The 72,089-nt window shown below is 40.1% G+C and overlaps 1 protein-coding gene, 2 long non-coding RNA genes and 7 other non-coding genes across 10 annotated transcripts; 6 read left to right on the forward strand and 4 right to left on the reverse strand.

The window, feature by feature from the left end:
- Nucleotides 1-5,758: 5,758 nt before the first annotated feature.
- LOC131696844 (uncharacterized) lies at nucleotides 5,759-6,259 on the reverse strand. Its single transcript, XR_009309742.1, has 3 exons — nucleotides 6,169-6,259; nucleotides 5,970-6,074; nucleotides 5,759-5,877 (listed from the first exon to the last, which is right to left on the reverse strand). It is a non-coding gene; the product is annotated as an uncharacterized LOC131696844 (long non-coding RNA).
- A 961-nt stretch (nucleotides 6,260-7,220) lies between these two features.
- Nucleotides 7,221-8,352, reverse strand: LOC131703245 (uncharacterized). The gene is made up of 3 exons (XR_009309736.1): nucleotides 8,244-8,352; nucleotides 7,950-8,119; nucleotides 7,221-7,265 (listed from the first exon to the last, which is right to left on the reverse strand). It is a non-coding gene; the product is annotated as an uncharacterized LOC131703245 (long non-coding RNA).
- Nucleotides 8,353-18,157: 9,805 nt separating this feature from the next.
- LOC117965306 (small nucleolar RNA U3) lies at nucleotides 18,158-18,367 on the forward strand. The gene has a single exon (XR_004661429.2). It is a non-coding gene; the product is annotated as a small nucleolar RNA U3 (small nucleolar RNA).
- A 2,773-nt stretch (nucleotides 18,368-21,140) lies between these two features.
- Nucleotides 21,141-21,212, forward strand: trnaw-cca (transfer RNA tryptophan (anticodon CCA)). Its single transcript has one exon. It is a non-coding gene; the product is annotated as a tRNA-Trp (tRNA).
- Nucleotides 21,213-26,175: 4,963 nt separating this feature from the next.
- Nucleotides 26,176-26,248, forward strand: trnaf-gaa (transfer RNA phenylalanine (anticodon GAA)). The gene has a single exon. It is a non-coding gene; the product is annotated as a tRNA-Phe (tRNA).
- Nucleotides 26,249-26,383: 135 nt separating this feature from the next.
- On the reverse strand, nucleotides 26,384-26,457 carry trnan-guu (transfer RNA asparagine (anticodon GUU)). The gene has a single exon. It is a non-coding gene; the product is annotated as a tRNA-Asn (tRNA).
- Nucleotides 26,458-26,869: 412 nt separating this feature from the next.
- On the forward strand, nucleotides 26,870-26,942 carry trnak-cuu (transfer RNA lysine (anticodon CUU)). Its single transcript has one exon. It is a non-coding gene; the product is annotated as a tRNA-Lys (tRNA).
- Nucleotides 26,943-27,284: 342 nt separating this feature from the next.
- Nucleotides 27,285-27,393, forward strand: trnal-caa (transfer RNA leucine (anticodon CAA)). The gene is made up of 2 exons: nucleotides 27,285-27,322; nucleotides 27,348-27,393. It is a non-coding gene; the product is annotated as a tRNA-Leu (tRNA).
- Nucleotides 27,394-59,832: 32,439 nt separating this feature from the next.
- Nucleotides 59,833-62,600, reverse strand: LOC117965194 (uncharacterized). Its single transcript, XM_034910262.2, has 5 exons — nucleotides 62,512-62,600; nucleotides 61,635-61,958; nucleotides 61,057-61,362; nucleotides 60,370-60,475; nucleotides 59,833-60,064 (listed from the first exon to the last, which is right to left on the reverse strand). Exons 1-5 carry the CDS (start codon nucleotides 62,549-62,551, stop codon nucleotides 60,040-60,042), a joined length of 801 nt encoding a protein of 266 aa, XP_034766153.1. The 5' UTR covers nucleotides 62,552-62,600; the 3' UTR covers nucleotides 59,833-60,039.
- Nucleotides 62,601-71,579: 8,979 nt separating this feature from the next.
- trnaw-cca (transfer RNA tryptophan (anticodon CCA)) lies at nucleotides 71,580-71,651 on the forward strand. The gene has a single exon. It is a non-coding gene; the product is annotated as a tRNA-Trp (tRNA).
- Nucleotides 71,652-72,089: the final 438 nt, after the last annotated feature.

Consider the following 72,089-nt stretch of genomic DNA (forward strand, 5'->3'; position numbering starts at 1 on the left):
ACTGCAGTGAGACTGATTACTGCTGTCCGAGTGTGTCTCCTGCAATAAAATCACGTTTGAACGCTTGCTGTTTAAAAAAATCAAATAAGTGTGCTCTTTTATTAAAATCCCTGCACCCGTTCACGTTAAAAGAGCCTAAAATAATTTTCTCCATCCCAAAATAACAAACACATTAAAATAATTTTAAAAAATCTTATTAAATTAGCCATTAAAAATGTTTAGATGCGGCTTACGTTTTCCGAACTAAGCTTAAACACACCAGCAACCTTCTTTTGTAGAATGGCTGTAACCTTTCTGTTGTGGTCCCTCTCCCCACACACAGCTACAGCACCCATTCTTATTTCTATCAGGCCATTCCCAGTTTGTTTAAAACAGCTGCTCCCTGTTGTGCATTTGGTCAATCTCTTCAAGGATATATAATAGAGAAAACATTGTTTTTCTATTGGGTGATTCCCTACCTCTCATGAAGCAGGTCTTTACATTGTATGGAAAGGTGTCCTTATTTAACATGTCGTCTCAGATTCTCAGTGAGATCACATGCTCACACATGTTTGAATAGAAACACAGCTGCACATGGGCACATATACAAAGCGTTACTTGGAGAGCGTGCTTGATTGATTTGCCCCAGCTCATAATCACTGCACCGAGTCAGGTTTGACCAGTAGACTCCTTTCTTCTCCCAGCTCCTCACAGCCACCCTGTGATGTCACAAGTGTCCCGTGACAGGCCTTGTTCACAGACTGACAAAAACATTGTGTTTATATAGAGATTTTCTTCATCTCTCAATTATTTTAAAATCTCTTTATTTGCATTCATGACAACAAATGCTCAAACTGTTGACCAGTATAAATGCTGTCCTGCCAAAACAACACGATCTGCTGTTACATGAAACTGGGTAAAAGCCTGTCTCTTTCTGTAAAGCTTTTTCAGCAATAAAACTGTTAGCATCAATGTCTCGTTTTGGACTGGTTTATTTCACATGACATGTATTCTTGTCAAACTGCCACCACTGAAATCATTCAAAAAGCACTCTTTATTGACAACAAAGAACTCTTAACAGGCAAGGGAGGATTCATGTATTTCCTCTTTCTTCTGCATTGCATATTTAGTAAAGGAGAAAGTGCCTGATTGTTTCTATAATGTCATCGGTTTAGCCGTTCAAAAGCACGTTGCTCTTTCCCAGGTAATTGTTACTTGCATATTTTGGGTAAACCAAGAGGCATGATGGGATGCTGGAGGCGTTATGGCAAACCCTGCTTTTACTTTATTGTGTGCTCCCTACATTAAACTGGTTATTGAACCTGGACCATATCTCATCTTTCACTTCTACTAATGAATTACTCTCCAATTCTGGGAAAACAAAACACAAATGTGTGTATTGTATTATCATGATGTGCTAGAATTGACCTTGCTCTAAAGACGCACTGTACTGTCTGTATTAACTTGTATTATAACAAGGTCAAGTTTATCGATTAATGTCAGTGGGCATTTGGACAGCGTTTAAATACTGCCACTTCTATAACATAAGAATATAAGAAAGTTTACAAACGAGAGGAGGCCATTCAGCCCATCTTGCTCGTTTGGTTGTTAGTAGCTTATTGATCCCAGAATCTCAACAAGCAGCTTCTTGAAGGATCCCAGGGTGTCAGCTTCAACAACATTACTGGGGAGTTGGTTCCAGACCCTCGCAATTCTCTGTGTAAACTGCTGTCTAACTGTCTCCCAGGATACTGTTACCATATAGGTCATTTTCCATTTTGGATCTTATTATAGTTTCCATAAGTTTACATATAATAGAAGTCAGGCTTATCGGTCTGTAGTTACATGGTTCGGTTTTGCCTTCTTTTTTGTGGATCGGTATTACGTTTGCAATTCTCCAGTCTGTCGCTACAACCCCTGTGTCAAGAGACTGTTGCATGATCTTGGTTAGCGGTTTGTAAATAACTTGTTTCATGTCTTTGAGTACTATTGGGAGGATCTTATCCGACCCAGGGGATTTGTTTATTTTAAGAGATCCTAGTCCCTTTAACACTTCTGCCTCTGTTATGCTAAAGTTATTTAAAACTGGATAGGAACAGGTTGACATGTGGGGCATGTTGTCCATATCCTCCTTTGTAAAAACTTGTTAAAAGTAATCATTTAATATATTTGCTATTTGTTTTCTTCGTCTATGATTTTGCCATTTGTATCTCTTAGACATTTAACCTCCTCTTTGAATGTTCTCTTGCTGTTATAATATTGAAAAAAACATTTTGAAATTGGTTTTAGCCCCCTAAGCAATGTTCATTTGTATCTATGTCTCTTGGCCTTTCTAACTTCCTTTTTGACTTGTGTTTGCAGTTCCAAATAGGAGGAGTGGCAAACACTGTTGCAGCAGCAAAGGTCATTCAAAATGATCTAGACAGCATTCAGAACTGGACAGACACATGGCAAATGACATTTAATAGAGAAAAGTGTAAGGTACTGCACACAGGCAATACATTTCTCCCCCCTTCCTTTCTATATTGGTTAATTGTGGGCTCTAGTGTTTTTTTTTTAACATCACTGAGTCCCTTGTCCCTGTGCAACCACAATGTAGAAACATATAGAGAATGTATGGGAATGGTCAATAAACATCACTGCTGTTTCTCTTAAAGCGTGTTTATTTATTTCTAATACTGGACCCTGTCTTAATACTGTATTACATTCTGAATATGAATATAGCTGAATTATTAATTGTAGATAATACTTAGAATACCAGATACATATTTAGCATTAAAAAGTCGTGCATTATTTTGTGTATCAGCCGCCACACGAAGCTGAGCGCAGTGCGGTATACTGTAATGATGCTGCAGTCAGTCTGCCCGGACTGCACCTGAACCATCTTAAAAACACGAAGCCCCTAATAAGCTAATTTGTAAAAGTTAGTAAAGAATTGCGCTAATATAACGAAGCTAAATTTGAACTCATAGCTGGAGCAACGAGAGAGGGCGAGAGGGCGGGGCAGAGAAGGAGGGGGAGACGCTGCTAGGCAACCGGCTCGTGAACATTCCACTCAGCTGAGCAGAGACCGTTAGGATTTAAAAATGCGAACGTTCCGAGCGGCGTTAGGCGCTTCGTTAAATTAACACACCGTTGCTGGCATTTTAATTTTGAAGAAAACCATATTTTAAATACTCAAATAACACTGTATTAAAAAAATACTTTATTTCAGTTCCAGACCGTTTTCCAACAAATAAAAGGAAGTGTGTATTTATAATAAGTATATTTGTTATGATATTAAGACTAAACAAATGTGCTACAGTTTGGTGTATAATTTATTTATTTATTAAATGTTGTAGTATTTCTTTTTTTAATATTGTCTTGTTTTCACAAAATAACATCCATACATTATCAGTTCATCTGCTAGAGTAATCAAATCACAAATATTACTCTTCAGTAATTCATACATAGACACGCTGTGGTAACTTCAATAAGTTAAAATGTAAGGCTGGATTCAAGTTTAACCAAAGAAATAAGTAAATACATTAATAACGACATGAAACAAAAATACGTTTTGGTAGTTCATACGTAGGCCTATCTAAATTACAAAATGCGACCTGTTTTAGAAATTGATTTATATACTACCTGCCATTTAAATCTAAATTATATTTAAAACTGTTTGAGGGGCAGACTAGCATAGATGATTTCTAAAATCCATTAATATATTAAACTATACACCACATTAGCACTCCGAGAAATATAGAAATGGATCATTTGTAAAGAATTAGCTGTGAGATTTAGATAAATAATCAGAATTATGGATGCATGGATTTCTGATTAAAATACACCCACATGTATTCTTGTTTCATGTCGTAATTTATTTATTAATTTCATTTTAACCTCTTGCTGGTGGCACGGCTTGTCTCTGTATCAATTCACTGATATTTGAGGTTTTGTTTAGTACACACTAGCAGGTGATCTGATAATCTTATTGATGTTATTTTGTGAAAACAATAACACGTTAATACTGTGCTACAAAAAATGACTCGCCGTGTTGTAACTTGTGCGGGTGATGTCATGGGTTGTCATGGCAGCGCCGATCATCACGGGAGGGGTTATCAGTGGTTGTCAGAGAAACGCTGGAGTTCCGCTGGCTTCCGAGGTATCCAACCCGAATATCTAAATCAATACAGTGACAACAAAGGAATGTGACATATAAACCTAATGACTACATTAATGAAGCAGTAATACACGACAGGGTGTGTGTGTTATCATGAGGTAATATCACCACGCCTTGGGTGCGTTGGGAGGCACTAGACGAAGTGGAGTTCTTCAACCGCCCAGGAAGTGGTGATATATCTCATGATAACACACAGACCCTGGAGTGTATTATTGCTATTATTAAATGGGTCTGGGAGTGTGTTGTTGTTGGTAAATAAAGAAGACTTTAAACTTTATTTTAATAATTTTTATTTGTGTAACCTTCCACTGATAGAAGTAGTTCAACAGTAACTAAAAATGGTTAGATTAACAATTAAACATTTGATTTTAAACAGTTTTGTGTAATATTTTCTTTTTCGGTGCTTCGGCTAATAGTTTCTTGTTTAGTCTTTGTAGATATTGAACTGGATCATTGTTTTAACGTGCATGTCTGGGTTTTGTCCAGTAGATGGCGGTGCTGCTGTTGTGATGTATTGTTTAGCAGAATGCAGTTTACTTACCGTGTTGTAAACGGGACGGCGCTGCACAGAGTGGTACAAACTGTGCAATTAAAATCTCCAGTAGTACCACAGACGGGCCGCCCATAGTCATCTCTGATTAACCCAACATGAATATAAATACGAACTCAGTGTGTTTCAAAGAGCAGTCCGTTGCAAAGAGCACACAGAGTGACGGCGCCGGAGAGTTTGATAGCAGATTTAACATGAATGTGCCTGATCGAGTCTTGCATCAAAATCAGCGTCCTCTATATAATATAAACACATTACACAAGGGGTTGCCAGCGGGTGTAGTGAATTCAGTTCCAGTAATCGAGCACTCTCTCTCATATATATCCTCCTGTTTTACCAAACAGCTCAAAGAATGGAACTTCTGGTTCGGACTGGTGCGCGGATCTAAAGATTCCCCGCATCGGGTGTACCGGTTTGTTACGGAACGTGTTCCGTGAAAGGAGTTCATCCAGTAAAAGACTATATAAAACTAGTCAAAACAAACATGAAGAGAACAACATGTGGTTAAGTAACAGTTTGTTTAACCAATTCCTCATAAAATAAGACTCAGTTGTACACACCGTATTAAAAACTGAAAAGTTAAACTAATACCTTACTTGGAGCTCTCACCAGGGACCACTTCCAGTAAAAGACGTATAAACCGCAGTGAACAAAATGAAAACTTGCATTCATAACAGAAAAAAAAACTCTGATGCTAGAACATAATAAATTTTTTATATATAATTTATGTTGATAATGTAACCCTAAAACTTTGCATACTGAAAGTAGCATGTCAAAGCAAGAAGGAATATAAAAATAGGGTTACAGCTCCATGGAGGAGGAAAGTCTGCCCCCGGGTTCACAATGAATTAATGAAGGGTCCTTGAATAACACACCATCCTGAGAATGGCCTGATCAGGAAACAAGCAAAGCATTCAATGCAGTAAGAGGAGAGAATCCCATTAACATGGCCATTCTGACACACACCAATATATAAATCTGTGTAGAATTAGTCAAGCACCTACCCAAAAAAAAAAAAAAAAACACCCCCACACAGTCCAAACAGCCTTTACAAGCAAGATTTTTTTTTTTATTTATCAATACACACTTTTTGGCATTTTCCAAAAATATACAACTCCAGCTACAAAGACAACCACTGAACACACACCCATTGCAGCTCCCAGAAGGGACCACACATTGAATTGGCCTGCAAGAGAAGAAAGAAATAGTTAGAGGAATATAAAGAGATAGTTATATATTTTACTTGAACTGCAGTTGTGTTCTCATCATGCATATTACCGCTTCTAGGCATAAAGTGAAGGGATCCATCTCTCTTCAGCTCAATTGGGCCAGAAGACACAAATGTTTTTACTGCACCACCATCCATCCCTTCAGCACTGCGACCTACAGGAGGAATTAGGAGGAGTCCATCAAAACAAATGGACAAAAATGCATGCAAAATGTCCCCCCCCCTCCCGCCAACAGACAGAGCTCTTACCAAGCCTCTGTTTCCCTGGAATGCACCGTCTGCTACAGAGGCTGTCTGATGGCCGGTTTGAATCACATATCACAACACTGCAGTGGAAGTAAATCTGAAAGACAGCACACCTTGTCAAGAAAAACTAGCATCAATAGATCAGGCAGGACCATCATCCAATGAGGATTACTGAATTGAAAAACAAATATATTGCATCATAGTAAGTGTTTCTTGCAAAAGTACAGTTATATGTCTTCATTCCAACTCACTAAAGATTTGAGCACAGTAACCATTTGCTGCTTGCAAAGCAATCCATACCATGCATTGTGGTACAAGACCCCCATCCCAACACTCCACTTTACCTGTCCTTTCAGTGCATCCCGGCCGCTTGTGAAAGAAAACATTTTCACTTCAAACCTCTTCAGATGGGAAGGGAACAGCACTCTTGCATTGCTGGAGACTGGGTGAAAGATGGTCAAGTACTCATCTGCAGAGTTCTCACAGCTAGAAAGAGAAAGTAGGTAAGGAGCACATCAGCCACAACTCCAATTCCTAGGTTTTTGTAGCAGCAATATCATATTCCAGCATCTTACCTGTCCACAACAACATCCCACTTTGGAGAGCTATTCCTGTCAGCAGAATAGGTTGCCCAGCAGTTCTCCAAAAACAATTCAGCCTGTGGATCCCTGCTGTACAGGAGCTCTACCTCAAAATACAAGGGTCTTCGCAAGTACTTCACAACAGGGTAATCCTGAGCTCCATAGAAGTCGTTGTAGGTTGAATCTGCAAAGATGCAAGGGAGAATTTTATAGGTGGAAACACGCTATTAGAGCATCTATATTATTTCAATTGCCAAGTCCTACCCAATGCAAGCCGCATGATGACTGCAAGGTCCCCCAAGCCAGGCTGGACTACAGGTGCAGGATTATTCTGGTACAAGAACTGCACTACCTTGGTGTCATTGACCAGATAGTGACAGGCAACTCTCAACCTGGAAAGAGGAGATGGGGTTAGCAGAGTTTCAGCCTCAACCACAAGGATACTCAATTTGATTGCAATCCTTACCTGTAAGATGTGAACAGCACTTCATTCTCATAAGTCAGGAGGTTGTTGTCAAACTGGAAGAGAAATCAAAGACCCAGGTTGCAATGAACTTGTAGATTTAGTATGGAGCTGCATACCAAGTTGCAGACTAGCTAATATGGTACTCGGGATCATCCCCAGCTGTGTACTAACATAGTACAAATTTCACAATTTAAAAAAAAAATTGGTAATGAATACTGCAATTTCATAATTGAACACTTTTTTTGGGGACCTCATGATTGTTACAGTTAGTATGATACCACAAGTCTGTCTACAGAAACTGCTAGACTAATATGGTATTGTTTTAGTAACCTCTAGGAGGGCAACAGCAGTTATTTTGGATTTGTTGCAAATACACAGCTGGTGACTCGAGCTGCAATTGGTATTAACTCATGTATTAGTTTAGTCCCAGCCTCACCACGGGATTATCCCCAGTAAGTACGCTCCTTCCAGTTCACTGCAATTGACCCAAAAGGTCTATAGGCAGCACATGCAATGCCATAACCAATAGCCATGTCAAGTGTCAACACCTTTGTCAACTGGACAAGCAGTTCAATACAAAGGTGGCAGTCTTCAGATGTCCACAATTCATGTAACTAATTCAGCGGATAGAAACACAGGTCACCATGGCTCCACAGATTGATCCAGGGGTGTTGTGGCCACCTTGTCAATATGTTGAACCTCCTCAAAATATGGTTTTAAATGTGGTCAATACCAACCCTTCTAGTTGTGCCACAGGAGTTGACATTGAAGTAGAAAACAGCATTGATAGCATCAGACTGAAGAGGCCGGCAACTTGGATCCCTTAAAGTTAGTTGACTTGGAGACAAGCTGGGGACAGATTCCACTTTCACAGCAAGAGCTGCCATAGTTCCATTGGTGAAGCAATCTGAAACGCAGCATTTGGAGCCGGGTTAAGGAATCAGATTATAGCTCCAATATCACTTCATGCAGCCTTGTGCCAATCTCAAAAGCAGCTATTCTAAAGAATGCTTTGTTTGCAGGAGAGTTACCAATCATCTTTGTAGGGAAACTGCAGGACAGGGAGAAGTCAGCCACCACAACCATGGTCCCAATATCCTTCAAGGTCAAGTCAAGTCTGCTTCTGATGCCTGAAGAACTGATCACCTACAGAGACAATACATCAGGTCAGTAATTTGTAGAACCCAAGACAGCTAAACTCATTTTAAAGTTCCATCACTTACTTCATATGTGGCATCAACTGAATTGTATGGGACAGTCATCCAGAAATTGGTAGAGTTGGCATTATACTTGTACAGGGCAAGCAGATTTCCACCAAGTTCTCTTGAGCCCACAAAAGGAATCCAGTTGCGACCCATGTTACCATATGTTACCATGGTATAGAATGCAGCACCATCACAGTAGCCAGTTACTGTAGGTGGAACTGCAAGAGGAAGAGCAGTTGTCAGAGCAATGGACTGGATTGGTTAGAAAAAGGTAGTTGTAGAACAAATAGTCAGGCACTTACTGATGTCTTTGAGAATGGCTTCGACTACAGCAGGATGAGTAAAGGGTGTATTCTCTGGCACTATATTCAGCAAGTAGGTCAGGGGCAGAATGTAGGTTCTGGTGTCTGGAGGAGTTACCTGAAAGAGCAAGGGTTTGTAGGATTAAACCCAAAGTCAGACAGCAAGCAACACGTCCACAGGAAGCAAGTGTTTTCAAAGGGCAATTGGATGGTTGAACAGGTGGGATGTTACCTTTTGCTTCACATTGGGGTCCTCAAATGGCACCTGGAGGGTGTAGGTCTTGGATCCATTGGGAAAGACATGCTCCTGGACATTATAACCTTTTAGGTTGGCTTCTGGCACAGTTAACGTCTGAGGTCCAACTATAATTTTGACCAGCTCCACATCAGGCAGGAATGTCCCCAGGGTCACATTGAACACTCTGGCTTTAGGAACAGTGTCTGAAATTAAAGCATGCAGTTAAAATGAAGGCTATAAAGTGGAGCACTGCAACAAATCCCTTTGATTTACTGCATGTGGACAAGTTCTACATACTGTTTGTGACAACTGGTGGCCGAGGCATGAAAGGAGTGGTTATTGGATGAAGTACTGTGTACTTGGTCTTCTCAGGCCCATCTTGCCAGGTATGCTCCAGCATTGGTTCAATAGAGTAAGAGATCACATAGGTGTTGTCCAATACATGGCTCTGAAAGCACAGAAGCCTCTTAGGAAGCAAGCTTTAAAATGAGGATTTAGAAGATGTTGAACTTCTACATACCTTGTAATATCCACCAACAGCTCCCACAGGAATTCTTACAGTGATTAGCTGGGGACCGACATCCAGTTTATAATCTCTATTATGAATCGTTGCAGGGTCAAGCTTGCGGCCATCAACTCCCATTTGAACATCAAGGGTAGTAATTTGTGGTGTCGGAACAAGAGGAGGCAGAACACGGGGAACATTCCATGTAATCATCTGTTCTGTGAAGGCCGTTCCATCTGACAGAAAGGAACACCATAGACTTGGTATAGAAAATTCACACTTCAACCTAAAACCTAGAACAGTTCTTGAGCACTATAGCAGTCCATAAGCTTACTCACCAGTAGGACATGTAACTGCAGTGTCCACCATCATGACCATCCATCTTTGCTTATAAAAGGTGGTTGATCTTAGCACAGCCATTGGTACAGTTTGGATCTGTTGGCGAGGAGGGGACTTTTACTAAAACAAAAGCAAGACTGTAGTCTACTTTCATAGTCTGGATATACTCTACTAGAGAACAATGAAGCCTAGACTACTTACCACCTGAGGCTGGCTTTCTGTGGAGTTGTATGCAGCTCTAACCAGAATTCGAGTTGGTGTAGTGTTTATGCCATAGCCATTTGTCATGGCCTGAGCAACAGTCATGGTTGTCTTTCTATTTGCTGGGAGATGGAACACAATTTTCCAGATGCTGTTGTCAGCAGCAGTTGCCTAGCAGAAGAAAATCTCATTAGATTAGGGAGTTTGAACACAAAGCATCCCCAGTCTAAAGGATTTGTCATAACAGATGTCATGTTTACTAAACAGGAACTAAAACTGAAAGTTGAAAGTTTAATGACACATCACTGAAACTGTTCTAGGTTCAGGGGGCATCTAAGGGAAACAGAGAAAATCCTCAAATACAACTTTGTACGAAAGCCTATGTGAAAGCATGTTGTCTGGATCCGATACAGGCAGAGTTTACAGCCATTCATTTGTACTGGACCTTAATACATCAGTGTACCAAACTTTAGGACACCTAAATTGCTCCTATGCAGCAGTCCTCAAAAAAGTAAATCAGGACACATTTATCATGAAGGATTTATAGCTCTGCACATATGAAGCCACTACCTCAGTGGTTGAAATACAAGGCTTACACTGACAAGAAAGGGTTAATTTCTCCATAATCAATTTTTATCAAAGCAATCACAGAATACATGCATGCAAAGCAAATGCCTTAAATGTCACACAATTCGTATATGGCCACCCTCTTGGGAGACAGGTTAAAGTTAAGGGGCCGTTCGATTTTGCTTCCTCTAGACAAGACAGTAGAGTAGACCTCAATAGACAAGACCAAGGGGACATGAATGAAGCAAATGCAAAGTCACATGACTCTACCTCAGGGTATGCAAGGGACCAATCAGGATCATCTTGAACAAAGTTTGGCTCAATAAGTGGCACACCTTCTCACAGAAACCTAAAGAGAATTCACATTAGTCATGAGTGAAGCACTTCTGCAGTGACAATTAAATACCCACACAACCCAACAAGTTCTACTGAACAGCATTATCACATCCCGACAGCCCTTACCTCCATGTAGTTTCTTTCACACAGAATCTCCCTCTCTGCCCATGGAGAATAGCGGCATGTCATGCTCTGAACATAGGAGGAAGCTGAAGTCATAGCACTGTTTGAGAAGACACTGATTTGTACTGTCAGCTTGTAGGTCTCATCATTCTGGAAACAAAGGCTAAAGTTAGTCCCAGCATGTCACCATTAGAAACAAGTTCACAAGAAATAAAATGATGACTCACTGTGTTCTGAGCAAAGCAGCTCAGCACAGAAGCAAGGACCTTGGCATTTCCCAAGAAGTCAACGGTTAAGCTATATCCACACTGTGCGGCCAGTCTTGGAGAGAGGGACACAAGCGCCCCCTTATTGTCTATGGAAAGAAATTAAGTTGGCCTTTTAAGAAACTGTACACATGATCAAGCAAGGTAGAGATATAACAAAGTGAACACCCCCACCGCCCCATTCCATCTACTTATTGAAACTTTTAAAACTGTATTAGTAGAATTAGACGCCCATTCGGAAAAGTACGTTGAGAAAATTATTTCTATTTCTGCGCACTTGCAGTCAACAAATCTGACTAAGGTTGTAGCAGCATAGGTCTATTTAGTGTGATCAGCAACATGCTTTTAAAGCCAACGCAAGAGCTTTTCATACCCTGCATCTTACAAAAACAAAGCCTGGTTGCTGCCATACAGCGCGGGAGTGCTCTGTACTTAATTCAGGTTATTACATTACGAGTCAACAGGCTTTATACATCAAAAGCTTTCCATTCAAGAAAAATGATCACTCACCAATCACATTGATGCGAAAATACTTTCCAACAAAAGACTTCTCCAACATCATCATCATAACACTCCCTTGACATTCTGTCCTCACCGAGCCTGCAGAAGACAACGATACTTGAAAACACACAACCGGCAAATAAACAGGAAGCTGAAAGGACAGCTCTGCTGAAGCGACCGTTATCGTACCTAGAGGGGGGTTCTGCGTCCAAACTTCAGTGACTAACACTGCTAACAGCAATGTTATTCTGCATTGGAAAAAAAAAACACGCAAGTGAGAAACACAATAAAATGAACGTTTCTAAAGAAGAGAAAAGATCAACAATTACCCAAATCTAAGACAACACGGCATCATTAAATCCAAGGCAGCCCCGACCGTGAACTTCTTTCTCCGTTATAAAGAAACAATAATAAAAACAAAACCGTCAGTAGCTGAGTTTGGTGTTCCTTAGAGTGCAATGGGTTTATAAAGAGGTTCAGGTGCTAATGGGAGCTAATTAGCTGCAATTGATGCGCGCACCTCTTTCATATTAGTCCTCTGATTTTCAATCAGTAGGTTAATTTAAATAAATAAATAAATAAATAAATAAATAAAAAATACTTTTGAAATTATATTACAACCCATTTAGAAGATTGTACTTTGAATTTAAGTTTGGCAGAAGTACGTGCGGATCAAACTGGACTGTCACCTACAAGGACTGTCTGATTAAAGGCTCAGCTATGGAGGCATGTAGTAAACAAACCCCAATGAATAATAAAAAGCAGGCCGCGCAAATGAAGAAACACATTTATATCATGCAGGAATCCAGGCAGATGTGTTGCCTGCGCCAGTTTGAGGGGACGAGAATGACAGCTCGAGTTCTGATGTGAACATCCACAAGTCAATTACACATTTTTACAATTTCACCAGACTGACAGGTAGGCTAAGCAGACATTAATGTAGACAATTTATTTGAGGCCACTTGATTTAAGAAACAGTGCAAAGCATCTCTTTAGCATGTCAGATTTGCCATGACAGGGGCAGTCCCGGGGAATAGAATGACCAAGTGGCAAATGGAAAGCACAGCGCTTAACCTGAAATACAACGCGCAGTATTGATTTAGAACAGACTAAACACAAATCGGATGGCGTGCTGGAAATTTGAATTGTAATCAATTTATTTAAGATTGAGCTTAAGTGCATTCATTATTTTATGTATAATTAATTCAATTAGTGTGTTGAGCATTTTCAATTTGGCATATTATCTTCGAGTGTTGTGCTTTGTCTATTTGACAGCTGTTATTTCAATTCAAATGTTGAACTTTGTCGTTGATGTTTGACGCTCCGGCTTTTGCAGTTCACATTTTTGTTACATTCCACCTCTCATATGTTTGAACACAAACGGGTTTATTTGTGAAATTGTCAGATTGTTTCTTGTGTATCCAGCGCTCATCTGAACTAACTGGTTCAGTGGTGTGTTCCCGTGAATAGACAGCACATGTCTGAGGGGGGGTGTTCTGTTCAGCTGTGCATTTCTGTGCGCCCCCCAGCCCGGCCAGCTCTCCCTCCCACCCGATCTGCAATTTTGGGAATATCTTGGTAGCTTTGACCAATCATAGCCCGTGTCACTACCAAGAATTGACCAGGAGCGAGCCAATCAGATTTCGCAGAGCTACCAAGTGGCAGCAGTGTGGAGTAGTGGTTAGGGCTCTGGACTCTTGACCGGAGGGTCGTGGGTTCAATCCCCGGTGGGGACACTGCTGCTGTACCCTTGAGCAAGGTACTTTACCTAGATTGCTCCAGTAAAAACCCAACTGTATAAATGGGGAATTGTATGTAAAAATAATGTGATATCTTGTAAGTCGCCCTGGATAAGGGCGTCTGCTAAGAAATAAATAAATAAATTATATACCAAGAATGAAGTGACGGAATTATCCAATCAGATCTCGTAGAACTCCCAAGAATCCTGCGCGTTCTCAACGGCGGGAGATTATTGAATCGTGAAGACTTTTGGTTTATTTCGAAATACAATCATCTGAAGGGAAGAATTTTATTACACTATTATTTTAATTGTCACTAGTACTGTACGTATAGTAAGTAAAACATTTAAAAATGCCAATAATAATAATATATGTTCATATTACAAATGTCAGCTGTAGAAATGCGTGGATAGTAAACTCTATGTTTTGTAATATTATCAATAAAATACACGATTGACATTTTTACAATATTTGTCAGTTCTGAGTGTTAAAAAAATGTAATATTTACAACAGCTAGAAACTTGTTTGAGGGACTGTTTTATCCAAAGCGCAATTATATTTAATATATTTGTCCGTTATAATGGTGCTGTAATACTTGTATCCGGGACAACAGAAATCGTACCATGGTAAAATAAATAGTACCATATAGTACCGTGGTGTAGTGTTGCATTATACTGTAGATACCAGGATACTTCTTAGAAATAAAAAGTACAATCGTATTATCATGGTGGTACTGCATTATAGTACCAGAATAGTGCATTGTACATTGATAGTATCGGATACATTGTGTTTTTCTATCATTTACTTTTAATTATGTATCCATGAACGTTATAGTACTGTATTTAACTTTAGATTTTTAAGTTTAATTTAGTTTTCATTTAAAAATGATCTTGTTTTGAAAGCAATACTTAAAAAACGTGAACATGGGTACTCCATGCTTTTTTAAAAAAGATAATCTCTCTTTTTCAACAATCTCCCTTTTGTCATTGTATAGTAATGTTTATTTGTTTTCACCCAGTGAACCCCTTTTTGATTTCTTGTTGTTTTGTGTAGAAACCTTTTATTTGGCCATTGTGACTATTTTGTGTTTAGGCTATTTGTTTAATTGAAGTCTTTTGTTTAACTGCAACCTTGCTATTCTGTCACAAATGCTCTTTTTTCAGGTTCAGATGGAACCCTTGTTCAGAAGAAAGGCTGATGGCAGACTCAACCTGACTCATACAAAGTGATCCATAAGCTGGTATCGCCCCAGAAGGTTCAACCATGTAAGTTCGAATTTGAATCAATGCTTATAAAAATAATGATCTTCACATTATAACTACTTTATAGGTCTCCCTTTCAGTGCTAATTTCATTATCTATTACAATACATTTTTATAACTTATGCTGTGATTTGAACTTGGGTGCTATATAATGAATGTTCTAGTATACACATATCAAATACTGGCATTATTATATTTGAAGGAAAACAGTCAGTTGATATAAATGATATGTGGTCCAGTTACCATACCAGGTACCTATTGCTGTTGTTTTTCTGCCTTGATGACTGGTGCTGAACTGAGCGACCAAGAACTCCAGAAAAATCGTACATTCTTATACTGGACCATGCAAATACACAGGTACAGTGAACTTGATAAAGGATTGTCAGTATTACCATTAAAAATATAGGAATAAAGCTTCTAAATTATTAGCACAATTTTCTCTGAAATTCCACACAGGAGTTGGTAGCAGTGTTTGATTTTTATAATCTTTCATAAATAGTTATAACGTAGAGGGATATCTTAATTACAAATACACAATTTATTTTTTTTTGCAGGGGAACTATACACAATTAATTAATATTACATTTCGCAATCAATGGATGATATAATGCGCAAGGATACTTGTCTTTCATAAGAGTTGAAATAGATATATATTGGACAGCAGTGTGGAGTAGTGGTTAGGGCTCTGGACTCTTGACCGGAGGGTCGTGGGTTCAATCCCCAGTGGGGGACACTGCTGCTGTACCCTTGAGCAAGGTACTTTACCTAGATTGCTCCAGTAAAAACCCAACTGTAGAAATGGGTAGTTGTATGTAAAATAATGTGATATCTGTATAATGTGATATCTTGTAACAATTGTAAGTCCCCCTGGATAAGGGCGTCGCTAAGAAATAAATAATAAAAATAATAAATGATAGCGCTTTGAGATTATATATGTTACTAGCGGATTGTTTAGAAATGTACTTGATTATATTACAACTGTTCTAAAAAAGAATGTTATCTCGAGAAAGGAGGCTTGTCAAGCTGAAATAGCTCAGCTGGGAGAGCGTTAGACTGAAGATCTAAAGGTACCTGGTTTGATCCCGGGTTTCGGCAAACAGCAAGAATTTTTTTGTTTTATATTATTTTGAACTAAAAAACAGAACACATTTTCATCTTCAGTGTAATTGGAGGAAATAATAACATAGCAGAGTGCCATTTTCTAATGTGATTAAGAAATGCATAAAGCACCGTCCCTGGGTGAGCTTGAACCACCAACCTTTCAGTTAACAGCCGAACACGCTAACCGATTGCACCACAGAGACCAACCTGAGCAGCAGAAACTGAGACCACATCTAAGAAGAAAGCAACACTGGGCAGGAAAGTCTGTAATCACAATTACATGTATTCAAACCAATGCAAGCAAACCAAGCCATTTATATTTATTCCCAAATAAGACAAATTCTTTCATTGCTACAAAAAATATAAAAAATCTCTGCTTCTCGGAAGGCATACGATGGAGGGCGCACTGTAGTTTGTCAGCCTGGGGAATATTACAAATTAGGAGACTTTGCTTTAAAATACACATGTAGGGCGGGCGTCTCTGTTAAAAAGAATTGTCACACTTTGTATTTATCTCCATAATGCGTTGGGACTAAATACGCAGATACATTAAAACTATTTGGAGAATGCGGGCATCGATCCCGCTACTTCTCGTATGCTAAGCGAGCACTCTACCATTTGAGCTAATTCCCCTTGAATCATGCCTGTGATTCTCATAGGCTATATTGCAGCTTAATATGAGCAATTCAGATTGTCATTGGCAATGTAGTCTGCCATTTGCAAATTCAAAAAATAAATTAATTAACTAAATAGCAGATATTTCGACTACAGGTATGTTTTCAATTTCTTCAAAAAGTAGTCTTAGCTCATTGATTCAGTCGCTTTAAAATCCACCTCTGTCCCAATGCAGCAGCGCTGTTTGCTGTGGCTCGAGCTTGTTTGACGAGGCAGACAATGCAAAAATGCCAAAACTTGCTTTTGTATCACACGACAAACTTAAGGTATGCTATAACGACTTGGCTGTCTCAAGTTAGTTTGTATTGTTAATGGAACACCTCGTTGTTGCCCAGTCATTGTATCATATGAAGTAGAGCTTGCCAGTTGGGGCCGACGGTCTGCCAATAAAAGTTAAGTCTATATTTGAAAGGGTCATTTCTAGAGAACATAAGAACATTTTAAATAGGCCTTGACTAATATTTCACTGGTTGCCTACGAGGGCTTGAGAGGCGAAAATTGGGAGTGAGATATTAAGAATGATTTCTCCGGTTGCTTAGAAGGCTTGAGAGGGGCGAGACATTTGAGAGTTTAAGAGTGAGAGGAGTTTGAGAGGGATGGCGAGATTGAGGGCTGGAGTTTGGGAATGGTGCTTAGTAACATTGAGGTTAGATACTGATAGCAGGACAAGATAGAGGGACGAAGAGTTTTCCCTTCTCGTCGGGTCAGGCAGCATGCTCTGGCCGCTAGGTGATGTAGAGAGGGAGACACAAGATGAGCAAAGGATTAGATATAAACACTTTCTGATGGGTCAGGCAGCATCCTTCGACTGCTGGGTGGGGAACGGAGGAGGAACTGGTGCTGTATACCTGAGAGATAATTCCTGATGGAGGAAGGGGCCAGGTTAAGGGATAGCCTGAGGTCTGTCATAAAGGCAAGGAGGTGCTGAAGGTTATAGGAGGTGAGAGAGATACGAATCTGGGCACAGAATGTGGTGAAGAAAGACCAGGCAGTAGAATAAGAAGAGCAAGTGGAAGGGGCGAAGGCAATGCTCCCTGAAGCTGCAGGCCGACTCGGGGAGGCTAAAGAGTGTGGAGTTTAATGGAACACCAGCTGATTGAAAGGAGGAACTTGCCGCGGGTTGGGGTCTGCTTCTGGTACCGGGCTGTGAAACTTGTGGACCATCACACAACCTCCACCATGTTTAACACTGGGCATGGTTAACTTTTTTTTTTTTACTTCAAGGTGTAGTATTCTGTAGTAAAATTACTACAGCTGGCCAGTATCTGGGTGCACGGAATGGTTCACAAGACCTCATGGTTGAAATGGCTTAATGCTCCGAGTCTATTCATTGTATTTCCCTTGATGTCCTGGTAACTGTTGCCTTTTTAAAAAAAAAAAAAAAAATTGGTAAATCACTGATGCTGTCATGGTAAATTCACAGGGTGCACTCTGTTCCTTTAGGAGTCCTGCAGAGGAAGTGCTTCACAAGAGCAGTTAAACATAGTACTTCCATGGTCAGGTCATTGAATAGACAGAGCAGCCTTTTCTGAGGGTAGAGATTAAAGCGTGAAGGATGTCTATTGATATAGGGAGCCAGGAGGGAGCAGCAGGGATCAGGGATCATTTCTATAGTTTGTTTCTAGTGAAATGTGTTTCTAAAGTGTCTGGTCTCGCTAACCATGATGAGGAGTTACAGTGTTTTCTTCTGAGCGTGAAGCGGGTCTTGAATGTTGCTTCACTGTAGCTGTTCTTTATCAGTGATGACCGTTCTGCTGTCTTTTGAGGGTGGAGGAAGAAAACACAGTCTGAGTGGTTTGTGACATTTTATAAATGGTAAATAAAAAATAAAAAGGTTTTTAAATTTGTTAGCATCGTGGTATATGATATGTATTATAAAAGAAAGTTTCATAAAGATAGGATATATTATCTCGTTTAAGTGTGTAATGTTTGGAAAGCGGGTTATTAATATTAAATAACAGTGGATTCTTGTGTTTTAAGCGGCGCCTAGTGGAAGAGAAGTTCATTACATGCATTTGCAGTCCGAAACTGGAGCAGAATAATCTATGTTACACTCACATTTTGGTGCATGTGTCGGTTTAGCTGGAAACAGTATTTTCTCATTAGAAATGACTGTTAGTATATCAAGGAAACTGCAAGCAAGGACTAAAAACACCAGAATGAGTATGAGCTGGCTGAGGTTGAAGATGAAGGGCGTCCTTTGTTGAGGGTAAAGTGGATAAATGTCATTGTAGAATGTCATCTTTCAATGAGCTGAAAACAAACACGGAACAGTGCAAACAGTTATTCAGTACTTCTCGCTGACCAGAACACTAACGCTGTCTGCAAACGTTACTGTCTTTGTTAAAAATAAAGACAGGAAAATCAAATCATGGTTTTTAGCTGGTTGTTTTTTTTTTCACAAGAATGTTTTCATATAGACTAGTCATTAAAATGTGCGTCCTTGAACAGCTTCTAATGTGTTCAAACTGTATACTACTATATCTTTATAATATTTTTAAAAATATTATATTTAATATTATTCTTGGCAAAATATGATAAACCATCGCGTTGTGGAAATCCCGTGGATTACATTATATATATACAGCTCTGGAAAAAATGAAGAGACCACTGCAAAATTATCAGTTTCTCTGGTTTTACTATTTATAGGTATGTGTTTGGGTAAAATGAACATTTGTGTTTTATTCTATAAACTACTGACAACATTTCTCCTAAATTCCAAATAAAAATATTGTCATTTAGAGCATTTATTTGCAGAAAATGACAACTGGTCAAAATAACAAAAAAGATGCAGTGTGGTCAGACCTCGAATAATGCAAAGAAAATAAGTTCATATTCATTTTTAAACAACACAATACTAATGTTTTAACTTAGGAAGAGTTCAGAAATCAATATTTGGTGGAATAACCCTGATTTTCAAGCACAGCTTTCATGCGTCTTGGCATGCTCTCCACCAGTCTTTCACATTGATATTGTCAGAGCAGAAGGAAGCAAGTTTTCTTCCAGGACAACCTTGTACTTGGCTTGATTCATGAGTCCTTCACAAAGACAAATCTGCCCGATTCCAGCCTTGCTGAAGCACCCCCAGATGAGTCCAATTTTCAGCTTTGCCCAACACCTGGTTGTCTAATGGTTAGACGGAGACCTGGAGAGGCCTACAAGCCACAGTGTCTCGCACCCACTGTGAAATGTGGTGGAGGATTGGTGATGATCTTGGGGTGCTTCAGCAAGGCTGAAATCGGGCAGCTTTGGCATGAATCAAGCCAAGTACATTTTAATATTCCACATAACATATTACTTTGAAAAACATAATATGTTTTTTTTTTAATAAAGTCCTATTTGAGTATTTAAAATATGGTTATATTAAAATGCCAGCAACGGTGTGTTAATTTAACGAATCGTCTAACGCCGCTCGGAACGTTCGCATTTTTAAATCCTAACGGTCTCTGCTCAGCTGAGTGGAATGTTCACGAGCCGGTTGCCTAGCAGCGTCTCCCCCTCCTTCTCTGCCCCGCCCTCTCGCCCTCTCTCGTTGCTCCAGCTAGGAGTTCAAATTTAGCTTCGTTATATTAGCGCAATTCTTTACTAACTTTTACAAATTAGCTTATTAGAGGCTTTGTGTTTTTAAGCTGGTTCAGGTGCAGTCCGGGCAGACTGACTGGAGCATCATTACAGTATACCGCACTGCGCTCAGCTTTGTGTGGCGGCTGATACACAAAATAATGAACGACTGTTAAATAAATCACATGTATTGCTTTTTATTGCTAAATATGTACCTGGTATTCTAAGTATTATCTACAATTAATAATTCAGCTATATTCATATTCAGAATGTAATACAGTATTAAAACTATCAAACTGACTGGAAACATGGAACACATTAATAGCGATCGATTCGATACCAATAGGATTACATAAGAGCTGTTGTGTATAGACAATGTCATAAATGCCGAAATGAACACGGACGGTCTTTATTAAGGGCTGACTCGTTTAGATGTTCGAGAGATCTAGGTGTACTGGACAAATCTACTGGATTTTTTCCAAATCGTAAGTGTACCGCCTGTGATAATACATTTAAAACTAAGAAAATGCACAAGCCATACAACGAAAAAAAAGAGTACAGTATCTTACAAGTGATTGTGCTTCAACTCATGTCATTTATGTGAGTTCTTGTCCTAGCCATTTGCAATATGAAGAATCCGTCTTCTGTGTCACTCAGTACTGCCAGCTTTTCCCTATTGGTGATATATTGGTCAGCATAGCTGCTTTCCAAGTAACTGACCAGAGACGATTCCCAGCCAGTACAACTGTGTTTATGCCCACGTTTCAAATAATGAAATTTATAAAAGCAAATCGCATTGTTTTATGTTTTCTTTACTTTTAAAGCTGAGAATCAAACACACTTCCGACAACTTCATAGCCCTGCTGGCTACGAACACGTATTGAGTCGGCTGTTTCCCATGACCCTGGTGATACCGAGTGTTTTCCTAGTATCAGCGTCGGCATTACCATGTGTTTGGCATGCTTGCTGTACACTCTAGCATTGCATAATAAGCAGGCATTATTCCTGGACTTCGTGGCGCAACGGTAGCGCGTCTGACTCCAGATCAGAAGGTTGCGTGTTCAAATCACGTCGAGGTCAAAGCCGTGTTTCTTTTTATTCCGCACAATTTCATTTTTTAACGTGTTTGAATTTGACTGTTTCCGGACATTTATTTATACAATTTAGCCTACACAACATATTGATTGTATAGCGATCAAACAGAGATTTATTGTATTGCGATTTATTTTTATGTTTCATTTGATACAGCACAATAAACTAAAGTGAATCCGAAATTACTGTTGGCCAGTCTTCATTGACACAGTTGGGTAATAAAGTCATATTAACACTTCCTTGCATGAGATAGTGAAAATGTGCGTAACCTTTCAGTAAGTATTTTAAATTCATTTGGGAAGGTTTAAGATTGTGAAGAAGTTTAAATATGTTGCATATTTGCGCATTGGGAACTTTGCATAATGACGTTTTTATTAATGCCACTTTCTTACGGACAGTAGACAGGGTGATGATACAAGACCAGAGCCAATAAACCTGTTATTTGCTTGTCCTTTCACTACCATATTCTATTGTGCTTGTTCAGAATACGTGTGAATCCTGGAAACATCTTGTTAATATTTAAAAAAAGCCAGCAGTCACTTTATTGATCACCCTGTGGATTAACCGCTATTGGAATACAGATGATTGTGTTAAAGATGTTAATAGACTTTTTATGTACACGTTTTAGAGCTAAGCGTTTGTTGAGGCAGTTCAAGCGCTGCACTTTCAGGCAGCCAGTTCCAGTGTTTGCCTTTTGGACTTACTCTGGAAGGAATACAAAAAAAAAAAAAATAACATTTGTTGAGAACCGCATTTGGGGGATGTAACAGGGCGAGCAGCCCTGTACATTGTTTATTTATTTTTAGATCGGGGTCTCCCCCTCCGCCCCTGTGCAGAGTGTTTTGTATTATTTATTTAGTTTTATTGTATTATATTTATGACGGCGTAGCGCCGTGTTTTGTTTATTTTTAAAACATGTCCTGGCAGAGGCGAGATCGGTGCTCGTCCTCTGCCAGGTGTAATGAAAAAAACTCGTGCAGAAGGTGGCCATCTCCCGAATTAATTAAGTGATTAATTTTGTTGCTAATCAGGAGATGGTCACCTGAATATAAAAAGCCTGCAGCTCTCCAGTTCAGGGTGGGTGTTTTAGGTGGAGTGTTTAAGAGGATACGCGAGAGCGAGAGGAGATACATTTATTTAAAACGTACGGATCAGTGAAGGCAGTTGCTCAGCCTGACCGTATTTATTTTGTGTTCGAGATTTATTTTTGTTTACTTGTTTTATTTCTGCTCTGCGAGCAAGTGTTTATTTTTGTTTAAATATTTATTTATTTTTGTTTGCTTTGAATAAAACGGCGCCCGCGCCACTGCACAATACCTTTTTGTTTTTGTGGTCCCTTCTTCTGCCGTGACGTCAGACCAGTCAGCCATTCCTGCCACACGTGGTGTCCTGCGTGGGATCGCAGCGCCTCCAGGACGCAGGCAGAAGACGGTACTACATCTTTTTCATTTTTTTTTTCGTTTTTTGATTGTGTGGAGTGAAGAGGAGGAAGAAAGATGGGAGGAAAGAGGTTGGAGGAAGCTTTGTGGTGCCTGCACTTCACGGAGGTGAGGCACTATCAGAGGGAAAGTGCTCCACAGAGGCCACCTCTCCAGAGAAGGATGGAGAGGTATGAGAGCTGTCTGAGGGACCCCAGCGCCCCGCTGTGGTTAAAAACAGAGGGGAGACATCTGCTGGGGGACAGCAACCTGGATATCCTCTTGGACTTCGTTAGGCTGGAGCCAGAAGTTCAGGAAAAGGCCATCACCAGAGGATATCCAGGGCTCATAGAGGCCATGGAGAGGATGACCCAGATGGTCGACTGGGTCTACCAGGAGCGAGAGGGGAGAGAGCGGAAGGTGAGGAGAAGGAGGCAGAGAGGGAAGACTGACCCGGAGTGGGAGGAGCCCGAACGTCCTGCGCCTGAGTGGGAGGAGCCCGAACGTCCTGCGCCTGAGTGGGAGGAGCCCGAACGTCCTGCGCCTGAGTGGGAGGAGCCCGAACGTCCTGCGCCTGAGTGGGAGGAGCCCGAACGTCCTGCGCCTGAGTGGGAGGAGCCCGAACGTCCTGCGCCTGAGTGGGAGGAGCCCGAACGTCCTGCGCCTGAGTGGGAGGAGCCCGAACGTCCACAGCCCAAGAGGGGGGAGTCGGTGCGTCCACAGCCCAAGAGGGGGGAGTCGGTGCGTCCACAGCCCAAGAGGGGGGAGTCGGTGCGTCCACAGCCCAAGAGGGGGAAGTCGGTGCGTCCACGGCCCAAGAAGGGGAAGGCCGAAGGTCCACAGCCCAGGTACCTGCCAGCAGAGGGGGAATACCTGCTGGTGCCGCCTCCATCTCCATGGGAGGACTGTGAGTCGCTCCCACCTCCGCCAGCAGAGGGAGCATTCCTGCTGGTGCCACCTCCGTCTCCGTGGGAGGACTGTAAGTCGCTCCCACCACCACCAGCAGAGGGAGAATACCTGCTGGTGCCACCTCCGTCGCCGTGGGAGGACGACGTGTCGCTCCCACAACCACCAGCAGAGGGAGAATACCTGCTGGTGCCACCTCCGTCTCCGTGGGAGGACGACATGTCGCTCCCACCACCACCAGCAGAGGGAGAATACCTGCTGGTGCCACCTCCGTCTCCGTGGGAGGACTGTGAGTCGCTCCCACCTCCGCCAGCAGAGGGAGCATTCCTGCTGGTTCCACCACCCTGGGAGGACTGGGTGTCTCTCCCACCTCCGCCAGCAGAGGGAGAGTACCTGCTGGTGCCACCTCCGTCTCCATGGGAGGACTGTGTGTTGCTCCCACCACCACCAGCAGAGGGAGCATGCCTGCTGGTTTCCCTGTTGCAGCCAGAAGGGGAGGAGCCGCCTTCGCTGCCAGAAGGGGAGGAGCCGCCTTCGCTGCCAGAAGGGGAGGAGCCGCCTTCGCTGCCAGAAGGGGAGGAGCCGCCTTGGCAGCCTGATGGGGAGGAAGCCCTGCCGCCTTGGCAGCCTGAAGGGGAGGAAGCCCTGCCGCCTTGGCAGCCTGAAGGGGAGGAAGCCCTGCCGCCTTGGCAGCCTGAAGGGGAGGAAGCCCTGCCGCCTTGGCAGCCTGAAGGGGAGGAAGCCCTGCCGCCTGAAGGGGAGGAGCCCCTGTCGCCTTGGCCGCCTGAAGGGGAGGAGCCCCTGTCGCCTTGGACGCCAGAAGGGGAGGAGCCCCTGCCGCCTTGGCCGCCAGAAGGGGAGGAGCCCCTGCCGCCTTGGCCACCTGAAGGGGAGGAGCCCCTGCCGCCTTGGCAGCCTGAAGGGGAGGAGCCCCTGCCGCCTTGGCCGCCAGAAGGGGAGAAGCCCCTGCCGCCTTGGCCGCCAGAAGAGGAGGAGCCCCTGCCGCCTTTACCGTCAAGAGGAGAGGAGCAGGAGCTACCTCTACCTCCACCACCACCACCATTGGGAGAAGTGGAGCTCCTGCTGCCGCCTTCATGGCCAGGGGCTCCCCTCCCGCCGTCGGCATCGCCTGGGGTCGCCTGTGTCTCCCTTGCGTCTCCTAGGTTTGCTGCCGGTCCTGTGTCGCCTCCCGAGGGTCCACTGCCGTCGCCTCCCGAGGGTCCGCTGCCGTCGCCTCCCGAGGGTCCGCTGCCGTCGCCTCCCGAGGGTCCGCTGCCGTCGCCTCCCGAGGGTCCGCTGCCGTCGCCTCCCGAGGGTCCGCTGCCGTCGCCTGGGGTCGCCAGGGACCCGGCTTCGCCTGGGGTCGCCAGGGATCCGGTTTCGCCTGGGATCACTACGTTATGGCCGGAGCCCCACGGAGGGGAACTGCCGGCCATGAAGAGGAGGGGGAAGGTCAGGAGACCAGCTCCCCCAGCCGCACTTTCGCGGCAGGAGTTTGTGTGGTCGGAGCCCCACGGAGGGGAACTGCCGGCCATGAAGAGGAGGGGGAAGGTCAGGAGACCAGCTCCCCCAGCCGCACTTTCGCGGCAGGAGTTTGGGTGGTCAGAGCCCCACGGAGGGGAACTGCTGGCCATGAAGAGGAGGGGGAAGGTCAGGAGACCAGCTCCCCCAGCAGCAATTTCGCGGCAGGAGAGAGTGTGGAGGGAGCCCCAGAAGAGGGAGCTGCCGGCCACAAAGAATTGGGGGGTGCCGGAGATTCCACCATGGCCACCCACCAGAAGCAACTTTCTTCCCCCTCGTCCGGGACTTTGAGACTGAGGGGGGAGGTGGCCGTTGGGGCCATGTGTGCTTCGCACAAGGAGGGGGATATGTAACAGGGCGAGCAGCCCTGTACATTGTTTATTTATTTTTAGATCGGGGTCTCCCCCTCCGCCCCTGTGCAGAGTGTTTTGTATTATTTATTTAGTTTTATTGTATTATATTTATGACGGCGTAGCGCCGTGTTTTGTTTATTTTTAAAACATGTCCTGGCAGAGGCGAGATCGGTGCTCGTCCTCTGCCAGGTGTAATGAAAAAAACTCGTGCAGAAGGTGGCCATCTCCCGAATTAATTAAGTGATTAATTTTGTTGCTAATCGGGAGATGGTCACCTGAATATAAAAAGCCTGCAGCTCTCCAGTTCAGGGTGGGTGTTTTAGGTGGAGTGTTTAAGAGGATACGCGAGAGCGAGAGGAGATACATTTATTTAAAACGTACGGATCAGTGAAGGCAGTTGCTCAGCCTGACCGTATTTATTTTGTGTTCGAGATTTATTTTTGTTTACTTGTTTTATTTCTGCTCTGCGAGCAAGTGTTTATTTTTGTTTAAATATTTATTTATTTTTGTTTGCTTTGAATAAAACGGCGCCCGCGCCACTGCACAATACCTTTTTGTTTTTGTGGTCCCTTCTTCTGCCGTGACGTCAGACCAGTCAGCCATTCCTGCCACAGGGGAAAATTTAACAGTTTCGAAAAGCATTTGTAAAGGCATCGGATTCTATTATGGTGTTGCCGAGCTGTTGAACGTTTCTCATTACAGGTTTACTGGATTGCCAAAAAGAATGCTATCTCGAAACATCAGTCCTGTCAAGCCGAAATAGCTCAGTTGGGAGAGCGTTAGACTGAAGATCTAAAGGTCCCTGGTTCGATCCCGGGTTTCGGCAAACAACAAGCCGATATTTGTTTTGTATTATTTTGAACTAAAAATACAGAGCACATTTATTCTTCATCGTAATTGGATGAAATAACAGCGTATCAGAGTGCCATTTTCTAATGTGATTAAGAAATGCAAAAAACATCGCCCCTGGGTGGGCTTGAACCACCAACCTTTCGGTTAACAGCCGAACGCGCTAACCGATTGCGCCACAGAGACCAACCGGTTAAGCCGCCAAAGCATACGGGAGTGATGAGCAAGGCGAGATGCTGCAGAACGTGATCGAGGGAGCAGAACACAGCAGAACCTGAGATCACATCTAAGAAGAAAGCAACACGGGGCAGGAAAGTCTATGTAATCAATTATGGCAGCACAGCATATGTCGTTTTGTTAGATAACACCCTGGGAGACAACAGAGCAGTGTGTGTAAATAGCTACAATGGAAACCATACACTTACGACTTAATTTTGATAGAGAACTGTGGTCATGTGTAATCTGTTTTCATTATGATAATAAAGCTAGTTCAGTGGATTATATTTGGAATCTTTGGTTGTGTCATTCACTATTTTCTCAAATAAGATGACAAATGAATAGCTCAGTTGGTTACAGTGAAAGAAACGAGCACCAGTCAGCCCGGCTAGCTCAGTCGGTAGAGCATGAGACTCTTAATCTCAGGGTCGTGGGTTCGAGCCCCACGTTGGGCGTCCTTTTTAAATACAAATTGAAGATGTTTCTTCGAGACAACGGAGCAATGTCTGATTCTGTTCACATTGTATACAGTATTGCAACAAAATTACTTATTGATCATTGTCAAATAGCAATTGCTATTGTAAAAAGCATGCATCGTTTATAGCTATAACGATATTGAAATAAATAATCTTACTTTTTTGGGTTGACTTCAATCTGTTTCTTTTTTTACACTTGTCATAACATCATTCATGGAGCAAGTTGGTATGTGCGTAATAAACCCAATCGGGCCTTGATACGAGAACCCTAGTGTGTGCTGAAATAAATAATGCGGTTTTCTACAATAACAAATGGAGCTGGTCAGAATGGCCGAGTGTTCTAAGGCGCCAGACTCAAGGACTGTCTTTCCAATGAATTTTGTGTTCTGGTCTCTAAATGGAGGCGTGGGTTCAAATCCCACTTTTGACAGTTCAATTTTACGTATTTTTAAAAAGAATACATTTCTTTATTTTACTATAAAAAATTGTTTTAAGGAAATCAACAGCAGATACCAAACTGTTGTCAGCACTCAATAACATTTTAATTTCCATTTTAAATCCGACTAAAATAGTGTTCCTAACACAAATTGCATTTTTGTTGTAAACAGACTACTTGTTAACGTCACTGAAAAATATTTTGTCCAAACATGTTATTTAACTTGATTGTTTTAATATTCCAAATAACATATTACTTGAAAAACATCTCCGTCGACCACTGGATCGTGGTCTCAGGCTGGGGTGCGGACCATTGAGAACAGTATAAACGATCTATTACTAGACGCAGCTTACAGGAGAAATGCCCTCGTTTAACATGCTAGGATGATCGACTTCGGCATTCACCAACTGCTGTTTACATTTTCTAACACGTTATGAGGAAGAAAAATATTTTGGTGTCCAAACATGTGTTATTTAATTTGATTGTTTTAATATTCCACATAACATATTACTTTGAAAAACATAATATATTTTTTAATACAGTCCTATTTGAGTATTTAAAATATGGTTATATTCAAATGCCAGCAATGGTGTGTTAATTTAACGAAGCGCCTAACGCCGCTCGGAACGTTCGCATTTTTAAATCCTAACGGTCTCTGCTCAGCTGAGTGGAATGTTCACGAGCCGGTTGCCTAGCAGTGTCTCCCCCTCCTTCTCTGCCCCGCCCTCTCGCCCTCTCTCGTTGCTCCAGCTAGGAGTTCAAATTTAGCTTCGTTATATTAGCACTATTCTTTACTAACTTTTACAAATTAGCTTATTAGTTGCTCACAAACACTCAGTATGCGAGGACTTCATGGCGCAACAGTAGCGCGTTGAACTGCAGCTCAAAAGGCTACGTGTTCAAATCATGTCGAGGTCAAAGGCGCGCTCGTTTTTTAAATAAAAAAAAAATAAATTAATTAATTAATTTCCAAAATATCCTAACTCCCGAATTCCCGGATTTTATGTTTCCAACCCAGGGATTTCTGTATCAGAAAAAGATCCGGGAATCCGGGATTGGATTCCCTAATTATTATCCATAGATTTCCTTTGTTTACAGATGATGCAGCTGGCTGTTTTTCTTTTAACTATTCTCTTTTACTCTGTTGTTGATCTTATTTATGTGTGAGATATACATGCTGAAGGGCTTCAATCTTCTCTTTCATCCTTCCTCTCCTCCCTTAGCCTCTCCCATGGAGTGAGTCAGAGGGAGCTGTCCGGTGCTGAACATCCAGCAGACCAACAGAAAAGGGGCTGAAGCTCCGCGCTTCTCCCAGAGCCAAGGCTGGGCAGGTCACTGATCTCCCCCTCACTCTGAACTCATTAAAGAGCCAGAGGGACGAGGGGCTGGAGACAGTGCTGTGTATCAGCTGAGACAGTGACTTTACTGAAGAATTACACAAGTGTTAAACACCACACAGCAGTCTAGGGGCTTCAAGGGGAGTAATAAACAAACAGGACTTATTATTTCATTAATACCTTAAGAAGTTATATTAAAACTCAACTCAAACAAACAAAACATGCAGTAATTATCAACACTGACCACAAGAGGGAGCCTGTTGTCCATAATGTAGTAGCAGTGAATTATTCTCTCTTTGATTTCATCCCCAGCAGCTATTAAACGCTTTACTGACATACTGATATAAATATTGCTGCATCTTATAATATCAAATAAACACATTAAATACAAATAAAATAACTTTTCCATTGATTTGTATTTCACTTTAGGGGCTTGAAGGATATATTAGGTGGCATATCATGCCTTTAGTTTTTGAACGCAGCTGAAAATGCCTTAAACATCACAGACTGCAGTTCCTAACATTACCCACAAGAGTGAGGAGCTACCAGCATCAAAGTGTAAGGACCTCATTTATCACACAGCGGTACTGTGTTAACATGCAGTGAGGCTCTGTACCGTGTGCTACTGTGTACACCTGCTGCATTCACCAAGCAGTGAAGAGCAACCTAACCCATGGTGAACAATGACAGTGCTGTGTATCAGCTGAGACAGTGACTTTACTGAAGAATTACACAAGTGTTAAACACCACACAGCAGTCTAGGGGCTTCAAGGGGAAAATGAACAAATAGGACTTATTATTTCATTAATTCCTTAAGAAGTGATATTAAAACTCAACTCAAACAAACAAAACATGCAGTAGTTATCAACACTGACCACAAGAGGGAGCCTGTTGTCCATAATGTAGTAGCAGTGAAAGATTCTCGCTTTGATTTCAGCAGTTATTAAAAGCTTTACTGACATACTTATATAAACATTGCTGCATCTTATAATATTAAATAAAAACTTTTCCATTGATGTGTATTTCACTTGAGGGGCTTTAAGGATATATTAGGTGGCATATTATGCCTTTAGTTTTTGAACGCAGCTGAAAATGCCTTAAACATCACAGACTGCAGTTCCTAACATTACCCACAAGAGTGAGGAGCTACCAGCATCAAAGTGTAAGGACCTCATTTATCACACAGCGGTACTGTGTTAACATGCAGTGAGGCTCTGTACCGTGTGCTACTGTGTACACCTGCTGCATTCACCAAGCAGTGAAGAGCAACCTAACCCATGGTGAACAATGCACAGGAAAAGTACCGCATGCGGGTCATTTCAATATAATTCATGATGTTAATGGATGGGAAATGTATGCACATTACATCAGAAATACCGCGAGGGAGGGATTTGATATACAAGACATTATTCACTGAAGGGTGCTAAAATGTTTGGGTCCTCGGCGCGTGTTCAAATACTGTGTTTGTAAAGCAGGCGGTATGTACTGTCACAACATTCAGTAAACAGGGCAGCGCACTGGTGATGCTGTGAGCAGAGCAGGGACCATTCACAAATGAGCTAACTGCCAACCCATCCAATCTTATTTTAGAGATCACCCTAAGGTTAAAGCTTAAGAACATTTATATCATTCTGGTCATTTACCAGCGTTTAGTGAATGAGGCCCTGAGTGTCTTCTAGTGTTACTGAAGCCAGTGAGAACTTCACTGCACTTCAATCATGACGGTGCTGCTGTTTAATAAGCAGTACTGCTGCATTACACTTTAATGAGTGCATTAACCCTTTGCGGTCCATTTATTAATCGCGCGTCAGGCACGCCAGGAATAATTAATTTTCACACGCGCAGTTAATTTTATACGCGCTGTTTAAAAGTATTTTTTTTCACAGTCAAACGGGTTTAAATGGCCCTGCATATCAACAAAGCACACACTAGGCATCTCCAGCCCCTCCCCAGCCTTTTGTTTGCTATAGCGTTCAGCTGTGTAAGAAATAAATAATAATAATAATAATAGTCGTACATACCGATCGATCATCTCCAGATCACTCGTTTTATCACCAAACTCCTCAATAATGCGATCAAAGTCATTATTTTATTACTATAACATCTGAAAAAAGCTCTGCAAATGTCCATGATAGTCTCAGTGCGCTGACGCACTTAGCCAGCTTGTTTATTATGGACGCCCATTATCTGATACCTGATACCATGTATGACTATTCATGAAATACGCCTTTTTTTTTTTTTTTTTTTTTTTTCCGACTTGTCTCGGCTCCTGTCGCTGCCACTCGGCAATTGAATGGTTTTCTCGGCTTTTTCCGGAGAAAAAACGACTAAACACCCGTTTATTGCGTTGCTATAATGATGTCGGACCCAGTCCGACAAAGGACCTGTGAGGAATAATTGCAATGTCGGACCCAGTCCGACAATGGACCGCAAAGGGTTAAGGACTGTGCTAATCAGGTTCCAATGCTACTCTTAATAGCTGGGCTCTATTGTATAGTCCCCCTGTCCTGGGAGTGTTAATGCCAGGGCTGTTACTAATCTTGCTCTGTCTGAACACACAGTGCAAGTACTGCTTTAAACACACACTCCACACTTGACTCCATTCCAGCTGTGTTGAGTGGAATAAGGGCTTGACTGATTGGCTCTCCTCATATGCTCCTATTAAAGCTGTTCTTTGTCTAGTCCTGCTGTCCTGGGAGTGTTCATGCTAAACTGCTAATCTTGCTCTGTCAGAACACACAGCACCAAGCCTGTGTTTACACCACTGCTTGCCTACAAGTGGCTGCTGTGCCAAGGAAGACAATTTGCATAGAAAAGACACTTTGCATTGGCAGCACATGCTTCAGTGCTCTGGGAGTGTTTTATAGCCCTGTGAGTTTAACATTTCATGATTGAGAGCTGTCTTTCATGGCAACAGAATACACAACAACAATGACTTTTATCAGCATCTTCATCTGGGCACTTGTCATTTGCACTCAGGGTAAGAATCATTTAGAAAAAACACTTTTTAAAAAAATCTATTTGTGGGACAATTCTTAATATATATAAATATTAAAAGTAAAACAGGCAAACTGAATAGAATCAAGTGAAAAAGTCTTGAAATGTAATCTGTTTTCATCATTTAATTCAATCATTTATTATCATCTTCTATATTATGATTTATTATTTTCAGAATCCAGTGGACAGTATACTGTGACTCAGACTCCAGCAGTGAAATCTGTTCTCCCAGGAGACACAGTCGCTCTGAGCTGTAAAGTCAGCAGCGCAGTGTACAGCAACAACTACCTAGCCTGGTACCAACAGAAACCTGGAGAAGCTCCCAAACGCCTGATATATTTTGCAAGTACCCTTCAGTCTGGGATCCCAACTCGTTTCAGTGGCAGTGGATCTGGGACTGACTTCACTCTGACCATCAGTGGAGTCCAGGCTGAAGATGCAGGAGATTACTACTGTCAGAGTTACCACTACCCCAGCAGTAGCTGGGTGTTCACACAGTGCTACACACCCGTACAAAAACCTCCCTCAGCTGGACTGCAGGTGAACATTGTTCATTTTCTGATACTTAAATACAAGATGAAAATAAAGTAATCCAAACATTTTACTTCTCTTTCAGTAAATGTATATAAATAAATAAATTGCATATTTAACTTCAAATTGTATTATTTACTTTTTTCATTTTACTCTTTTAATGATTCCACTTCATCAGCAACACATTCTATATACAAACAGAATGATGTTTATTTTTTAAAACAATTGAACTGTATGCATATTGAGATTGATTTATTTATGATTCTCTGGACAACATATTAAAAAAGAAGTCCAGCAAACAGCAAAGCCCAGTATTGCAGTGATGTGTAGTTACACTGTCTGACTCTGTGGAGTCCAGCTGGATATTTTTCATTGTGTCAATCTGATGTGTTTTAATGTATTTTCAAAACTAATATTAATACATAAATGAATAACATTGAACTTGAACATATTGTTAAGATGAAAATCAAGAGACAAATTACTGTTAATTACAATGAACAAACCATGTCTTCTTATGAAATAGAATTTTACACTTTATTCTTAATTACTGAAAAAATATGTTAATACTAGATTGATATACCTCAGATTATAACTTCTTATAACAAAAATAATGCATCTAACTTTAAATAAAAATAAATAAATGAGGAATTCATACATTTCTGAGTGAATTCTTATTTTTTCTTAAGGAGCAGCACATCAGCGTTATTGAAGGCAGTTTATTCTTCATTGTCTTGCCTCCTGTGTCATCCTTGTTACCCACCTGGTCTCCTTCATTCCCTATGTGTGCAGCAGCTCCCTGGCACACATGTCTCAACACTTATAGGCCAGTTCATTCTGAACAGACAGATTTCTAATGCCCCTCCTAGAGAGCAGGAAAGCACTGAGAGGCTAAACATAAAACTACAGGAAGGATAATCTAACTGTACTGTGAGTCACCCAACCCTATCAAGTCCCACCTGTGTTCACAGCTCAGATCTCATAGAAATGTCTGTGACACTTATTGAAACAGAAGTGCAGCGCTTAGAACACATATACAAATAGAACTAATCCACTCTTCTATTAAACTGTGAACTTAGTGTTTGATTGAATCCCTCTCTGTGTTTGTATAACCTGGAAACAGGCATCAGTGCCCTGCCAAGCTGCACATACTAACATCATTCACACTGACCACAAGAGGGAGCCAGAGCACCACTGCTGTCTATAATGTATTATTATTATTATTATTTTTATTAATTTCTTAGCAGACGCCCTTATCAAGTGCGACTTACAATTATTACATGATATCACATTATTTTTACATACAATTATATTATTTTTTACACATCATTTTTACATACAATTCCCCATTTATACAGTTGGGTTTTCTTACTGGAGCAATCTAGGTAAAGTACCTTGCTCAAGGGTACAGCAGCAGTGTCCCCCACCTGGGACTGAACCCACGATCCTCCGGTCAAGAGTCCAGAGCCCTAACCACTACTCTATAGCGTATGCCCTTATAGAACTACAGGGATATTATTATTATTTGTTTATTTAGCAGACACCTTTATCGACTTACAGAGACTAGGGTGTGTGAACTATGCATCAGCTGCAGAGTCACTTACAATTACGTCTCACCCGAAAGACGGAGCACAAGGAGGTGAAGTGACTTGCTCAGGGTCACACAATGAGTCAGTGGCTGAGGTGGGATTTGAACCGGGGACCTCCATAGTGCAATTCATGTGTAATACAGCTCAAAGCACGTTAGAAGCAGAATAAAACACAGAAAAGAAAAAAGGAACAATTATTAAAAGCAGAAGTAACAACAAAACTCAAAATAAAACATGTTAATATTAAGAAAAAGGAATATTATAAAAAAATGTTTTAAATCGAGATTTAAAAATAACAATTGAGAGTGAATCTCTAATAAAAGCTGGTATAGAGTTCCAGAGTGTGGGAGCATTAAAACAGAAAGCAGCCTCTCCCATCCTTTTACGATTCACCCTCGGAATACACAGGAGACCAGCATCAGCAGATCTAAGAATGTGTTCCGGCTGGTATGGAATCAGCATGTCATTCAAGCAGTCTGGAGCCAATCCATTCAATGCTTCTAATACTAGTAATAAAACTTTAAAATCAATCTTATAACGCACAGGAGACCAATGCAATGATGCCAGCACAGGAGTAATGTGAGCCCTTTGTTTTGTTCTCGTTAGTATTCTAGCAGCTGCATTTTGCACAAGCTGCAGGCGTGATAGAGCATGGCATGTAAGTGTCACGAGTGACACATTTGAATGGGTTTTTGTGTGCTGGTTTTTTAATTATTTTTTTTACTGGAATCTGCTTGTCTCAATTATGTGGTTGTGGTTGACTGTAGGTAGAGCATTTTCTCCCTAGCAACTGGAAGTCTCACCTGGTTAGCACCACAGCCAATGGCGGTTCAGACAGGACTATATAAGGGTCTGGATTTGAGAGCAGAAGGGGGGAACAGGAAGTCAGGAAGTCAGGAAGTCAGGAAGTCAGGAAGTCAGGAAGTCAGGAAGTCAGGAAGTCAGGAGTGTGTGCACAGCCTTGGGGAAAGTATACCAAGGAAGATTTATTGTTTTTTTGAATATTTTGGGAAACGACTATTTGGCAACAAGTACTTCGTTGTGGGGATGGACTAGCACTGGAACAACATTTAGGAACGTGTTTGGAGTTTTTCTTGTTTCTTTTGTTGTGTCGGGGCAATACTGGGTGGTTGGTTGTATTTTTTTGTACTTGTTTTTGCTGTGTGTTTTTCTCTCTGTGCATTGGGTGACAATAATTCTTCTATTCAAGAATTTAACAAACATGTTTTTTTTTGGATCTACAACCAATAGTGATTTATTTTTGGACATTTGTTTTTTTGTTTCGTTTGTGGAGCAAGGGACGGGTGTAACTGCTCGGGGTCCCAGTGTTATTCCAGGACGTTTGGGCCCCCCATGGATCTTTGATATGGGGTGAATCATTTTCCTTGATCTCTGGAAGAGGGGAAAAGACAACCAGTTGTCAAGTTCCGTGTTAACTGTTTTGTCTATACTGCTTACCTGTACTGGTTGGCCCCCTGCACCCCCGTCAGAGTGTGCTTGAGGCCTCCAGTGGTTTACCTGCCTTGCCTTTAGGTCTGGAGATAAGCTTCCAGGTCGGGTCCAGTGGTGGCAGACGGAATCGGGACGAGGTCCAGGGAGCGTGACGAGAGAGAGGAGACAAACTTGGGGTTAGGGACCGGTCGCAGGGAAGTGACCAGAACCTTTGAGGTGGAAGGTGTAGTTTACTTACCTGTGTGTCAGTTCCTGACGGCCCCTTTTCTTTGCCCCGCTCTCCTGTCTCAGGTCCTTCGGAGGCGGCCGCTGATTGGCAGTGAAGAGATCCAGCAGGGGGTGGTGTTTCCCACATCGGTGGGAGGAAACGGAAGCGGACCGAGCGAGTCGGGGGAAGCCCCGGGAGTGTGGGGTCTACCCGCCCGGGACTATTACTTTTTCCTTGTTTGTTTTGTCAAACAGTAATTGTCCATGTGCATGAACTTTTTTTTTTCTCTGAGACCGTGACCAACAACAGGGGACTGCCTAGTGTGTGGTGTTTTTTTTTCTTTTTTTGGGCACTCCCTTTGAAATTTTAACTTATTTTTTTATTATTGTGTGGTTTGGTTTTAACAATTTTTACCCTGTTGAGAACAATAAAATTTGTTATACCAGACTCCGTTCCATTGTGTGTGGGAACCCGGGGAACAAAGAACCTACACGGGGGAACGAAATAACTATTTGGTTACTAAGGTCCTTGCCTTACCAAAAACAAGGTGTCGTAGTCATCAGCTACATAGGAACACTAGCTAGGTTATCTCAGGTCACCCTACCTGTGACATAAATCCAGATAATAAAGAGTTACAGTAATCTAATCTAGAAAAAATAAAAGCATGTGCTAATTTCTCAGCATCATCCAAGAACAGAAAAGATCTAACTTTAGCAATATTCCTCAAATGATAGAAAGAGACTCTAGTAATGTGTTTAATATGAGATTCAAAGCAAAGTTCAGGGTCAAAAATAACCCCCAGGTTTCTCACCTCAGATTTTACATTGGAGTTTAAAAACCTAAATCAATGTTTGTCGACTGCATCTGTTGCTTAGAGGCTAAAAGTAGGACTTCTTTCTTATCCTGATTTAACTGTAAAAGACATCCAGCTTCTAATATCAGCAAGACACTTGAATAAGACATTGATAGCTGTTATTGCACCTGGTTTAACAGATATATAAATCTGTGTATCATCTGCATAGCTGTGAATATTCAAGCCATGTTTCTGAATAAAATGACAAACTAATCCAGGATTTGAACCCAGGACCTTTCAAATCCAAAGCAAGAAACATACCGAGCCATTCCATCAAGTCCAGTATTATTTCATTCATCCATCCTCTTCACTTGTTTAAATACCCAAGGTAGCTACTAACCACCTTAGCAGTACTGATTCCACGGTTCAGCTGTGTTCATCAGTGTCAAGTTAACATCCATGAAGCCACAAAACCATCGTTTTTTCTACTTGACTTTTCTTCTTGTAAGCATAGTACCATCAAACGTCTAGTGTTTTACATTCCTATGGGTGATATTTTTTTTTCGGACCGGTCTCTAAAATATTGTCTGCCCAACCCTACACACTCATATCCAGACACCTTGAAAGAAATCCTCATGGTTTTAATAACGTAAAAGGATGATTTTAACATGCAGCCTTCTGATAAGGAGTCAGATGTGCTACCGATGGACCACGCGGTCGAGCGATGATGAGTTTTTGGTATAGTGTGTTCTAGTGCAAACAGCCCAGGTGAACAAGAAAGCAAAAATAATAATACATGCAACAACAAATAAATCTTAAAAACGCACAAATATACATTGTAGTGCAATGTAAAGCGCATTGGACTTGTAATCAAACACAGAGGTGATTCAAAGGCTGTGGGTTCGAGTCCCAACAGAGTCGATTTGTTGGGCCTGGCTGTAGGGGTTTAAAACATTAGTTATTTTAAAAATAAATCTGGGTATAAAGTGTTTTTGGAAGACAAATACAACTTAATATCAGCATGTTCTACCGAGATTCAAACTTGGATCACTGGATTCAGAGTCCAGAGTGCTAACCATTACACCATGGAACCACCAATACAGGTCCCCCATTGCAAGGACTGTCATCAATTTTGCTTTTATTTGAAACGGTTTTAATGTATTATGGCTGTAAACCACATCCGTTCATCTTCCAGGGACAGGTTTCCTGGGAGCCATTGTTTCAACTGCAAGCAAATGTGCATGATCACGCTCTTAAGAACAGGTTAGAGGCTTCTATACCTGTCCTGTTCTGTGAAAAACAGGGAGTGTTCCACGCTATGGAGCCGACTGGAAAAGGAGTGCATGTATTAAAACAATCTGGAAGCAACTGGTTTAACTTGCTGGGGTGACTAAACTTTTATTAGGTCATTGAGTCACACAAAGTGGCTCAAAGGACAATATAAATCAATTAGAGTCTCTCAGCCAATTAAAACGCTGAATTCATGAAGATGCCAATACATCTTTTAGGGGAATTTTTCTGATCTTTACCCTTTGAAAATATTCACGGTAAGTTGAGTCAGCCGAGCCTGTCTCTTATGGCATGAGAATATCTCTCCTGAACCTTAAAATGACAAAACACCAAACAGCACAACTGCACTACACTCTGTGACCACAAGAGGGAAAGAGAGAGTAATAAAATGATGCTCTTTAATCCAGAGCAGTGGTTCTTAACCTGGGGTTCTCAGAGACAGTCCAGGGGGTCCACAGGAAAAAAAAAACTGGAAACTTTTCACTCAACATTAGCAATGTGCAAAATCAAAATGTTTGCTTCTTGAAGGATTTGATTTCACAAAGTTTATGATGGATCTGTTAACCTGCAGCTCTGATTTTAATATTATACAATTAATAATTATTTATACAGTGTAACAAAGCTACATAATCACAGCTGTGGCTAAGATGAATTGTTTGAGAGAAGGGAGAAGAGAGAGGAATAGTTGTTATTATTTATTTCTTAGCAGACGCCCTTATCCAGGGCGACTTACAATCACAAGCAAATACATTTCAAGTGTTACAATACAAGTACAATACAAGTTGTGTTTGTACAAACTCAACACAAACAAAACTATAAGCTATTTTTTTCTTTTTGATTGCCACAGAAAACTTGTTGTTTTCTGAAAGGCAAAGAAACTGCATCAGCTGAAAATGAGTTTAAACTTAAGAGCACTGCTTGGCTAGAAGTGGCTGCTGTGCCAAGGAAGACAATTTGCATAGAAAAGACACTTTGCATTGGCAGCACATGCTTCAGTGCTCTGGGAGTGTTTATAGCCCTGTGAGTTTAACACTTCATGATTGAGAGCTGCCCTTCATGGCAACAGAATCCACAACAACAATGACTTTTATCAGCATCTTCATCTGGGCACTTGTCATCTGCACTCAGGGTAAGAATCATTTAGAAAAACACTTTGTTTTTAAATCTATTTGTGGGACATTTCTTAATATACAGTATAAGTGTTGAAATTAAACAGGAAAAACTGAAAAAGGCTTGACATTTAATATGTGTTTTCATAATTCAATTCACTTATTTATTATAATTCCACATTATCTATTATTTTCAGAATCCAGTGGACAGTATACTGTGACTCAGACTCCAGCAGTGAAATCTGTTCTCCCAGGAGACACAGTCGCTCTGAGCTGTAAAACCAGCACCGCAGTGTACACTTATAACAATTACCACTACCTAGCCTGGTACCAACAGAAACCTGGAGAAGCTCCCAAACTCCTGATCTATGATTCAAGTACCCTTCAGTCTGGGATCCCAACTCGTTTCAGTGGCAGTGGCTCTGGGACTGACTTCACTCTGACCATCAGTGGAGTCCAGGCTGAAGATGCAGGAGATTACTACTGTCAGAGTTTCCACTACCCCAGCAGTAGTGTTGTGTTCACACAGTGCTACACACCCGTACAAAAACCTCCCTCAGCAGGACTGCACAGCGACTGCACTGCTGCAGCTGGGACCTACTGCAGGTGCTGAAGGTGAAGGCAATGAAACGGGACACGGCCTGTGGAGGAGCTCAACTGCACACAAACACACTGAGCTCAATAACAAGGGCTCAAAATAAAAGACAAGATCAATCTGGTAAATATCTTGATTATTCATGTGTTCTAATACATTGCAGAGGCTGAAGGGCTGTCATTGGAGTTATATTTACTAATTTAGTTTCAAATGAAAATGAAAATATAATTATTCATTACTCTGCAGTAAGGAAAAGATAAAGGTACTGAAACTAAAATACAAAGTGAAAATAAAGAAAATCACACACTGTATTTCCCTTAAAGGAAATAAATAAATAAATAATGCAGAGAATTTGACTCGATGTGATTCTACGTTCATCCCACTACAGGTAAACGTTTCAAGATTAAATCTCGTATTACATGCACCAGTACTAATGTGCTTTACTTGTTGTCATGCCCGTGTGGGAAAGGATATGTGGGGAAAACTTCAACAATTAAAAATTCATCTGAGTGAGCACAAGAGTGCAATTAGACAAAAAGATGAAACTCCACCTGCAGCAAAACATTTCATGGAGAGAAGCCATAACGTCCCTGCTTTCAGATGGATTGGCATTGAAAAAGTGATTGTGAATCGTAGAGGTGGAGACCTACATACAAAATGACTTCAATGGGAGTCTTTTTGGACACACCCCCTGAATACACTGTCACCAATTCGGATGAGCGAGGAACTGGATTTGGCAGCTTTATATCATTTAGAATTTGGCCTCCTTTATAATTTGGTTGTTTTTTTCATTAATGTATGTAATATTTTGTTCAGTTATTTATAATCTATTTCATTAATAGTGATGCATTTAGAATGAGTTATTGATAACCAATGAAAGGTGATTGATGCTTTGTTTAATACAGTATTGATGGCAGTGTTGTTGTATATGTTATGATCCACTAGACAACATATTAAACAAGAACAGTAAAGCCTGAATCACAATATTGCAGAGATGTGTATTATATACACTTTCAGCCTGATGTTCAAAAGCAGCAAACTAATAATCACAAATTGATTTCAATGTTTCCAGATCCCTTTATTTCGATGTGTTGAAGGTTCACTAAGTGTTTACACGACTTGTTAAATAGAAACCCATTGAAAGCCATAAACTCAGTGCCCCACATCAGCTTTTGGAAATCACTGCGTGACCTGGTTCTTATTTTGCCTCTTTTAAAATCAGGCTGTTTGTGTCTGTGTGGAGTCTGGCTTTATATTTTTGACTGTGCAAAGCCACAGGACTTGTGTGAGCGGGGCCTCCGTTTAGAGGAGCAGCGCACGCCACCTTCACTGGAACTTTGATTTGGAGTTTCTGGATGTTTTGCTTTGCTTTTTGTACACTGGGCTATATGTCCTCCATGAGTTCCCATAGCTGGTAGCGTCACGTGAGTGTGTGTGTGAATAAATCCTGAGTGCCTGTGTCTCTGTGCCTCCCTCTCTGCCTCTCACCTGCCTGCCTGCCTGTCTCAACCGCTGTGAAACACACACTTCTCACACACTGGATTGAGAGAACTGACTTTTTATCATGCTTGAAATAAAATGAAAGGAAAGTACTTGTGATTGTGCAACCATTCTTTAAATTCAATTGTATATATTAACATGGTATGCACCTCAAACAGATGGAAGATTGAGTTTGTGAGGCTTCTTTTTCTAACTCAGGTTATAACTTATAATAATAGAAAGAAGTTATCTCAATTTAAGACACATTTTTTTATGAGGAATTCATATATTCCTGAATGAATTCTTATTTTTTATTAAGGAGCAGCACATCAGCGTTATTGAAGGCAGTTTATTCTTCATTGTCTTGCCTCCTGTGTCATCCTTGTTACCCACCTGGTCTCCTTCATTCCTTATGTGTGCAGCAGCTCCCTGGCACACATGTCTCAACACTTATGGGCCAGTTCATTCTGAACAGGCAGATTTCTAATGCCCCTCCTAGAGAGCAGGAAAGCACTAAGAGGCTAAACATAAAACTACAGGAATGATAATCTAACTGTACTGTGAGGCACCCAACCCTATCAAGTCCCATCTGTGTTCACAGCTCAGATCTCATAGAACTGTCTGTGACACTTATTGAAACAGAAGTGCAGAGCTTAGAACACATATACAAATAGATCTAATCCACTCTTCTATTAAACTGTGAACTTAGTGTTTGATTGAATCCCTCTCTGTGTTTGTATAGCCTGGAAACAGGCATCAGTGCCCTGCCAAGCTGCACACACTGCCATCATTCACACTGACCACAAGAGGGAGCCAGAGCACCACTGCTGTCCATAATGTAATAACACAGTAATAAGACAATTGAAATAGGCAGCAGTTACCTCCCCAGTCAGCCCAGTCCTCCCATTATTAACACAAGGCTCCTCACACCCAGTCATCTAAACACTACAGTGTGATCTGTGTCTGGAAGAAGAAGCTGCTCACAGTGATGCATGCTGGGAAACACTGACTATAATATCTCAACATCTGCAGCTTCCACCCCTGCCAGTGAATATTAAAGAATGTTAAAATGTCCCTTTAGGAGGCCAGCATTTTAAACACAATGATTCTCCCCTTGCTCTCCTCTCTGAGAGTTGCTGTAAGCTGTCTGTCCCACACCCCAGTTATTCCTGCAGACTCACATCAGTGTGTGTCAGCATAGAGGTTACAGCATGTCATTCCACCAGCATGGGAAGGGATTTCTGTTGCAATTCCACAGCCCAGCAGCACAGACTGCACTACACTCTGTGACCACAAGGGGAGAGAGTAATTTTACAGCCTAGCATCACAGACTGCACTACACTCTGTGACCACAAGAGGGAGGGAGAGAGAGAGTAATTTCACAGCCTAGCAGCACAGACAGGGAGCTCATATTATTTCAGCTTGCTGCTTTATAGGGAAGTGTTCTGAGAAATCTTCCTGAAGTATAGCTTCACATTCATTTCAATTAATCTTCAGTGTCTTGATTTGGTGAAGTTGCACCTTGGTAATAAAACTGTGGCGCCGCAGAATGGTGCGCTGGGTTTGAGCTCCTCCTTGGCATCGTGTAATGTTGACTCAAGCAGTTCCTTTTTATTGTTAGCCATCTATTGGTAGTAGTGTACAATTGTATCTTCATTATCATTGCCTTGTATTACCTGATTGATAGAACTAGCAAGGTCTTGGCATGTGTCACACTGGCCAAGGCAGCATTTCATCTGCCAGATGCAGTGTGACCCAATGACCAGTAGATTTCCATTGGGGATATTTTGGCAAACCTTTTTCAAACCATCTAGTAGCATCTCTGCAGTCTGGAGTAGTGGTTAGGGCTCTGGACTCTTGACCGGAGGGTTGTGGGTTCAATCCCCAGTGGGGGACACTGCTGTTGTACCCTTGAGCAAGGTACTTTACCTAGATTGCTCTAGTAAAAACCCAACTGTATAAATGGGTAATTGTATGTAAAAATAATGTGATATCTGTATAATGTGTAATGTGATATCTTGTAACAATTGTAAGTCGCCCTGGATAAGGGCGTCTGCTAAGAAATAAATAATAATAATAATAATCTCTGTTTTCATGGTAACGACAGACAGACAGGTTGCACAGGGCGCAATGCTGCAGACTTTTTTTGATGTTCTGATTTTTGCATCAGGATATTCATTCTTGAAGAGGCGGTGAGCTTCAAGAACCGTCATCATGAGCACTTTTTTGTGCATTCTTTTTTTTGTGCCTCCTCTCTTCTGATAGTGATGCAGTCTTTTCATCCAGGCAGCTGACGGGACACACAATCAATCTCATAGAATGCACAAACCTGACATTCTGTTTCACTAACTTCAGCTCTTTGTGTGGAAGCGTGCTTATCTACCAGAGCCAAACCAAATTGAGTTGCCAGTTTCTTTACCACGACACTTTTCTTCCTGGGGCTCTTTGGAAGTGCCCAGTTTACTCCACTTACTGCCTTCCCTAGTGACTGAGCTGAAAAGAGAACTTTTGACGGTGAGTTTGTCAAATGATTCTCATTAAGTTGTGGTTCTGGTTCATGTCATTTTGAAAGATTTCTCCTATACTTTCTCATTATTTCTTTGCTCTTTTCTGCTTCCCTTTTCTTCCTCCCTATACTCCACTTGCATGCTTTCTGCTGCTCTCTGTTCCTCTGTTTCATCCCTACTCTTTTCTCTTCTCACATCCTTGCATGATATGCACGCATTCTTTCTGCTGCAGGTACTGGAAGCATTTTCCAACTTTAATCTAGATAAAAGAAAAACAGAGGACTGATTCAGCCAATTCAAATGCTGAATTCAATACATCTTTGAGTTGAATTTTTCATGTTCTTTACTTTTTTTAAATATTCACAGTAAGTTGAGACAGCTTCTGAATGGCTTCTGAAAGGCAAAGAAACTGCATCAGCTGAAAATGAGTTTAAACTTAAGAGCACTGCTTGGCTAGAAGTGGCTGCTGTGCCAAGGAAGACAATTTGCATAGAAAAGACACTTTGCATTGGCAGCACATGCTTCAGTGCTCTGGGAGTGTTTATAGCCCTGTGAGTTTAACACTTCATGATTGAGAGCTGCCCTTCATGGCAACAGAATCCACAACAACAATGACTTTTATCAGCATCTTCATCTGGGCACTTGTCATCTGCACTCAGGGTAAGAATCATTTAGAAAAACATGTTTAAAGAAATATCTGTTTCTGGGACAATTCTTAATACAAAGTAAAACAGGGAAATTAAAAAGATGAAATGAAAATGTGCTGAAATGTAATGCGTTTTCATTATTTAATTCAGTAATTTATTCTAATTTTCTATATTATTATTTATTATTTTCAGAATCCAGTGGACAGTATACTGTGACTCAGACTCCAGCAGTGAAATCTGTTCTCCCAGGAGACACAGTCGCTCTGAGCTGTAAAGTCAGCAGCGCAGTGTACGGTAACAAGTACCTAAACTGGTACCAACAGAAACCTGGAGAAGCTCCCAAACTCCTGATCTATGCTGCAAGTACCCTTCAGTCTGGGATCCCAACTCGTTTCAGTGGCAGTGGATCTGGGACTGACTTCACTCTGACCATCAGTGGAGTCCAGGCTGAAGATGCAGGAGATTACTACTGTCAGAGTTATCACGAACCCAGCAGTAGCTGGGTGTTCACACAGTGCTACACACTCGTACAAAAACCTCCCTCAGCAGGACTGCACAGCGACTGCACTGCTGCAGCTGGGACCTACTGCAGGTGCTGAGGGTGAAGGCAATGAAACGGGACACGGCCTGTGGAGGAGCTCGACTGCACACAAACACACTGAGCTCAATAACAAGGGCTCAAAATAAAAGACAAAATCAATCTGGTAAATATCTTCATTATTCATGTATTCTAATAAATTGCAGAGGCTGAAGGGCTGTCATTGGATTTATATTTACTAATTTAGTTTCATATGAAAATGAAAATAGAATTATTGATTACTCTGCAGTAAGGAAAAGATAAAGGTACTGAAACTAAAATACAAAGTGAAAATAAAGAAAATCACACACTGTATTTCCCTTAAAGGAAATAAATAAATAATGCAGAGAATTTGACTCGATGTGATTCTGCGTTCATCCCACTAAAAGTAAACGTTTCAAGATTAAATCTCGTAGTTGTCTTTCAAGGGGAGGGTGCTCATCATTAATAATCTGGCTGCCTCCATGCTGTGGCACAGACTGGTGTGTCTGAACCCTGCCCCCCGGACTGTTGAAGCAAATCCAGAAGAGCTTGTTGCAGTTTTTCTGGAGCGGGCATCACTGGCTGCGCCCCATGGTGCTGTACCTTCCCCCAGACAAGGGGGGGCTTGGGACTGATTAACCTCTCTTGCAGGGTGGCTGCTTTCCGACTGCAGGCGGCCCAGCGGCTGCTTTACTGCACGGGGCTGAGCTGGCAGGGGCTGGCCTTCTCTCTGCTGCACCGGGCAGGCCGGCTGGGTTTGGACAGACATCTTTTTATTATTTCCCCTGACAGATTCCCCAACTCAGGACTGGACACTTTTTACAGTACTATGTTTAATGCCTGACACCTCCTTCACACCAGCAGGACTGACTCCTCCCTGTGCAGCCAGTGGATATTCGAAGAACCCCTGTTTTTAATCCTATTTTTATCACGCTCATTTTAATTCTGTCACTATGTGTGGTGTGTTTTTAAATGCTGGACTTACAAAACTGGGCCATCTTATTGAATTCACAGATTTTCGGTGGAGGTCCAGCAGGGAACTGAGTGTGTTGCTGGGTATCAGATCAGAGAGGTTCCTGGAGAAGATGCTGGCTGACCTGAAGGCCTCCTTGAGCCCGGCTGTCTCTGGGTTTGTGGAGAGGTGTCTGATGGAGCGTGTGGTCCTCGATCCTGATCCGTTGTTCCCCACAGTGCTGGTCTCTCCCTCGGTCCCCCTGGCGGAGGAGGAGCAGCCAGGGAGGCTGCTGTCAGTGCACAACCTCACTGAGCTGCATTTTCATGCCACAGAGAAGAAACTAACTGTACCACCTGTGTGTTAAATCTCACTGCTCCCCCGAGGAGAGATCTGGTGGATACTAAGTGGAGGGCACACCTGGGGGTGAGCGAGGCCGTGCTCCCGAGTTGGCGCTCTCTGTATAAACTGCCCCTGCCCAAGTGCTCAGGAGACCTGCAGTGGCGTGTGTTGCACAGCATTGTGGCCACAAACCGCTACTTGAGCCATGTGGAGCCTGGAGTGAGTGAACAGTGTCCCTTCTGCCCTGCCTCCGAGACTGTGTATCACCTGTCCACTGACTGCCCCTGATTGCTACCCTTGTTCCAGCCTTTAACAGACCTGTTGGCATCTTTTGGTGTTATTTTTAGTAAAACGTTATTTGTTTTTAGTATCACCTACAAATCAAAACAACGTCAAAAATGTGTGCTTGTTAATTTTATCCTTGGTCAAGCGAAGTAAGCCATTTATAAATCTCAAAAAAACAAGATTTTAGCCACTGGTTTTACTGATGTCTGGAGTGTTTTTAGAGTCCTGCTTGTTAGCAGGATTCAGGTAGATTTTTTTTATTACCGTTTGGTAAAGGACTTGGACAAGTTTAAACAGAGGTGGTGTGAGGGGGGTGGGCTGTGTGATGAGAGTGAGGAGGGGGAGATCATTCTGTTATTTTAACCTTGTCACGCTAAACAGATTTATATTGTAACTTTTGTTGTTTGTTTTATTTGACTGCTTAATTGCTGTTTTTGCTGTGATGGTTTCCTTTTGTGGCTATCTTGTTTTATGTATTTTGTTTTTGTTTCAATAAAGGGATTTAAAACTCAAACTCTCTCTCTCTCTCTCTCTCGCCACATGAAGTTCCCTTGCTATGTCACGCCCCCTCTGCAATAGCAGAGCAGTATTAGCAGTTGCCAAGGCAACAAGTACACAGGTCAATCAAGCAGAGGCACCCAACATGGAAGCAGATTGCAAGGCTGTGATTTACATGAAACAGGTGTGTATAATACATCATGTCACTGCATGTATCATTGTATCATGTTATATTTCTCATCTATGCTACAATGTATAATTCATTGATGTTTTGTCTTACTCCATAAAGCTCATGTAAACAGTTTAAAAAAATGACTAAAATGTAACTGAAGGGGACAGATTAAACACAAAATGAGCCTTTCTTCGAATAATTTGATTGTATTTCAGTCAAAGATCTAGTAAGGATTCTGTACTCGGATAACTTTAAATTTAAGCACTGTACAACGTCAATGTTAGGAACGCAAGGGGAATGGAGGGTCTTCAAGGTTAACACATGATTAAGTGAATCAGTAACTGCTACCATCTAGTGGACATGTTGTGTAACTACAGTTTGTTACAATAGCAATAGTGATGTCATTGAAGCGCAAATGTATTTCCCGTGTTGAATGTGCGGGAGAGGAAGTGCAGGGGGAGTCATTAAGAAAGAGCGCAGTTCCATGTTACAGCTGAATGCTGCTCTGTTGGGAGCTGAATGTTGTTCGTGATTGAGAATATAAATTTCTGGAAACCGGACAGTCTCTTCATCACTGTAAAACATATAGACACCCCATCGTTCCTGAACCTCACTGTTTTCCTCACCCTTTCATTGTCACTAACATATCTCCTAACACCCTGCTTCTCTCCATCCCCTCCCTCTTTCTTACAGTTTTGGCGGGAAACGAAATGTAATCGCGTGACATATAAATAACGAAATACTGTTTAAAAATGTAACTGTTTCCAGAAAACACGGAGAGAGAATAATAGAATTGTCAGTCAGTTTCAGGAAAATAATTTCATCTAGGTTTTATGAGGATGATTGTAAATCTTCACAGAGACAGATTTGTTAAAAGTGCCTAAAAACCACGAATTGTGAGTGTTGTCGAGCGATTGAAAATGAGACATCTTGTGTTTGAAAGGTCAAGTATAATCTTCTAGAATATGACATGTTGACGGCACTGCTGCGGTATTATCCCGCATGGTTCGGGATGCAAATAGTCTTCATCCATGTATTATATATTTATATTATTGCAGAGTGGGTCACTATACTTAAGTTTGTATTTGGCTGTGGGAACCAAAAGAAAATACATGGAGTGTATTGATGTTAATAATATTCTTAGATATATATATATATAATTTATTTATTTGTTTCTTTATTTAGCAGATGTCTTTATCCAAGGCGACTTACAGAAACTAGGGTGTGTGAACTATGCATCAGCTGCAGAGTCGCTTACAACTACGTCTCACCCGAAAAACGGAACACAAGGAGGTTAAGTGACTTGCTCAGGGTCACACAATGAGTCAGTGGCTGAGGTGGGATTTGAACCGGGGATCTTCTGGTTACAAGCCCTTTTCTTTAACCACTGGGCCACACAGCCTGTAACTCGCTCTCACTCCATTAAAACATTATAATTCTCGTTTTTCAGGTTTTATTTACAGTTTTGGTATGGTTTTGATTAGAAACAAACTTAAGTATGCAGCATTGTGGCACAATTAATTCCGAGGAAAGTTTCCCTCCCTACGTCTTAACAACTGAAAGACAAAACAAATATGCGACTTTCATTAGAGACCCGTGGGTTAATTAAATGAAACTGGAAAAAAACATGAAGCTTGCTTCAAAGCGTAAGTTTGATAACTACATTGCCTGATCCACTGAATAAATAAATGAGACATTTCGAATATGAACTAGGGACAGTAAAAGTTATATTGCACCCGATCTGATTGAGATCAGTCGATTCAATGGGACTTTATCAAGCAAAAATCATCCCACAGGAATGGTAGGTACCTACTAGCCTACCAACAGGTAGAGCAGGTCCGGATCAAGAGCTTTAATGGACGTCGGATGGAGTAGCCGCTAGAGGGCGCTAAAACAATTCTGATATAATATTGGATCATTTTTAGTGATTTGCATAACAAAAGGTTTGTCGTGTGTGTGTGTGTGTGTGTGTCTATATATATATATATATATATATATATATATATATATATATATATATATATAAGAAAAGTTTTTTTTAAATGTACACAAAAGATTTCAAAGATTTTAAAAATATATATTTTCAGGGCAAAAGCCCTTCTTCAGCTGTTTAAAAAGAAAAGTAAAGCATTTGTGAGAGAGAGAGAGAGAGAGAGAGAGAGAGAGAGAGAGAGAGAGAGAGAGAGAGAGAGAGAGAGAGAGAGAGAGAGAGAGAGAGAGAGAGAGAGAGAGAGAGAGAGAGAGAGAGAGAGAGAGAGAGAGAGAGAGAGAGAGAGAGAGAGAGAGAGAGAGATGCAAACCCAAGAAAAAGAATCGCCTCGCCTTATTCTCTGCATTGCAAACAACACGTTGCAAGAAGTCATACAGTGACTCTTTCAATCTTTTCTCAGGCAGAACTGCTTTAGATGCTGCTCCAGCTTTACTGGGAACACACCGTGCATTTCACTTGCAGTAACTCAGAGTGTACTCCCAGGTACTTCCTGCAACATTAGAGACACATACACTGGATGTAAATCCTATAAATACAAATTCTTTTCAAAAGCGTTTAATGAACTACAATCATAAAAAGTCATTCTGAGAGTTGTGCCGTACAGCAAATCTATAAAATAAATAATTGTAAATATTTGTAAAATGTTTTAACAAGGAAATCTATGAGGATGTGATGCTTATTGTATTGGGTATTTCAATTATTTTAAAGGGGGATTACATTGGGTACTTTTAATTATTTTGATATTATTAAACATATTTAATGAATACATTCATCTATAATGCAAAGCGGTGCTGCTTTTTGCATATCAAATTATTCAGTGCTACAAGGGACAGTGCAGTTACACAGAAGTGTGTGCTACATGGCACAGGTGTTTCTAATAATCTGTCCAGCCCCGGTCTTCATTTCTGTCGCCCGCGCGCCTCGAACTGCAGACTGGCGTACTGCACGTCATCACGGACCTGTTAGGAGGGGAAAAAATCGTCGTGTTGCTGTACATATAGAATTGACATGTAAAAATATATATATATATGTCTGTTCAAAAGAAGCCGTGTGAGATTATCACGAATTCATATTAATTCATTGTAATGATAGGAAAATATAATATCTGAGTTAAGATGTAATTGTATTCATGTATATATGCATGTCTGTTGTATATATGTATTTAGACCTAATAATAAAATGGCGCAATAATAATAATAATAATAATAATAATAATAATAATAATAATAATAATAATAATAATAATAATAATACTGTACCGCTGCTCTTATCTTTGGTCTGGCGTGCCTTCCTCCAGAACCGGTGTTTTCACGTTGCCCTGTGAAAAATTATCATTTTAAACATCATTTTGATTTTGAACAAACCTAATTAGAAGGCTATGTAAACCAGGAATCGCCTGTGGCTTGTTTGTAATACCTGCTATGTGTTTGTCTGGCGCCCTCCCTGTAACGCGAATCTCGGAATACATCGATCTGTGTGTTCAAAACAAGAATCAACATGGTATCATATTATAAATACTATTCGAAAGATCTATCAGAAAAGTGAATGTGAACAATATGAACTCTGCCTTCAATATTCATGGAACCTGTAATAAATAGTTCAAACACATACATGCGTAAAAGATACATCTACCAATCGATTAGGATTCAGTCCGTTTTAAAAAAACCAAATACTTCGCATTATTTCGTGGTAAATGGGTTATATTTCGTAATTGTATAAGTTTACAATAACTAAATAGATTCATAAATAAATACATTATTCTGTGAGGGCTGATATTTAAATAGACATACTTACGGTTCATTTGCCAAATACGCATCTGTTTGGTAAACAAACAAAAAAGAAAGAAAAGAGAAACGAAATATTAATTTACTTCTAAATCATTCGCGGTTTTGCTCTATTTCGAATAGCTTGTTAATAATACACATGAAAAGGTTACCTGGTTTATTCTGTCTTCGATAGCATATTACCAGTGTAATTAAAAGAGTAATCAGAAGAAATGAAGCTGCCGCCAGCGACCCATAGAGGAAGAGTGGACCCGCACCGCTCCCTGTAACACAGTTAAACAGGTGAAAAGAAAACCGCGCACCGGTACTGTATACCGCTTCAGTACAATAGTGCTGCTGACACGAGGGATGCATTAAGAGGCGCAAGAAGATGCGGCGCCTTCACGATTCTGATCATTTTCAAGCTCCTCTTTCAGAGAAGGTTCTTCAGTCACGCTTTATTTGAACGGGCGCTTGTTTTAGTTTATTACCCAGTAGCAGCGCTGTCTAACACATCAGAAATGGTCCTGCCTGCGCGTTAATGAGATTGATATTTAATATTAATACACTGCACTCTGCGCTGAAGTTAAAAATAAATACATTACAGTACAAGTATCTAAATACAAAAACGGTATTTCTTACTTGATTTACATTGCAAAAACATTACTCGATATTTAAAAGTGTCTTTAATAAGACATAGCCTCATTTCAATGTATTTATTTATCTATTTGTTTATTTATTTATTTATTTGACAGGGAGATGTACTCAGGACAATCTCAAAGTACAAACAACACAATACAAACATGTGCGGTTCAGACTTAATCAGCTGCATACAGAGGTCAAGCACTGAATCGATAAGACCTGGATCTGTTTGTGAATGTGGGCAGAAGGAGAAGCATTGGCAGCAGAATCTAAGCAATTCACAAACGCGATCTTAAAACCAGAGAAAGAAAGATGATCCGATTCCATCTTCATGATTGGATGTGAACAATTCCACGTCTGCGGAGTTGATATGCACAAGATAATTCTCCCAAGGGTGTTACACTGGCTATTCGACTCGTCGACAACCCTGAAGTGTGCATGCGATGTTTGCTGAACACTAGTAATTGATCATTAGATAAACACATTTCTAAAAGCAAGACAGCTTTATAGCTCTACCAAAGGGATCTATCATAAGTGATCGCAATTTAAACTTGGTTACATTATAAACATCGGGGTGTACTTTAGAATACCTATATCTATAAGATAATGTTATTTTATTTATGCATTTATGGATACATTTAAAAAAAAAAAAAAAAATCACATAAAATGTTCAGGTTTATAACTCTTACCGGTTTTGCTGACGCTTTTGCTCATATTGCGCCCGCTCTCTGTTTCCACTACACACGTGCACACGGATCCGCTGCTCCAGACCTCGCCCGGAATGGTGATCTGATTCCTGATAAAGTCCGGAGTGGATTCGCTGGAATCTCCAGATCCGGAGTCGGTCAGTCCGTGTTCGATGAGCCAGTAGACACGAGCCTGCTCGGATACCCCGAACACCAGACACACTAAAGTAGCGGAGCCGCTGGACTGGACTTCGCCGTCTGACTCTGAAGGGGTGAGGATTTCAATATAAGCGCGGTCATCGGAGCGTTCTGTATTGGAAGCAATAAGAGCGATGTGAAAATATAAAACATTAAGAACAACATGCTGGATAATGGGGAGGAGGGGTGGAGGTATTTACTACTGAGCACATTTTGAAGACTACAGTTCTGCAGTGTTGTACAAGTCAATTTATTCAGCGTTTTTAATTAGAAATGCTGTCTTGCGCACAGCCCAGTGCTTTAGCATAGCACTTTACTTTAGTGCTTTAGCCCATAGCACAGTACTTTGTATTGACGCGATGTATATCATAGAACCAATAGTCTTTTCTGATGGAACCCGTTCTGTAGAACCGTCTGCAGTTCATTAACAAAACTGTGCTTTGAACGTAAATAAAACATTGTCTAGACCTGTGCTCCGTGAACCGGGAGGCAGCTTTTTCTGTCAGATTTATAGTTGTGTAGGTGATTTAAACAACATAGAAATAGTTTGAATCGGACTACTTCACTGTTTTCAGCCAGCAGACGGGAAAACGAAGCAATGTAACCGAATCCGACTAAATGTCTGCAAATTTACCGGAAACACTATTGCAAACTGGCAAATTTACACTCAGTTAAAATAGGCTGTTACGCATTTTATAAAGAATTTTACTGGACGTTGCGTCAAAGTTGCCTTCAAGCTCAAACCCAGTGTCCGAAATTGACAGTGGATGATACACACGATATTACATTTATTCCCCATCTTAGCCTCTAACTCGCTTGCAACATTACCACACTGGCCAAAGCAAAAACATTATTTCATCAAAATAACACATTATTTCAGAAACCATCATAATTATTCAATACCTTTCTTACTTACTTCTTACTACTAACGTGGATCCATTGCCCTTGTACATGACTTGGTTCGTAATAAAAGCGCAATAGTAAGCCCCGGAATCGTTCACCTGCGCGTTGTTTAGGTTCAGGGAACAGGTTTTCTCGATTTTGTCGCCTACCAAGCTGCCACCGGGTCTGACACTTTGATAAGTTTCCAGGGTCGGGATGCTCTTGGACCGCAGTTTGAACCAGATGACACTGAAACACTTTCCACTCATGTCCTCGATATCGCAGGTCAAGTTTACGCTGCTCCCGACCTCGGCTCTGACTAAGGGCGGGTATTGGAACAGTCCTGCATCTCCAACTGAAACGAGAAAAAAAGAAAAACGAAGAGCCTACTGTTTATATCTCTAATAATAATAATAATAATAATAATAATAATAATAATAATAATAATAATAATAATACACCAAACTGTAGAAAGTTTTATATTTTGATTAAATAATACATTTAAATCGTATTCTGTATAAATTGTACCGCGCCCTACAAAAATAATCATATAGCAATTGAAAAAAAAATGCCTGTAAATAATAATATAATACAAAATGCAAGAGTAATATAAAAGTGAAACACAGATTTGTTGTGCGATGTTAGAATATAAACAGTAAAGCCACGCTTACCTTGGAGCGTGTAGAATAGCAGAATGAGCCGGAGCAGCATGGTGGGAAGTGCACAGCAAGGCTGGCGAGGATGTTGTGTGTGTTATCCGCACTGCAACACTATCAGTGAACAGGGCAAGAAGAGGGGCTGCAACAGACAAGCCAGGAAGTGCAGATACTGTATACAGATCCCGCTGCAAGGTCCTTCACTACCACAACATCACATTTTTATGGTCTACTGTTATTTATGTCTAAACAAATACATAAACATCCGGTAACCAGAAAGGCCGCACATACAGTCGCGTGCAAATCTATTAGAACACCCAATTTTTTCTGCTTGGATTTGTTGTGCATATGAAATCAAACCACTGGAACTGAAAATCTTATAACATCTTATAAAATATGCAAATTAGTGATTGAATAATTTAATAGACGATGCCTGATTAAACCACAGGGCGGTCTAACATTTTCACACGAGCGCCTTTTGTTTCTTTATCACTTATCGGACAGCTCTTCTTTAAAGAATATAGACCTGTTTGGAAGAAGTACATGAAACAGCAGTTGAGTTGAGTCTTGCAATAATAATTACAGAGACCGAGGATATATCAGCAATTCAGTTAGAATAAGTAAACTTGTAGCATGACTTCCGATTTAAACGTTTACAGTGTAAACACATCGCACCTTTATTCTGCTAACATTGTGTTGGTCAAAAATACATTCTCACACATTCATTTAAAATGAACCCTGAAGACGAGTCTAAAATCTGATAGATGGGATGATGATTAATTCTCAGGCATTTTGATTTTCAGTATAAAGCTTAGCTACTCTGTTTAAACAGTTTGACGATTAATATTAAGAAAATCCATCTATACGTATTGACAGTATTTATTTACGGCGTATACCAGTGCACGCAGGCCCACCGAGAAGGCGGGGATGCCAGGGGTATTTCCTAGGGGCCCGGAGAAGCTAAACGAAAAATAAAATACAAATTCGGTCATCAGTATTTCAACATATACAAAAAAACAAGTAACAGCGCCAGCCTGTCCCGCACAGGACCAATTGCGCTTGTGCCATCACCCGTTCAAAAAAGTGTAAGGTTGCGCTACACTGCATAGTACACTGAACCGATGTGTTTGAGCACTCTGGGGCCGTTTGTACCCTGTAAGGTTTACCATAGTATAAGCAGTGGAGGCGATGTCAATATATTATTATTTATTTCTTAGCAGACGCCCTTATCCAGGGCGACTTACAGTCGTAAACAAAAGTACATTTCAAGAATCACAGTACAAGTAATAATACAATTGAGAGCAAGATAAATACAATGACTTTGGATTTAGATTCAATATTTGAATTATATAGTGAGAATCGTTGGAGGTGTGTTTATTACTTCCAGGTCTTAATACATTTTAGAGTACTTTTTATTTTCAAGTGTGGATTCCTTGAATAAGTTGCTTTGTCAGTTTTAATGTTATTTCTCCGTTCTTGTACTGTAGTGAAGCTTGGACCCCGGAAAGGAGGGTGAGCGGTGTGTACAATTTGGACACGATTTGGGTGCAATTGAACCTTGATAAAGGATGGTTGTTTGTGCGTAATTAAAACATTCATGAATATGGGTTAAATGCATCTGATGCTTATCGGTCTTTCACCATTGTGTCTTTTTTGCTTTTAAAAACGTTAAGTTATGTAAAATATAATACAAATTTAAACAGATCAGCAAAGAAAACAAAACAAAACCAATGCTGACTGCTGCAAAACCTAAAAATATGTATGTATGTATGTATGTATGTATGTATGTATGTATGTATTATTATTATTATTATTATTATTATTATTATTATTATTATTATTATTATTTATACATAATCCAGTCGTAATTTCATTTCAAAACAATAGCCTATTAAGCTACAGCATTGTAAACACACTGCAAGACGATATGCAATTGTAAACATTAAAATACATGAATACATTTTATGTATTATATGTTGCGATATGTCGCGATTTAGCTGTATGATTCCATCTATTGTTCAAGTGATTGCAATATACACACTGTACTGTATATAAGCCATCACATCACATTAAATGTATAGACGCGTTGCAGCTGCATGTCTACCGCCTGAAATTCTTATCGATTGGGTCATGTTGAGGTTTGGGTTGTGTTGCAGAACTAGCTGCTTACTTTAGATGTTGTTTTATACTGAGTGCTATTACATTGACTGGTCTAGCGAAGGGAGACCTTTTGAAGGTGTTGCAACAAATACTGTTGTGGCATTTAGAAGCGCGAGGCCTAGGTCTTTAACTTCCGGACATAACAAACAACATTTTCCATGTCACTTTACAAAACGCAGAAACATGCATGCGAGTACAGGCCAGAGGAAGAAGTAAGCCACAAAACACAAGAGAAACTAGCGCCCTGCATGTACTGGGTGTGTGAATTGTGCTGTTGTTGTTGGTTTTACTATATATACATACTATAAACATTCTTGAAATGTATTTTTTGTTTACGACTGTAAACGACTGTATTTATTTATTCTGCTAAGAAATAAATAATAATAATAATAATAATAATAATAATAATAATAATAATAATAATAATAATAATAATAATAATAATAAATAAAGAAAAAAACGGTCCATGACGTTTCATTTTGGATCAAGTAAACAGAATTGCAAGAAAGAGATGTATTTTTGCCTGGTACTAATAGAAAAGCGTAGGCCTACTTAAACCGTACTGTTGTTTTTTCTTTCTCTTCTTTACAAACAGCTGAAAACAATTCAGAAGACGTTACTAACGTCATGTGCAGGTCAATTTGACAACAAACTTAAACGCGCTCTCGGCGTCAGACGGCACGCTAGAAGCTTGTAAACCCGCGGAGCACTCTGGGGCCGTTTGTACCGTGTAGAATTCTCCAGCAGTAAAACCATAACAAAGCGTATTAAATCATAGGGAAGCATCGTAAGGAATAGCCATTCATGGTAAAGCATAGGGAAGCACTGTAAAGCACAGAGAGGTGTGGTAAAGCATAGGGAAGCACTGTAAAGCACAGAGAGGTGTGGTAAAGCATAGGGAAGCACTGTAAAGCACAGAGAGGTCTGGTAAAGCATAGGGAAGCACTGTAAAGCACAGAGAGGTGTGGTAAAGTATAGGGAAGCATTGTATAGCACAGAGAGGTCTGGTAAAGCATAGGGAAGCACTGTAAAGCACAGAGAGGTGTGGTAAAGTATAGGGAAGCATTGTAAGCACAGAGAGGTATGGTAAAGCATAGGTAAGCATCGTAAAGAATAGCGAGTTATAGTAAAGCAGGGGTACAGGTAGTACTTGTGGTTTCACGATGAATCTTACCATTTGCTGCAACCGATCTTCACGCGCGTTTCCCCCAAACCCGTCGTGAAAATACAACTTAACTAGTGATCTTGAAGTGCATCGTGTGGTGCTGTCTCATTGGCATGTTTAAAACACAGATCAATGGTCTAAATAGTTGTTCGCGTTGAGCAAAAAACAGAAAACAGTATTTTAAGATGGAGGCAAAGTAATATAAAAAACGGTAGCTCTTTAGATTACAGTGCGCAAATAACCATGTAATTACTGTGCCATTTTATGGTAATAATCCAGTTTTACTGGGTAAATACCAATTGATTTCCGTTCTTTCATTGTAACTACTGTTGGAATAGACTGGAATACTGCAACTGAATAACTGTTCGTTTATTTGCTGCCTGTTTCTCATTGCAATCAGTAACTGCATTAATGACAATACCACTTTAAGATGACAGCCAACAGCAAATTGTTACAGTGTAATTATAGCAGGACTATTTCCATTGAACTGCCTACTTATTCCAACAGTATGAAAGAACAGAAAACAACTGGATTATTACCATAACATTACAGTAATTACATGGTTATTTGTTCACTGTAATCTGAAGTGCTACCAAAAAAAAACTAATTGTTATATTTAAAAAAAAAATGAAATATAAATATTTGTCAATAAAGTAGAAGCAAAAGGCGATTTTATATAGCAAACTGAAAAACAGTTTGGCCTGTAGTATGACGTACCACATACAGCACATGGCTTCCGTTTCGTGAACACAGGAAATGGGGCAGTGTGCCAAAAAGCTGAAAAAACTAATTTACAAATCAATTTATTAAAACATATCTACTTCCCCTCTCCCCACTTCCCTTTCCCCTCTCCTCTCTCCCCTCTCCCCTCTCCCATTTCCCCTCTCCTCTCTCTCCTCTCCTCTCTCCACTCTCCCATTTCCCCTCTCCCCTCTCCCCTCTCCCCTCTCCTCTCTCTCCTTTCCGCTCTGCTGCTTTTCATTCCAACTGAGCTCTCAATTACTGAACTAGACCCTTTAATTGAACTGATCATTTGCTTAATTAGAACCTTTTACTTGTTTTCAGCTCTTAAACAGCTGCAGAGTTCAAGTTAACTATACCATTTTAATGCTCACACTGTCTAGCTGGGGGCGCGGAAAACTCACAAACAATAGTGACATAATAGCAAATACATGTTCAGACCTTGTCGCTTACCTACAGCGGCCTTTTTAGTAAACATGTCACACCTTGTTAGCTGTCACTCATTGACCAGGTGATGGGAATTAGGAAACAGACTTACCCCGCCCCTTTGCCCTCCTGTTTATTCATTTGCATTATTATCAATGATGTTAGGGGAGGTGATTTCAAAGCAGTTCTTCTGCATCCACCAATCAGGTTGTGTCATTTGTTTTTGTTGGGTTTTTAAGGGATTTACCATTCCACTATAGTAGAGCTGCATGGATAATTTACATTTTAATTCAATCCCAAATGAAAAGCCTGACACCTGGAATGTATCGTTTATTGGTATTTGATAAGACGGCACTAGAGACCCCCACACACTATTAAAGCTGTTGCTTTTCATAAAGACCTGCTTTAATAATGCACTGTGGTGATGATGAGTGCACACTGGCCAGCGCTGGCAGGGTGTGAAAGACTGGCTTTCCTGTTCTTATGCACTCAGCGCAGTCATGCTGCTCTCTCTGTGCAAACGTGTTGTGTGTTTCAGCAGCGCATACATGAAAACCAAGGACTCGTCTCAGTTGTGGTCAATGCTACGTTTTGTTTTTTGATAGATAGATGGGCTGTGGTTATAGTCTCAAATTGTATTTGATGAAGATGAATGTGGATTTAAACAATGATAGCACCCTTTGCACACCAACCACAGAGTTGTTTCCATTATTGCAGCTTTTCTTTGAAAGGTGTTGCTGTTGTAATTTGTATGTTGTATGTTGAGACTTATTTCAACTTATTAACATAGTGAAAAAAAGATGTTTCAGAATTCAACTTAAATCATTTGCACCAGATTTTAAACACATGCTAGTAGTTGCATCTTTTAAATTGGTAGTTTTGTGTGCAGGTATGTTCTCAATTCAATAATGAATTGTGTTTACAATCAGTTGGTTAAGAAGTCTTGTTACATTCTTAGACTTGGTTGAAGAAGAAGAAGAAGAAGAAGAAGAAGAAGAAGAAGAAGAAGAAGAAGAAGAAGAAGAAGAATTTAATACTCAATTATCTTTAAATTCTATATTTTACAGTGTACAGGTTTTGACATCACACACAGATGTCTGATTTAACCTCTATGGATCACACTGCTTACAGTTCTATATTGTAAATAGCAAAAGGATAAAAAAACAAGTTGTAATTTTAACAGTTTTGATTATTAAATGCTTATCTTGGACAAAACAATTCTGTAGCAATATAAATCCTATTAGGCCCTCCATTACAACTTCATCAAACTCAGGCATACCCCATCTGTGTGAAAATACAAAAAGGATTCTGGTCAGAATCTTGGGAAGAATTATAATGTTTGTTTTTTTAATGGGTTGTATAGAGTATATGTTACAGGTGAAGACCCAATGTAATCACTGTAAAATGTATTTCTCTCTAAACATGAGTAAGACTAAAAACTCATCACATTGATTACATGTGTAACTATTGAACTATTGAATGTGCACAAAAATATTTAATTAAAAAAAAAACATTTAGATTCAAAACATGATCCACAGTGTGCAGGTCACACGCTCAGGGGTGTCTTTCATAGTAAACCCAGGAATGGGTTTTGGCACGAGGATTTTGTTTTCTTTCTAGATGTGCAATACATTTCAAACATGTGTTTTTTTTCTGTGTGAGTTAGTAAAACATGCAACAACAACAAAGTGTTGAATTCAAGTATTTTATTCGTTTTTTTTCTTTACTTGTACACAGTGGGAACGATGCAAACATTTGCAGATTCTTAATTACCAAGCTCTTTACTGTGAAGATAATGAAGTCTAATTGCATATACAAAACATTAAGCCCTTGTGTCTAGATCTCAATTGAATGTATGATCTGGTGCACCTTCAATGCCTTTAATGCACTCTTGTAATACTTTGAGAATGGAAGTGAAGTTCAGTATGACAGAAGCAAGACTGTATTCAAATAAAGAAAAGGACTTGTTCAGTTAAATGCATTTCCATTGCTTCATCTTTCCTCTTGAAAACGCCGTCTGTGAGGAGAGGATAAAAAATTCTGGTCAGATCACAAATAAGCTAAACGCTATTAAACATTTCCCTGTCAAATATGCTTGTTTAAAGTATTTTCGTTAACAAAAATAACATGATATTTAAGAAAGATCTCTCCATTAGAACCCTAGCGCGTTTAGGTTCTATCGAATGGGTTCCATTTGGAATCAAAAGGTTCTACATAGACCCATTTGCACGCCCCCTCTGAAAGCCCTTCTTCCAGCGCGTAGACCAAGTGAGAATAGGACCCAAACTGAACACACTAAACTAAACGTGTCATCGCAATTACCTTTGCTTGTTATAGTTCCAGTGAACTACAGCAAAGTGTATCCACATCGCAACGAGAACACCGGAGATGAAGACATACCGCCAGACCGAAGGAAAGCAATCTGCATCTGAAACACAAGCAAAACAGAGATAGACAAAACAATGAAAGATGATGTTTCTATTCGAATGCAATACCGCTCATAGAAGACTCGGGTAACTACAGTCTGTCGCTTTCGGTTAGATATAGGATGCTCCAACATTCTTAATCTCTCGTCCTCAAGACGGGTGATTTTCAAGCACCGATCTGATCATACTGATGGGTTTCATGAATTCATTTTCTAGCTATTTGTTTTATATTTCGGGAGGGCTTTAAATGTATAACAAAAGTATAAAAACATGGGCTTGTCTCTATATACCAATATAATTCTCATGATAACGGGCTGTTCGACTCGTTGACAATTCCGAATGCGATGTTTGCTGAATATTAGATTACATTTTTAAAAGGTAAAATGATAATTAAACAAATACATTTATAAAAGCTACACCAAATAGATCTATCAAAGTGGCCGCAATTTAAACCTTGTTACATTATAGAAATCCGGATATACCTTGGTGCTCTATACGATAATGTTATTTTATTTTTGTATTTAAGGATACAGGGGGGAAAAGTCATTGATCATTGAACATGTTCAGGTTTATACTCTCTTACCGGTCTTGCTCACGCTTTTGCTCATATTGCGCCCGCTCTCTGTTTCCACAACACACGTGCACACGGACCCGCTGCTCCAGACCTCGCCCGGAATGGTGATCTGATTCCTGATAAAGTCCGGAGTGGATTCGCTGGAATCTCCGGATCCGGAGTCGGTCAGTCCGCGTTCGATGACCCAGTAGACACGAGCCTGCTCGGATACCCCGAACACCAGACACACTAAAGTAGCGGAGCCGCTGGACTGGACTTCGCCGTCTGACTCTGAAGGGGTGAGGATTTCAATATAAGCGCGGCCATCGGAGCGTTCTGTATTGGAAACAATAAGAGCGATGTGAAAATATAAAACATTAAGAACAACGTGTTGGATAATGGAGGGGGGGGGGGGGTATTTACTACTGAACCCACAACCCTCCAGTCAAGAGTCCAGAGCCCTGACCACAACTCCCCCTATATTTACTCTCCATGTTAGCCTCCGACCCGCTGCAACATCGCTTCACTGCCCTTAAAGCAAAAACATTTCATCAAAATAACACATTATTTCAGAAACCTTCATAATTATTCAATAGCTTCTTACTGACCTCGTACTACTATCGTGGATCCATTGCCCTTGTACATGACTTGGTTCGTAATAAAAGCGCAATAGTAAGCCCCGGAATCGTTCACCTGCGCGTTGTTTAGATTCAGGGAACAGGTTCTTTCGATTTCGTCGCCTACGAAGCTGCCACCGGCTCTGACACTTTGATAAGTTTCCAGAGTCAGGATGCTTGTGGACCGCAGTTTGAACCAGATGACAGTGAAACACTTTGCACTCGAGAAGTCCCCGATATCGCAGGTCAAGTTTACGCTGCTCCCGACCTCGACTCTGACTAAGGGCGGGTATTGGAACAGTCCTGCATCTGCAACTGAAACGAGAAAAAAAGAAAAACGAAGAGACTACTGCTTATATCGCTAAGCACCCCAATAATAATAATAATAATAATAATAATAATAATAATAATAATAATAATAATACCATTTCAGGAGTTTCTTTTTGTTTTCCAAACAGTAACATGACCAACCAACATATGTTAAAAATGTACTCAGTAAATTAAAACAAAAATAAAATGGCATAAAAATATTAACTTTGTAAAAAAAAATTTTATGAATAAATACAAAAAGAGCAGCGCTGTCATCGTTTAATATTTATTTGTATCTACATGAAATAATAATAATAATAATAATAATAATAATAATAATAATAATAATAATAATAATAATAATAATACCCCAAACTGTAGAAAGTTGTATCGTTTTCATTAAATAATACATTGAAATCATATTGTGTAGAAATTGTACGCGCCCTACAAAAATAAATCATATAGGTCAATTGAAACAAAAAAATAGCCTGTAAATAAAAAAAGTGAAACACAGATTTGTTGTGCGATGTTAGAATATAAACAGTAAAGCCACGCTTACCTTGGAGCGTGTAGAATAGCAGAATGAGCCGGAGCAGCATGGTGGGAAGTGCACAGCAAGGCTGGCGAGGATGTTGTGTGTGTTATCCGCACTGCAGACAGTATCAGTGACCAGGGCAAGAAGAGGGGCTGCAACAGACAAGTCAGGAAGTGCAGATACTGTATACAGATCCCGCTGCAAGGTCCTTCACTACCACAAGATTTCATTTGTATAGAACAATGGTTCTCAAACTTTTTTTATTCGCAACCACCTGATTTTTTTAGGATCTTGGCGGACCACACAATAAACAGTATAGCTTACTGAAAAATAAGCACATAATAAAACACTATAATATTAAGAATAACCGAAGACACGCCTTTCTTTGTTTTAATGCGATGGATGGGATGTTTCTGTGAGCAGTTATTTTAAGATTGGAGTTTAAATGAACGGTTCTTTACTTTTCATTAAGAGGAAAAAAGATTGTTTTACTTTTAAAGTGATAATTACTGCAGAAATTGATTGGTGTGAATTAATAACCCGTGAAGTTACATCCCTGAGGTACCGGCACAGTTCGAGCTACGAATCTCCAGCTAGAATCATTATTTATAAAATCGAATGTTTGGGTGCTGCACGCTGATTGGCTGTTGAGATTTTTTTTACCGTGCAGAATCTATTAGTTTAAACGTTCTTTTTTTAAAGAGTGACATTTCTTTCGTCACATTTCATCTTTTCGGAGGCATGACAGTGAACAAGTGGCTATAATTACAAGAAGCAAAACCTCCGTTGAAAAAATAAAAATAAAAGCAAGACACAAAGATTTAACAAGTCAACAACTTAATGAAATCAAAGAAAACAAAACATGCTTCGGCGGCTGGTGTTTTACTGATTCGATGAAACATAAAGACATGGTAATCGTCTTTAAAAAACAGTTTTTCTTGTAAATCTAAAGGTTCTGTTACCATAATGTATGCTTCAATGCGTAATTTCAAGGGTACTCAGTTTTGTTATGTATTGACAATGTCGACCCAGGGGACTTTTTCGACCTGAAAAAAGAAACAAGGAGCAGGGGTCACAAATGGAGATTAGATAAAGGGGCATTCAGAACAGAAAATAGGAGGCTCTTTTTTACACTGAGAATTGTGAGATTTTTAACAGATACAGTATATTACTAATAGAGAGGGAATTACCTCTGGCAAAAGCACACCGCTTAAATACTTTCTGACAACGCAGTTTAGAGCAACGGAGCTCAACAAAATATCAATCCACTGGTTATATCATGGATTAGATACGGGGAGGGGGGGTGGGGAGTCAGAATAAAATGCAGCAATGTTTTTAGTGTATTTTTATTGTATTCTTATTGAATAATCAATCTAGGAGGCTGTGGTCCAGTGGTTAAAGAAAAGGGCTTATAATCAGGAGGTCCCCGGTTCAAATCTCACTTCAGCCACTGACTCATTGTGTGACCCTAAACAAATCACTTAACCTCCTTGTGCTCTGTCTTTCGGGTGAGACGTAATTGTAAGTGACTCTGCAGCTGATGCGTAGTTCACACACCCTAGCCTTTGTAAGTCGCCTTGGATAAAGGCGTCTGCTAAATAAAAAAATAATAATTCAACGGCTCCGCACAGAGACCTTTTGCATTACTGCAATAAGAATACAATAAAATATTGTTGCATTTTATTCTGGACTCGTTTTTCCCCCCCAATTGCTCTAACCTCCATCTCTAACCCACGATGAAGATAACCTTGTGCACTGATATTTTGTTGAGTACCAGTGCTCTAAACTAGCGTTGTCAGAAAGTATTTAAATTATTTAAATAAACATGGCAATGGGTGGCTCGATGGTGGTGCGATTTTGCGCTGGACATTTTGGCAAGGGCCCGATTTCGGCATCGGTCCATACCATATTTCAAATGGTTCTTTAAAAATTCTCTGGTCATCGGCTCCTTTAAGGTCGGACAGCTCTTCTTTAAAGAATATAGACCAGTTTGAAAGAACTACACGAAAAAAAAGTTCAGTTATAGGTTGTATAAAGACTGGATAACTTTATAGACAACTTATAAATACAATCATCGTACCAAATATACTAACTTGACTAATTGCAGGGGCTGTGACGTAAGCTGCTGTTAATTTAACAAGATATTAATGCAATGACTTAATAATACTCATATCTGAACAACATAGATTGCGTTTGACATGCTGGCGAATAAATAGTCCATCAGACAATATATATATATATATATATATATATATATATATATATATATATATATATATATATATATATATATATATTCACATCCGCTAAGTTTTTAGCCATGTTTAGCCATAATTATTTTAGTCGTTTTTTTTTTTTAAATAGTCGAGGCCTATCGCATTGCAAAGCCTGGAATTAAATTTCTGTCTTCACCGGTGTCTAGCACTTTATCGGCTGCGTGTACTGCCGTTTTAACTAGCTTCAGGCATTTGAGGCAAGTAGCTGGACAGGGCTACAGTTATTATTATAATAGTATTGTATGTTTGTGGAAATGTTGAAAACGTCCAGTTTAATCTTGTCTGATGGACTATTTATTCGCCAAAGAGGAAGAATATACAATAAAATGGTTCGGTTTTTAGTTCCAGGCTTGCAATGGGCTAGGTGAAAAAAACAGCTGAAATGATTATAAAACATGGCTAAAAACTTAGCGACTGTGAATATATACACCGCTTTTAGGGAAAATGATTGAGAAAAAAAAACAAGTAATAAGGCACAATAGAGTAATAACAATAAAATCTATATACTCCGGTTCTGCGGGGTGTATTGATATTTATTAACCGAACTGTAATTGGTCACAAAACAAAGTTCCGCGTACTCCTCCGCAGACCGAAACCCCTTTGACTCATCACACAGACACTTATATTTTTGACGGTGTATTTTTGTTTATTTGTAACTTTGGCTCCCGGCTAACAGAGGGAGCCCCTTTCTCATTTCTTTTGTTACTTTGGCTTCTAGCCAAGTGGTGGAGTCTTTTTATATTGTATGTTCTACTGTTTTGTGCAATAAACCCATTGTTGTAATAACTTTTAAAAGCTGTTTCTTGCGCTCTTGCTTGGTTTGGCAATGCAACTTCTCTACGCTCGTGAGAATTTGAACCTGTGGTCGGAAGGGGATATAGTTTTTAATATTTTTTTATTTAATCTTATCTAGGATCCTAGTGCCCTGTAAACCACTGGGTGGCGTAGATCGGCAGACTACATTAGTTACAGTGAGCGACATTAGACATTTTTGTTAGGTTGGGGCTGGCAGTTAGTATATAAATCCATTTCTAAAACAGGTCGCATTTTGTAATTTAAATATGTTTTAGCTACCAAAACGTATTTTCTGTTTCGTGTTGTTATTAATGTATTTACTTATTTATTTGGTTAAACTTTAATCCAGCCTTACATTTTAACTTCTTGAAGTTACCACAGCGTGTCTATGTATGATTTACTGAAGCGTAATATTTGTGATTTGATTACTCTAGCAGATGAACTGATAATGTATGGATGTTATTTTGTGAAAATACAATATTTTTAAAAAAAGACTACAACATTTAATAAATAAATAAATTATACACCAAACTGTAGCACATTCGTTTAGTCGTAATATCATAAAACATATACTTATTATAAATACGTACCTCCTTTTATTTGTTAGAAAACGGTCTGGAACGGAAGTAAAGTATTTTTTTTAATACAGTGCTATTTGAGTATTTAAAATATTGTTTTCTTCAAAATTAAAATGCCAGCAACGGTGTGTTAATTTAACGAAGCGCCTAACGCCGCTCGGAACGTTCGCATTTTTAAATCCTAACGGTCTCTGCTCAGCTGAGTGGAATGTTCACGAGCCGGTTGCCTAGCAGCGTCTCCCCCTCCTTCTCTGCCCCGCCCTCTCGCCCTCTCTCGTTGCTCCAGCTAGGAGTTCAAATTTAGCTTCGTTATATTAGCGCAATTCTTTACTAACTTTTACAAATGAGCTTATTAGGGGCTTCGTGTTTTTAAGATGGTTCAGGTGCAGTCCGGGCAGACTGACTGGAGCATCATTACAGTATACCGCACTGCGCTCAGCTTTGTGTGGCGGCTGATACACAAAATAATGAACGACTATTAAATAAATCACATGTATTGCTTTTTAATGCTAAATATGTATCTGGTATTCTAAGTATTATCTACAATTAATAATTCAGCTCTATTCATAGTCAGAATGTAATACAGTATTAAGACAGGGTCCAGTATTAGAAATAAATAAACATGCTTAATATTCTGTCTCTAAATGCATGTTAAATCGTGGAAAGCGCTCTTTGTTTAAAATAACACTGAAGACTTCCATTGTTCGACCAGGCTTACAATTAAATATGTTCTTGTTTTTAAATAGATTTTGTGAAGCGCATATGGGGCGCTATAGAAAATATATATGATTAATTGACTGATTGAATGTTAGCCGGAGTTCGGTCTGGCAGGTTTAATTTTTAAAAAGACAACGCCTTTTCGTGATCGTGTTTTAGATTATATTAATCCCTGGTCAAGACAAAGTCTCTCTGGGGTTAGCTGATCATTAGATTGCGGATGTAAGGTCTCCGGTCCCATCGTAGAAGCAAGATAGTTTATTCACAAATAAATACATACACTTTTATTTTTGTTTCTTTTGTTGGTAAATTAACCCAATACATTATTGCATTCTGCCACGTAATTAGACGATCAAAGCCCCTTTGTGCCAGTTCGCATTCAGAGACGACGCGCTGAGAGAATCCGTCTTCTGTGTCACTCAGTACTGCCAGCTTTTCCCTATTAGTGATACATTGGTCAGCATAGCTGCTTTCCAAGTAATTGACCCGAGACGATTCCCAGCCAGTACAGCTGTGTTTATGCCCACGTTTCAAATAATGAACATTATAAAAGCAAATCGCATTGGTTTATGTTTTCTTTACTTTTAAAGCTGAGAATCAAACACACTTCTGACAACTTCATAGCCCTGCTGGCTACGAACAAGTATTGAGTCGGCTGTTTCCCATGACCCTGGTGATACCAAGTGTTTTCCTAGTATCAGCGTCGGCATTACCGTGTTTGGCATACTTGCTGTACACTCTAGCATTGCATAACAAGCACGCATTATGACAGGATTTCGTGGCGCAACGGTAGCGCGTCTGACTCCAGATCAGAAGGTTGCGTGTTCAAATCAGATTGAGGTCAAAGCCTTCTTTGTTTCTATTCCACTCTATTTCATTTTTCAACATGCTTGGATTTGAATGTTTCCGTGCATTTATTTATACAATTTAGCCTACACAACATATTGATTGTATAGCGATCAAACAGAGATTTATTGTATTGCGATTCATTTTTATGTTTCATTTGATACTGCACAATAAATTAAAGTGACTCCCAAATTAATGTTGGCCAGTCTTCAATGACAGAGTTGGGTAATAAAGTCATATTAACACTTCCTTGCATGAGATATTGAAAATAGCTCTACAAATACTAGTATTGAAGAAATTTAAAGTACAGCAAGTAATTGACTAATTCTACATTTTAGTGTGTGTCAGAATGGCCATGTCACTGGGATTCTCTCCTCCTTGCTGCATTTAATGTTTTCCTTTGGCCTGATCAGACCATTCTCAGTATGGTGTGTTATTCAAGGACCCTTCACTGATTCACTGTGTGAACCTGGGGGCAAAGACTTTCCTCCTCCATTGAGCTGTAACCCTATTTTTATATTGAACAGTAACAGGGCAATTACTATACCTTCAGTTATTTAGCATGAAGATAAAATTTAAGGAAGACAGCACCCCCTCATTTGTCCCTTTTATTAAATATGTATTAGGTAACAATTTTCATATATAAATTCTATTTCAGTATACAATTATGTATTGTCATGAACCAGGCTTCAACAAGAAACAAACTAGAGCCTTGCTTCACTGATTTATGAATATATGTTTAACTGTTAATTATTTTGAAGCCTCGTGTGTAAAAATAGTAATGCATGAGGGGGGTGTCGTGTTGAAATGTTTTAAACTAACTTCATTTGAAAACAAAAGCTGGTGCAAAGTTAACCACCAAAGCCAGGCCTGTCCACTTTCCCTTATGTTGGGCCCTTCTCCCTGACGGATTCTCTTGTCTCTTTAAATTTACGTTGGGGTGGATTCATAAATTATTTTCCCACAACAGCAGCAGCAGCTCCATCTACTGGACAAAACCCAGACATGCACGTTGAAACAATGAAATACTTCAATATCTACAAAGACTAAACAAGAAACTATTAGCGAAGCCCCAAAAAAGAAAATCTTATACAAAACTGTTTAAAATCAAATGTTTAATTGTTAATTTAACCATTTTTAGATACTGTGGAACTACTTCTCTCAGTGGAAGGTGACACAAATAAAAATTATTAAAATAAAGTTTACAGTTCTTTATTTACCAACAACAACACACTCCTAGACCCATTTAATAATATCAATAATACACTCCAGGGTCTGTGTGTTATCATGAGATATATCACCACTTCCTGGGCGGTTGAAGAACTCCACTTCGTCTAGTGCCTCCCAACGCACCCAAGGCGTGGTGATATTACCTCATGATAACACACACACCCTGTCGTGTATTACTGCTTCATTAATGTAGTCATTAGGTTTATATGTCACATTCCTTTGTTGTCACTGTATTGATTTAGATATTCGGGTTGGATACCTCGGAAGCCAGCGGAACTCCAGCGTTTCTCCGACCCAGCGAAGGAAGCGTTTGTCCCGGATAACCCCTCCCATGATGATCGGCGCTGCCATGACAACACATGACATCACCCGCACAAGTTACAACACGTCGAGTCATTTTTTGTAGCACAATATTAACGTGTTATTGTTTTCACAAAATAACATCAATAAGATTATCAGATCACCTGCTAGTGTGTACTAAACAAAACCTCAAATATCAGTGAATTGATACAGAGACAAACCGTGGCACCAGCAAGGGGTTACAATGAAATTAATAAATAAATTACAACATGAAAGAAAAATACATGTGGGTGTATTTTAATCAAAAATCCATGCATCCATAATTCTGATTATTTATCTAAATAATCTCACAGCTAATTCTTTACAAATGAATAATTTATATATTTCTCGGAGTGCTACTGTGGTGTTATAGTTTAACATATTAATGGATTTTAGAAATCATCTATGCTAGTCTGCCCCTCAAACAGTTTTAAATATAATTTAGATTTAAATGGCAGTTAGTATATAAATCAATTTCTAAAACAGGTCGCATTTTGTAATTTAAATAGGCCTACGTATGAGCTACCAAAACGTATTTTTGTTTCATGTCGTTATTAATGTATTTACTTATTTATTTGGTTAAACATTAATCCAGCCTTACATTTTAACTTCTTGAAGTTACCACAGCGTGTCTATGTATGAATTACTGACGAGTAATATTTGTGATTTGATTACTCTAGCAGATGAACTGATAATGTATGGATGTTATTTTGTGAAAAAAATACAATATTAAAAAAAATACTACAACATTTAATAAATAAATAAATTATACATCAAACTGATGCACATTTGTTTAGTGTTAATATCATAACTTATACTTATTATAAATACGTATCTCCTTTTATTTGTTGGAAAACGGTCTGGAACTGAAGTAAAGTATTTTTTTAATACAGTGCTATTTGAGTATTTAAAATATGGTTATCTTCAAAATTGAAATGCCAGCAACGGTGTGTTAATTTAACGAAGCGCCTAACGCCGCTCGGAACGTTCGCATTTTTAAATCCTAACGGTCTCTGCTCAGCTGAGTGGAATGTTCACGAGCCGGTTGCCTAGCAGCGTCTCCCCCTCCTTCTCTGCACCGCCCTCTCTCCCTCTCTCGTTGCTCCAGCTAGGAGTTCAAATTTAGCTTCGTTATATTAGCGCAATTCTTTACTAACTTTTACAAATTAGTTTATTAGGGGCTTCGTGTTTTTAAGATAGTTCAAGTGCAGTCCGGGCAGACTGACTGCAGCATCATTACAGTATACCGCACTGCGCTCAGCTTTGTGTGGCGGCTGATACACAAAATAATGAACGACTGATAAATAAATCATATGTATTGCTTTTTAATGCTAAATATGTACCTGGTATTCTAAGTATTATCTACAACTAATAATTCAGCTCTATTCATATTCAGAATGTAATACAGTTTTAAGACAGGGTCCAGTATTAGAAATAAATAAACATGCTTAATATTCTGTCTAAATGCATGCTAAATCGTGGAAAGCGCTCTTTGTTTAAAATAACACTGAAGACTTCCATTGTTCGACCAGGCTTACAATTAGATAATTTCTTGTTTTTAAATAGATTTTGTGAAGCGCATATGGGGCGCTATAGAAAATATATATGATTAATTGACTGATTGAATGTTAGCCTGAGTTCGGTCTGGCAGGTTGAATTCTTAAAAAGACAACGCCTTTTCTTGATTGTGTTTTAGATTATATTAATCCCTGGTCAAGACAAAATCTCTCTGGGGTTGGCCGATCATTAGATTGCCGATGTAAGGTCTCCGGTCCCATCGTAGAAGCAAGATAGTTTATTCAAAAATAAATACATACACTTTTATTTATGTTTCTTTTGTTGGTAAATTAACCCAATACATTTTTGCATTCTGCCACGTCATTAGATGAGCAAAGCCCCTTTGTGCCAGTGCGCATTCAGAGGAGACGCGCTGAGAGAATTCGTCTTCTGTGTCACTCAGTACTGCCAGCTTTCCCCCGTTGGTGATATATTGGTCAGCATAGCTGCTTTCCAAGTAATTGATCAGAGACGATTCCCAGCCAATACAACTGTGTTTATGCCCACGTTTCAAATAATGAAATTTATAAAAGCAAATCGCATTGTTTTATGTTTTCTTTTCTTTTAAAGCTGAGAATCAAACACACTTCTGACAACTTCATAGCCCTGCTGGCAACGAACACGTATTGAGTCGGCTGTTTCCCATGACCCTGGTGATACCGAGTGTTTTCCTAGTATCAGCGTCGGCATTACCATGTGTTTGGCATGCTTGCTGTGCACTCTAGCATTTCATAACAAGCATGCACAATGCAAGGACTTCGTGGCGCAACGGTAACGCGTCTGACTCCAGATCAGAAGGTTGCGTGTTCAAATCACGTCGAGGTCAAAGCCGCGTTGTTTCTTTTTTAAAAAAATAATAAAATTCATTTTCAGGATATCCTGACTCCCGAATTCCCGGATTTTATGTTTCCAATCCAGGGATTTCTGTATCAGAACCTCCAGCAGACCGACAGAAAAGGGGCTGAAGCTCCGAGCTTTTCCCAGAGCCTAGGCTGGGCACGTCATCTGATCTCCCCCTCACTCTGAACTCATTAAAGAGCCAGAGGGACGAGGGGCTGGAGACAGTGCTGTGTATCAGCTGAGACAGTGACTTTACTGAAGAATTACACAAGTGTTAAACACCACACAGCAGTCTAGGGGCTTCAAGGGGAAAATGAACAAACAGGACTTATTATTTCATTAATTCCTTAAGAAGTGATATTAAAACTCAACTCAAACAAACAAAACATGCAGTAGTTATCAACACTGACCACAAGAGGGAGCC

The sequence above is a fragment of the Acipenser ruthenus genome, chromosome 32 (genome assembly GCF_902713425.1).
Source record: "Acipenser ruthenus chromosome 32, fAciRut3.2 maternal haplotype, whole genome shotgun sequence".
NCBI lineage: Eukaryota > Metazoa > Chordata > Actinopteri > Acipenseriformes > Acipenseridae > Acipenser > Acipenser ruthenus.

Bases quoted from the DNA above. Each gene is read 5' to 3' on its own strand.
- LOC117965194 (XM_034910262.2), bottom strand. From the start codon at position 62,551: ATGCTGCTCCGGCTCATTCTGCTATTCTACACGCTCCAAG. The intron at 61,959-62,511 runs GTAAGCGTGGCT...TTCTCGTTTCAG, and splicing joins GCTATTCTACACGCTCCAAG to TTGCAGATGCAGGACTGTTC. The intron at 60,065-60,369 runs GTAATTGCGATG...CTCTCCTCACAG, and splicing joins TGGAACTATAACAAGCAAAG to ACGGCGTTTTCAAGAGGAAA.